The sequence below is a fragment of the Hemiscyllium ocellatum genome, chromosome 46 (genome assembly GCF_020745735.1).
Source record: "Hemiscyllium ocellatum isolate sHemOce1 chromosome 46, sHemOce1.pat.X.cur, whole genome shotgun sequence".
Lineage (NCBI taxonomy): Eukaryota > Metazoa > Chordata > Chondrichthyes > Orectolobiformes > Hemiscylliidae > Hemiscyllium > Hemiscyllium ocellatum.
The window spans coordinates 16429705-16501793 of record NC_083446.1 but is presented as its reverse complement, the minus strand read 5'-3'; the positions used below and the strand labels follow the sequence as shown (position 1 = coordinate 16501793).

General features: G+C 43.3%; 1 protein-coding gene and 1 long non-coding RNA gene across 16 annotated transcripts; one reads left to right on the top strand and one right to left on the bottom strand.

Annotated features, from left to right (window-relative positions):
• Window positions 1-17359: 17359 nt before the first annotated feature.
• On the bottom strand, window positions 17360-43612 carry LOC132836321 (uncharacterized). Its single transcript, XR_009647368.1, has 3 exons — window positions 43535-43612; window positions 39300-39407; window positions 17360-17427 (listed from the first exon to the last, which is right to left on the bottom strand). It is a non-coding gene; the product is annotated as an uncharacterized LOC132836321 (long non-coding RNA).
• Window positions 18878-39443, top strand: LOC132836319 (zinc finger protein 418-like). 15 transcript variants are annotated; one of them, XM_060855735.1, is made up of 5 exons: window positions 18900-18998; window positions 19517-19639; window positions 27842-27946; window positions 29777-29896; window positions 35415-39443. In XM_060855735.1, exon 5 carries the CDS (start codon window positions 38214-38216, stop codon window positions 39249-39251), a length of 1038 nt encoding a protein of 345 aa, XP_060711718.1. In that variant the 5' UTR covers window positions 18900-18998; window positions 19517-19639; window positions 27842-27946; window positions 29777-29896; window positions 35415-38213; the 3' UTR covers window positions 39252-39443. The 15 variants fall into 15 exon arrangements, with proteins under 15 accessions (XP_060711721.1, XP_060711724.1, XP_060711730.1 ...); XM_060855736.1 differs by lacking the exon at window positions 29777-29896 and having other exon boundaries at window positions 37938-39443; XM_060855732.1 differs by lacking the exon at window positions 29777-29896.
• Window positions 43613-72089: the final 28477 nt, after the last annotated feature.

Sequence of the window (72089 nt, the reverse complement as noted above, 5' to 3'; positions counted from 1 at the left end):
TTTAGCTTTTCTAGCACTATCTCTTTTGTAATGGCAACCATACTCAACTCAGCCCCCTGACTCCCTTTAATTGTTGGGATATTACTCATGTCTTCCACTGTGAAAAGTGACGCAAAGCACTTGTTAAGTTCTCCTGCTATTTCCTTATCTCCCATCACTAGGCTTCCAGTTTGAAGTGGCCCAATGTCTACTTTGCCTGTCGTTTATGTATTGAAAGAAACTTTTACTATCATTTCTAATATTACTGGCTACTCTACCTTCATATTTGATCCTCTCCTTCCTTATTTCTCTCTTTGTTATCCTCGGTTTGTTTTTGTAGCCTTCCCAATCTTCTGATTTCCCACTGCTCTTGGCCACTTTATAGGATCTCTCTTTTTCTTTAATACATTTCATGACTTCCTTTGTCAGCCATGGCTGTCTAATCCCTCCCCAGATAATCTTTCTTTTCTTGGGGATGAACCTCTGTACAGTGTCTTCAATTATACCCACAAACTTCTGCCATTTTTGCTCTACTGTCTTCCCCGCTAGCCTCTGCTTCCAGTCTATTTTTGTCAGTTCCTCTCTCATGCCCTCATAATTACCTTTATTTAACTGTAACACCATTACATCCGATTTTGCCTTCTCTCTTTCAAACTCCAGACTGAACACTACCATATTATGATCGCTGCTTCCTAAGGGTTCCCTTACTTTAAGATCTTTTATAAAGTCTGGTTCATTGCAAAGCACTAGGTCCAGAATAGGCTGCTCCCTTGTGGGCTCCATGATAAGCTGTTCCAAAAAGCCATCCTGTAAGCATGGGTAACCAGGGAAATTTTTTCTGACTGGTTCAGTAAACACTTCATATCAGCGGCATGAGCTCATTGCAGACAAGCTGGACTGGAATTAAAGTGTAAAAGTTTATTGTTCCTGAGCAACTGCTCTGCACATCCCCCTGTTGAACAGCTTGTGAAAAGTTATATTTTTGGCATTTACTTGTCCCCGAATGTGATATCGGTATTACAGCCTTGTGACCAAGGAATTTTACGCTCATGAAGAGCAAGTGTAAAGATTATTTTTTAAACAGAATGCTTGTTGCAGTTAACAGAGAGGTAGGAATTCAAGACTTCCTGAAAGAGTTTAGTCTTAAGGATGCCATTTACACAGTTGCTAATGCTTGGAATGATGTTGATAAAGCAACATTGACAAATGCTTGGCACAAATTTTGGCCTACAACGATGTTTCTTGAAAATTAACCTGCAGATGAAGAGTTTGAAGGATTTCATGTCACCAAAGAGAAAAAGATGATAGCAAGCCTTGTTACTTATGCACAAAATTTATCGGATGAAAGTGTAAATAAATTACATGAAGCTGACATCAAAGAAATGCTGAACACTGATAATGATATGCCTGTTGTGCATTCCTTGAGCGATAGGAACATTGCTAAAATGGTTTTAAATAAGGGTTCCTGTACAGATAGGTGTGAGGATAGTAGTGGTGGTGATGATGAGTTAATGAACATTGTTGAAAAATTCCCTATTGACAATATGGTGAAAATGTGTCATCAGTTAATTGCTGGCCTTGAACATTGTTCATTTATCAATGAGCAAGAGGTTATGGCAATTTACTCAATTAAAGAGAGATTGCTTAGACAGAAACCTATGTTAATGAGACAGATGACACTTGAAGAAGCCTTTAAAACCTCTGCCTGCCATAGTGCTGAAGCTGTGTGTGTTACCAAATGTTTTTACTGGAATGATTTTTTAAATGGAAATAAAATAATGTTGAATACTTACAGTCGATGTATTTCATGAATTTGTATATATTACTCCATAAATAAGCTTTATATGTTTAAGTTTTCCAGGATGTTTTTCTTGTAATGCTTTTTATGGAAATTAAATATTGTTGAATATTTATGGTCGATGTATTTCATTTATCAGTACACAACTCTATAAATAAAGTATGGTAGTACTTCTAATCTTTATTTATCCTGCTTAGTGTCAGTATTGATCTGATTTTGCTGCAGTACAGTATTTATATTTGATTATGGGTTGCTGTCCTGCACCCTACAGGGGATACTAAATTAGTTCTGAAAACCGCAAAATTCCCATTTCTGCAAAGCAGCTGGTCCCGAGCATTTCGGATAAATACACACCTGTACTTTTCCTTAGGAGGGTCTGCCGAAATTATTAGCCATCAAAACCAAACGTTTTGCAGCCGCACCCACTTGGACAACAAGATGGCTTGACCTTAGCAGGAGTTAGAACATGCTATGTTCTATGTTCAGAACTATGCCTATTTTCCTAACAAAACCGGTACACCCTCAACTACCTACTCACAAAGGAGGTTGGGGTTTGCGCCATAATTCAAGGCAAATGCATGATGGGGGTTACTGCCTTATCAAGAATATTACCAGGCATGTAGATAACATCTGCACCTCTGTCAGTTAATGACAGAAGGCATGGGTTAGGGAGATTGGGGTTTTGGCTCATATACAACTAGTTGATAATTTTGGCCATGTATGTTGGTATTGTTTTAGTTTGTCTCATTGTTGGCATTGCTACTGTTAAATGTGTTATTGCCAAGCTAATAAGTTCTGTTGACAGCATTGGATCCCCCAGAAAATGCTTCTTCTACATCTGAATGAAGATGAGGAGGTGCGATTGCCGACCCTTACTTCCTCCCCTGAGGAGAAGGAAGAATGGCAGTCTCAAGCATCCATTCGATTGGACTGATCTAGTCTCTGCCCTCCCTTCCTATGGTGTCATCATGGAATGACCAAAGAGGGGAGATGAGGATCTGAAATCAGAGCACAGGTTGAAGTAAGGAACAACCATTTAGTAAATGCTCTTACTATAGACAGTAATAAAATGGCTTTTTAATGCAAATAATATGACAAAATGGCTTCTGGGCTGCAAATGAACAATTCTGCTTAAAGCTGCTTCTATGGCTTTTAACCCTGCTGAAACTGAACTAACTACAGTCTGTCTCAATAAAGATTAGCAGACAATGCTTCCTTTACAGTGTAGAAATAACTAGACTAGATACGACATTACTAGCCTAACTGACCTTGCAAGTGCAGGTGCAGAGACTAGGTTCGCAAGTTAGGAGTACTTGGATGTTGGAAAACAAGGTTGGTTCCTATGAATTATCATTAGACTAAGTTGCTGTCAACAAAGTCATTTCATTAAAATTGATTGGTAATTGTTTGAATGTGCTCTGTGATTATGGCCTGTACTTATCTCAAAAGAAGTATAAAAATGTCTTTGTCTTAAGCCATGTGCACAGTTTCTCCGAGGAACACGGAAGTGTTTAACCTCTGTATTACTGGACAACCTGTGCCCAGCCAAGATTGAATAAAGTGTGAAATCTTACAAAACCAGACTGAATTGCTAGTGTTTATTGACTGATTGCAGAACAGAGACCCCTCCCACCCCGCGGGGTATCCAGATCTTCATCCAAAGTTCCACTGACTTTAGTATCATCCGCAAATTTACTAACCTATCCTTCTACGGCCTCATCCAGTCATTTATAAACATGACAAAACAGCAGTGTCCCCAAAAGTGATCCTTGTGGTACACTAATAGTAACTGAACTACAGAATGAACATTTCCCATCAACCACTACCCTCTGTCTTCTTTCAGCTCACCAATTTCTGATCCAAACTGCTAAATCACCCTCAATCCCATGCTTCCGTATTTTCTGAGATAACCTACCATGTGGAAATTTATCAAATGCTTCATTGAGATTCATTTAAACCACATCAACTGCTTTAACCTACATACATCTATTTGGTCACCTTCTCAAAGAAGTCAATAAAGTTTGTGAGGCACGACTTAGCTCTCACAAAACTGTGTTGACTATCCCTAATAAAATTATTCCTTTCTGGACGATTATGAATCCTCTCTCTGACATTCCTTTCCAACACTTTACCCACAACCAAAGTAAGGCTCACCAGTCTATAATTACCAAGGTTGTCTCCACTCTCCCTTTGCTATCCTCTCGTCTTCTGGCAGTATCTCTGTCGACAATGATGACACAAAGATCAACGTTAAAAGTTCTGCAATCTCCTCCATGGCTTCCCAGAGAATCCTAGGATAAATCTCACCCAGCGCAGGAGACTTGTCTATTTTCACACTTTCCAGCAATGCTAACACTACATCCTTATGAACCTCAACCCTGTCTAGTCTAAAAGCATGTACCTCAGTATTCTCCTCGACAACATTATCTTTTTCCTGTTCCTCTCCTATCTCTTTGGACTACTTGCACAACTTCCCACAGCTGTCCTTGGCTGGCCCTAATCTTACTCCAGTCATTCTTTTATTGCTGACAAGGAAAACAAAGGTTTTCCTTGATCTTGCCTACCAAAGACTTCTCATGCCCCCTCCTGGCTCTTCTTAGCTCTCTCCATTTAGGTCTTTCCTGGGTTACAAGTAACCAGGCAAAACTGAGGACTGCAGATGCTGGAAACCAGAGTTTAGAACATCCCAACCACCCTAACTGAGTCTTCACATCTCAACTTTACATAAGCCTTGTTCATCCTCTTGACAAGAGATTCAATTTCTTTAGTAAACCACAACTCTCTCGTTCGACCTCTTGCTCCCTGTTTGACAAGTGCATACATATCAAGGAGATACAGTAGCTGTTCCTAAAATATGCTCCACATTTCAACTGTACCCATTTCCTGCAGTTTCCTTCCCCATCCTATGCATCCTAAATCTTACCTAATCACATCATAATTGCCTTTCTCCCAGCCAAAACTCCTGCCCTGTGGTATACACCTATCTCTTTTCATGGCTAAAGTAAACATATCTGAATAGTGGTCATGATCACCAAAATGCTCACCTACTTCCAAATCTAACACCTGGCCTTGTTCCTTTCCTAGTACCAAATGCAAAGTGGCCTCGCCTCTTGTTGACCTATACTCTGTGGCAGGAAGCGCTCCTGCACACATTTGGTGAAAAATGACCCATTCAAAGTAATCGAACAATACTGTTTCCATTCAATATTTGGAAGGTTAAAGCCCCCATAATAACTACCCTGTTACGTTCACTCCTATCCAGTATCATCTTTGTAGTACTTTCTTCTACATGTCTGGAACTTTTCAGAGACCTACAGAAAACTCCCAACAGTGTGACCTCTCCTTTCCTGTTTCTAACCTTACTACTCCAGAGATGAGTCCTCATCAAACATTCTTTCTGCCACCTTAATACTGTCCTTGACTCACAATGCCGTTTCTCCCCCTCTTTTACCACCTTGCCTGTTCTTATTGAAGCATCTAAACCACAGAACCTGCAACAACCATTCCTGTTCCTGCTCTATCCATGTCTCCTAAATGGCCACAACATCGAAGTCTCAGATATCAACCCACGCTGCATGTTCACTGACCCTATTCTGGATGCTTCTGGCATTGATGTGAACACACTTCAAACCACTTCCTGGCTTAGTGGTGCTGGAAGAGCACAGCAATTCAGGCAGCATCCAAGGAGCAGCGAAAACTACTATGCTCTCCCAGCACGACTAATCTAGAATCTGGTTTCCAGCATTTGCAGTCATTGTTTTTACCTCAAACCACTTCCTGCCTGCTGTGTTTCACAGAAAGCTGAAGAGCACGTTCATACAGCTCTACCCCACCACTGCCTGTTCGTGGAAGATTGGTTCGTCTCGCTGCCAAAGGAGAGAGGCCAGTCCCGGGGGAAGGTATCCATCACAACCTCCTGGGAACAGGGAGTCGGTATGAGACGAAGCTGTTATTAAACCTCAGTGCTGCTTTCGCTCCTCACAGCAACAGAAATATTCTTAGTTTACAAGAATGCTCACTGGACCTATTGCGACCAATACCCGCCATGGTACTGGCTTGTTGGTTTTGGAGTATGATTCTCATTTTGGGTAGATTACGTAAAATGTGAGAGGGCCTGGGTTGAACTCGCAGATGAGCTCTGACGTTTTGCATCTAGTTCAATTCTTTTCACCGAGAAGGTGTGATCGGTTCCACTCCCATTTTCCGGTTATTGTCTCGTAAATTCAGCTATCAAGACACAATATTTCTCAATACTTCACCAAAAAAAAGAAGCATCATGAATATCATAAACGAAAATGGAGAAGCAGAGCAGTTGTTTAACTTGAAGCCAGACCTGGAAATGCCTGTCAGAACATTGCACAAATGTAATTCCCTGACGACGTGACCCAATTCGTATTCATATTCCAGGGGCCAGCAGCAATACAATGTCACATCAGCCGCAGGCCATCCCTGCGTATGCCCAATGACACCACGGTGGAGCCGGTAGCCCCGGAATCAATTTGTTAAAGAAGCCTCCCTGAGGGTCAGGCAGCCCTGCATTGGGAAGACCAACCACTATCAGTTTACATGGGACACATCTCCACATTAAACAGACTCAAGGCTAACTCCCCTTCCTCCTAATTCAAGACCTATTAAACCGAAATTCCTCATGATTGTTTGGATGCATTTAGAACATAGAACAGTACAGCACAGAACTATGACCAGCTTAAAACTATGACCCCTTGTGTTAGTCATTTCTGCCCTGGGAAATAGTCTCTGGCTATCGACTCTATCTATGCCTCTCATTATCTTGTATACCTCAATTAGGTCCCCTCTTCTCCTTTTCTCCAATGAAAAAGTCCGAGCTCAGTCAACCTCTCCTCATAAGATAAGCCCTCCAGTCCATCCTGGTAATTAGATGAGATACTTACAGTGTGGAAACAGGCCCTTCGGCCCAACAAGTCCATACCGACCCGCTGAAGTGCAACCCGCCCATACCCCTACATTTTTACCTCTTACCTAACACTACAGGCAATTTAGCATGGCCAATTCACCTGACCCGCACATCTTTGGACTGTGGGAGGAAACTGGAGCACCCGGAGGAAACCCATGCAGACACAGTGAGAACGTGCAAACTCCACACAGTCAGTCACCTGAGGCAGGAATTGAACCCGCATCTCAGGCACTGTCAGGCAACAGTGCTAACCACTGTGCCACCTCCTCTGAACCCGCTCCAAAGCATCCACATCTTTCTCATAATAGGGCGACCAGAACTAGATGCAGTATGCCAAGTGCGGTCTAACCAAAGTTTTATAGAGCTGAAACAAGCTATCACGACTCTTAAACTCAATACCCCTGTTAATAAAAGCCAAAACACCATATGCTTTCTTAACAACTCTGTCCACTTGGGTGGCCATTTTAAGGGATCTATTACCTGCATGACAAGATCGCTCTGTTCCTCCACAATGCCAAGAATCCTATCCTTAATCCTGTACTCAGCTTTCAAATTTGACTTTCCAAAATGCATCAACATGCATTTATCCAAGTTGAACTCCATCTGCCACCTCTCAGCCCATCTCTGCATCCTATCAATGTCCCGTTGCAGCCTACAACAGTCTTCTATACTGTCAACGACACTTCCAACCTTTGTGTCATCTGCAAACTTGCTGACCCATCCTTCAATCCCGTCATCGAAATCATTAATAAAAATTACAAAAATAGGGGCCCAAGGACAGAGCCCTGTGGAACACCACTCACCACAGACTTCCAGGCAGAATATTTTCCTTCTACCACCACTCGCTGTCTTCTGTTGGCCAGCCAATTCTGTATCCAGACAGCTATGTTCCCCTGAATCCCATTCCTCCTGACCTTCTGAATGAGCTTACCATGGGTTTTTAAAGGCCAATGGGTACACATCCTGTCAACATTGTTTCTCACCATGTTCAAAATTTAACCAAAGGTTCCACAGAATTAATTTGCCACTATCTGGAATAAAGCATAGGTCGGCAGATTCTGGAAAAGTGTGGACGTAGGAAGGTTGTTGTAATGGGTGTCTCTAACTTTCCCAATATTGATTGGAACCTCCTTCGAGCAGAAGATTTGAATGGAGCTGTTTTTGTAAGGTGTGTTCAGGAGGGTTTCCTAACTCAGTATGTTGACAGGCCAACGAGGGGAGAGGCCATTCTAGACTTAGTGCTCGGAAACGGGCCGGGGCAGATATCAGATCTTGTGGTGGGAGAGCATCTTGGTGATAGTGACCACAACTGCCTTACATTCTACATAGCTATGGAGAAGGAGAGGATTAGGCAAAATGGGAGGATATTTAATTGGGGAAGAGGAAACTATGATGCAATTAGACATGAGTTAGGAAGCATGGATTGGGAGCAATTGTTCCATGGTAAAGGTACTATAGACATGTTTAAGGAACAGTTGTTGCAAGTGATGAATAAATATGTCCCTCTGAGACAGGCAAGAAGTGGTAAGATAAAGGAACCTTGGATGACGAGAGCGGTGGAGCTTCTCATCAAAAGGAAAAAGGGAGCTTACATAAGGTGGAGGATGCTAGGGTCAAGCTCAGCTCTACAGGATTACAGACAGGCAAGGAAGGAGCTTAAAAATGGTCTGAGGAGAGCCAGGAGGGGGCACGAGAAAGGCTTGGAAGAACGAATTAGGGAGAACACAAATGCATTTTACACTTATGTGAGGAATAAGAGAATAGTCAAAGAAAGAGTAGGGCCGATCAGGGATAGCATGGGAATTTGTGTGTGGAGTCTGAGGAGGTAGGGGAAGCCCTAAATGAGTTTTTTACTTCTGTCTTTACGAAAGAAACAAACTTTGTAGTGAATGACACCTTTGAAGAGCAGGTGTGCATGCTGAAATGGATAGAGATAGAGGAAGCTGATGTGCTGAAAATTTTGTCAAACATTAAAATTGACAAGTCACCAGGCCTGTCCTTGGCTGCTTTGGGAAACGAGAAATGCATTTGCTTCGCCACTTGCGAAGATCTTTTCATCCTCGCTCTTCACTGGAGTCGTACCTGAGGACTGGAGAGAGGCAAATGTAATTCCTCTCTTCAAGAAAGGAAATAGGGAAATCCCCAGTAATTACAGATCAGTAAGTCTCATGTCTGTCATCTGCAAGGTGTTAGAAAGGATTCTGAGGGATAGGATTTATGACCATCTGGAAGAGTCTGGCTTGATTAAATGCAGTCAACACGGCTTTGTGAGGGGCAGGTCATGCCTCACAAACCTTATCAAGTTCTTTGAGGATGTGACTAGAAATGTTGATGAGAGTCGATGTGGTGTATATGGACTTCAGCAAGGCATTTGATAAGGTTCCCCATGGTAGGCTCATTCAGAAGGTCAGGAGGAATGGGATTCAGGGGAACATAGCTGTCTGGATACAGAATTGGCTGGTCAACAGAAGACAGCGAGTGGTAGGAGAAGGAAAATATTCTGCCTGGAAGTCTGTGGTGAGTGGTGTTCCACAGGGCTCTGTCCTTGGGCCCCTATTGTTTGTAATTTTTATTAATGACTTCGATGACGGGATTGAAGGATGGGTCAGCAAGTTTGCAGATGACATAAAGGTTGGAGGTGTCATTGACAGTATAGAAGACTGTTGTAGGCTGCAACGGGACATTGACAGGATGCAGAGATGGGCTGAGAGGTGGCAGATGGAGTTCAACTTGGATAAATGCATGTTGATGCATTTTGGAAGGTTGAATTTGAAAGCTGAGTACAGGATTAAGGATAGGATTCTTGGCAGTGTGGAGGAACAGAGCGATCTTGTGGTGCAGGTAATAGATCCCTTAAAATGGCCACCCAAGTGGACAGAGTTGTTAAGAAAGCATATGGTGTTTTGGCTTTCATTAACAGGGGTATTGAGTTTAAGAGTCGTGATAGCTTGTTGCAGCTCTATAAAACTTTGGTTAAACCACACTTGGGATACTGCGTCCAGTTCTGGTCGCCCTATTATGAGAAAGATGTGGATGCTTTGGAGCGGGTTCAGAGGAGGTGGCACAGTGTTTAGCACTGTTGCCTCACAGTGCCTGAGATGCAGGTTCAATTCCCGCCTCAGGCGACTGACTGTGTGGAGTTTGCACGTTCTCACTGTGTCTGCGTGGGTTTCTTCCGGGTGCTCCAGTTTCCTCCCACAGTCCAAAGATGTGCGGGTCAGGTGAATTGGCCATGCTAAATTGCCTGTAGTGTTAGGTAAGAGGTAAAAATGTAGGGGTATGGGCAGGTTGCACTTCAGCGGGTCGGTGTGGACTTGTTGGGCCGAAGGGCCTGTTTCCACACTGTAAGTAATCTCATCTAATTACCGGATGGACTGGAGGGCTTATCTTATGTGGAGAGGTTGACTGAGCTCGGACTTTTTCATTGGAGAAAAGGAGACCTAATTGAGGTATACAAGATAATGAGAGGCATAGATAGAGTCGATAGCCAGAGACTATTTCCCAGGGCAGAAATGACTAACACAAGGGGTCATAGTTTTAAGCTGGTCATAGTTCTGTGCTGTACTGTTCTATGTTCTAAATGCATCCAAACAATCATGAGGAATTTCGGTTTAATAGGTCTTGAATTAGGAGGAAGGAGAGTTAGCCTTGAGTCAATTTAATGTGGAACCTTATCAAATGCCTTGCTGAAGTCCATATACATCACATCGACCCTCATCAACATTTCTAGTCACTTCCTCTAAGAACTCGATAAGGTTTGTGAGGCATGACCTGCCCCTCACAAAGCCGCGTTGACTGCATTTAATCAAGCCAGGCTCTTCCAGATGTTCATAAATCCTATCCCTTAGAATCCTTTCTAACACCTTGCAGATGACAGACATGAGACTTACTGATCTGTAATTGCTGGGGATTTCCCTATTTCCTTTCTTGAAGAGAGGAATTACATTTGCCTCTCTCCAGTCCTCAGGTACGACTCCAGTGGAGAGCGAGGATGAAAAGATCTTCGCAAGTGGCGAAGTAATTGCATTTCTCGTTTCCCAAAGCAGCCAAGGACAGGCCTGGTGACTTGTCAATTTTAATGTTTGACAAAATTTTCAGCACATCAGCTTCCCCTATCTCTTTCCATTTCAGCATGCACACCTGCTCTTCAAAGGTGTCATTCACTACAAAGTTTGTTTCTTTCGTAAAGACAGAAGTAAAAAACTCATTTAGGGCTTCCCCTACCTCCTCAGACTCCACACACAAATTCCCATGCTATATCTGATCGGCCCTACTCTTTCTTTGAGTAAAAAATGAGGTCTGCAGATGCTGGAGATCACAGCTGAAAATGTGTTGCTGGTCAAAGCACAGCAGGCCAGGCAGCATCTCAGGAATAGGGAATTCGACGTTTCGAGCATAAGCCCTTCATCAGGAATGAGAGAGAGTAGCCAAGCAGGCTAAGATAAAAGGTAGGGAGGAGGGACTTGGGGGAGGGGCGATGGAGGTGGGATAGGTGGAAGGAGGTCAAGGTGAGGGTGATAGGCCGGAGTGGGGTGGGGGCGGAGAGGTCAGCAAGGAGATTGCAGGTTAGGAGGGCGGTGCTGAGTTGAGGGAACCGATTGAGACAAGGTGGGGGGAGGGGAAATGAGGAAACTGGAGAAATCTGAATTCATACCTTGTGGTTGGAGGGTTCCCAGGTGGAAGATGAGGCACTCCTCCTCCAGCCGTCGTGTTGTTATGTTCTGCCGGTGGAGGAGTCCAAGGACCTGCATGTCCTCGGTGGAGTGGGAGGGAGAGTTAAAGTGTTAAGCCACAGGGTGGTTGGGTTGGTGTGTCCGGGCGGCCCAGAGGTGTTCTCTGAAGCGTTCCGCAAGTAAGCGGCCTGTCTCCCCAATATAGAGGAGGCCACATCGGGTGCAGCGGATGCAATAGATGATGTGTGTGGAGGTACAGGTGAACTTGTGGCGGATATGGAACGATCCCTTAGGGCCTTGGAGGGAAGTGAGTGTGGAGGTGTGGGCGCAAGTTTTACATTTCCTGCGGTTGCAGGGGAAAGTGCCAGGGGTGGATGTTGGGTTGGTGGGGGGTGTGGATCTGACGAGGGAGTCACGAAGGGAGTGGTCCTTGCGGAACGCTGATAGGGGAGGGGAGGGAAATATATCCTTGGTGGTGGGGTCCGTTTGGAGGTGGCGGAAATGACGGCGGATGATACGTTGTATGCGGAGGTTGGTGGGGTGGTAGGTGAGAACCAGTGGGGTTCTGTCTTGGTGGCGGTTGGAGGAGCGGGGCTCAAGGGCGGAGGAGCGGGAAGTGGAGGAGATGCGGTGGAGAGCATCGTCGATCACGTCTGGGGGGAATCTGCGGTCCTTGAAGAAGGAGGCCATCTGGGCTGTGCGGTGTTGGAACTGGTCCTCCTGGGAGCAGATGCGGCGGAGACGAAGGAATTGGGAATATGGGATGGAGTTTTTGCAGGGGGCAGGGTGGGAGGAGGTGTAGTCCAGGTAGCTGTGGGAGTCAGTCGGTTTATAGTAGATGTCTGTGTTGAGTCGGTCGCCCGAGATAGAGATGGAAAGGTCTAGGAAGGGGAGGGAGGAGTCCTACTCTTTCTTTGACCATTCTCTTATTCCTCTAAAATGCATTTGTGTTCTCCCTAATTCGTTCTTCCAAGTCTTTCTCGTGCCCCCTCCTGGCTCTCCTCAGACCATTTTTAATCTCCTTCCTTGCCTGTCTGTAATCCTGTAGAGCTGAGCTTGACCCTAGCATCCTCCAGCTTATGTAAGCTCCCTTTTACCTTTTGACGAGAAGCTCCACCGCTCTTGTCATCCAAGGTTCCTTTATCTTACCACTTCTTGCCTGTCTCAGAAGGACATATTTATTCATCACTTGCAACAACTGTTCCTTAAACATGTCTATAGTGCCTTTACCATGGAACAATTGCTCCCAATCCATGCTTCCTAACTCATGTCTAATTGCATCATAGTTTCCTCTTCCCCAATTAAATATCCTCCCATTTTGCCTAATCCTCTCCTTCTCCATAGCTATGTAGAATGTAAGGCAGTTGTGGTCACTATCACCAAGATGCTCTCCCACCACAAGATCTGATATCTGCCCCGGCTCATTTCCGAGCACTAAGTCTAGAATGGCCTCTCCCCTCGTCGGCCTGTCAACATACTGAGTTCGGAAACCCTCCTGAACACACCTTACAAAAACAGCTCCATTCAAATCTTCTGCTCGAAGGAGATTCCAATCAATATTGGGAAAGTTAGAGACACCCATTACAACAACCCTCCTACGTCCACACTTTTCCAGAATCTGCTGACCTATGCTTTATTCCAGATATTGGCAAATTAATTCTGTGGAACCTTTGGTTAAATTTTGAACATGGTGAGAAACAGTGTTGACAGGATGTGTACCCATTGGCCTTTAAAACCACAGCCTGAACTACTCAACCTATACTTAAAGCAATAATGGTGGTAAAGAACCCGATTACAGCAGAGAAAGACTCCATTCGGCTTGGTCTGTTTCTAAAGAGAGACACAAATGACACTGCAATTAAAATGGAGAAAATAACAGGTAGGCATACATAGGGTATATATCCATACATAGGGCTGGTTCCTGGTGACATGGATGTGTTCGCAGTGACTGGGATCAGACTGTCCCCATCTCTCCACAATGAAAGTCCCAGCCTGTATTTTAGAAGGGTAACGCTGACAGTAACAAATGCTGTTTCAGGAGCCGCAGTCTGAAGTTTGAAGTCGGTGATGCCCAGGTTTTGGGATCTTACAGGATTTTCTACACCTCAGACTGTGAGGAGCATTTAGTCAGCACCTTCAGCTGTTCATCAAACATTCCTGAGTTGATATGGCCCATAATCTAAGAGTTACGATCAGGCCATTCAAGGTGCATATTCGGAAGCACCTCTACACATAGGATTTGTCAGATGTTTGGAACTCTTATATACGCAGCAGTGGACACTGGATCATTTATTAACTTTAAATCTGTTAACTTCTAATATTAAGTGTTATGGGCCAAAGACAGGTGAATGTGGTTACGCCTCAGATCAACCATGGTTTCTTTAAATGGCAGAACAGATTTTAGGGAAGGAATGGCGTAGTCCTCTTCCTATGTTCCCATAATCGTTACTAATTTCTTTTCACACATTTCCAGCCTGTTAATGGGGATACTGTCAGCGAGAAAATATTCTCCAATTATTGATTGTTCTAGGAATATCTGGTACAGGTTGACACAGGCATCTTATACCAATAATCTTACAAATAGAATCACAACATAAAGAACTGATTGTATTCTTACTGTTGAAACATTAGACACCTAATGTTCTTGTTTTCAAACAAACCCGATAATGATTCATTTTCTTCAGCCCCATACGGAACAACACGGGGAAAAAAAAGCAGAGAAGTTGAGAACAGAAGCGAGTCAAAGAGTCAGGGCAGGCAGGGACAAGGTAGGACTAATAAACTAAACTGCATTTATTTCAATGCAAGGGGCTTAACAGGGAAGGCAGATGAACTCAGGGCATGGTTAGGAACATGGGACTGGGATATCATAGCAATTGCAGAAACATGTCTCAGAATGACAGGATTGGCAGCTTAATGTTCCAGGATATAAATGCTACAGGAAAGATTGAAAGGGAGGCAAGAGAGGAGGGGGAGTAGTGTTTTTATAAGGGATAGCATTACAGCTGTACTGAGGGAGGATATTCTCGAAAATACATTCAGGGAAGGTTTTTGTGTGGAACTGAGAAATAAGAAAGGGATTATCACCTTATGGGATTGTGTTAAAGACCCCATAATAGTCAGTGGGAAATTGAGAAGCAAATTTGTAAGAAGATCTCAGTTATCTATAAGAATAATAGGGTGGTTAAGGTCGAGGATTTTAACTTTCCAAACATAGACCGGGACTGCCATAGTGTGAAGGGTTTAGATGGAGAGGAATTTGTTCCGCATGTACAAGAAAATTTTCTGATTCAGTACGTCGATGTTCCTACCAGAGAAAGTGCAAAACTTTACTGAGTCTTGGGAAATAAGGCAGGGCAGGTGACTGAGGTGTCAGTGGGGGAGCACATTGGGGCCAGCGACCATAATTCTGTTAGATTTGAAATAGTGATGGAAAAGAATAGACCAGATATAAAAGTTGAAGTTCTAAACTGGAGAAAGACCAGTTTTTCTCCAGTATTAGGCAAGAAATTTCACAAGCTGACTGGAGGCAGATGTTCACAGGTAAAGGGATGTCTGGAAAATGGGAAGCCTTCAGAAATGAGATAATAAGAATCCAGAGAAAGTATATTCCTGTTAGGATGAAAGGAAAGGCTGGTAGGTATAGAGAATGCTGGATGACTAAAGAAATTAAGGGTTTCGTTAAGAAAAAGAAGGAAGCATATGTCAGGTATAGACAGGATAGATCGAGTGCATCCTTAGAAGAGTAGAAAGGGAGTAGGAATATACTTAAGAGGGAAATCAGGAGGGCAAAACGGGGACATGAGGTAGCTATGGCAAATAGAATTAAGGAGAATCCAAAGGGTTTTTACAAATGCATTAAGAACAAAAGGGTAACTAAGTAGAGAATAGGGGCCCTCAAAGATCAGCAAGGCGGCCTTTGTGTGGAGCCGCAGAAAATGGAGGAGACACAAAACAAGTATTTTGCATCGATATTTATTGTGGAAAAGGACATGGAAGATATAGAACGTAGGGAAATAGATGGTGACATCTTGAAAAATGTCCATATTACAGAGAAGGAAGTGTTGGATGTCGTGAAATGCATAAAGGTGGATAAATCTCCAGAACCTGATCAGGTGTACCCGAGAACTATGTGGGAAGCTAGGGAGGTAATTGCTGAGCCCCTTGTTGAGATATTTGCATCATCGATAGTCACAGGTGAGGTGCCGGAAGACTGGAGGTTGGCAAACGTGGTGCCATTGTTTAAGAAGGGTGGTAAGGACAAGCTAGGGAACTACAGACCAGTGAGCCTGACATCGGTGGTGGGCAAGTTGTTGGAGGGAATCTTGAGGGACAGGGTGTATATGTAGTTGGAAAGGCAAGGACTGATTTGGGATAGTCAACATGGATTTGTGTGTGGGAAATCATGTCTTACAAACTTGATTGAGTTTTTTGAAGAAGTAACAAAGAGGATTGATGAGGGCAGAGTGGTAAATGTGGTCTATATGGACTTCAGGAAGGCATTTGACAAGGTTCCCCATGGGAAACTGGTTAGCAAGGTTAGATCTCACAGAATACAGGGAGAACTAGCCATGTGGATACAGAACTGGCTCAAAGGTAGAAGATAGAGGGTGGTAGTGGAGGGCTGTTTTTCAGACTGGAGGCCTGTGACCAATGGAGTGCCACAAGGATTGGTGCTGGGTCCTCTACTTTTTGTCATTTATATAAACGATTTGGATGTGAGCATAAGAGGTACAGTTAGTAAGTTTGCAGATGACACCAAAATTGGAGGTGTAGTGGACAGCGAAGAAGGTTCCCTCAGATTACAACAGGATCTTGATCAGATGGGCCGATGGGCTGAGAAGTGGCAGATGGAGTTTAATTCAGATAAATGCAAGGTGTTGCATTTTGGGAAAAGAAATCTTAGCAGGACTTACACACGTAATGGTAAGGTCCTAGGCAATGTTGCTGAACAAAGAGACCTTGGAGTACAGGTTCATAGCTCCTTGAAAGTGGAGTTGCAGGTAGATAGGATGGTGAAGAAGGCGTTTGGTATGCTTTCCTTTATTGGTCAGAGTACTGAGTTCAGGAATTGGGAGGTCATGTTGCGGCTAAACAGGACATTGGTTAGACCACTTTTGGAATATTGAGGGCAATTCTGGTCTCCTTCCTATCGGAAAGATGTTGTGAAACTTGAAAGGCTTCAGAAAAGATTTATGAGGATGTTGCCAGTGTTGGAGGATTTGCACTATAGGGAGAGGCTGGACGAGTTGGGCTGTTTTCTCTGGAGCATCAGAGGCTGAGGGGTGACCTTAGAGAGGTTCACAAAATTATGAGGGGCATGGATAGGATAAATGGACAAAGTGTTTTCCCTGGGTTGGGGGAAGTCCACAATGAGAGAGCATAGGTTTAGGGTGAGACGGCAAATATATAAAAGGGACTTAAGGGACAACGTTTTCACACAGAGGGTGGTGTGTGTATGGAATCAGCTGCCTGAGGAAGTGGCGGAGGCTGGTACAATTGCAACATTTAAAAGGCATTTGGATGGTTATATGAATAGGAAGGATTTGGAGGGATAGGGGCCGGGTACTGGCATGTGGGACTAGATTGGATTGGGTTAACTGGTCGATATGGATGGGTTGGACCGAAGGGCCTGTTTCTGTGTTGTACTTCTCTATGACTCTAAGCAGCAATATTCCAGTCCCACATTCGCCAATTCACTGCTGTCAGTGAAAAGCAACAATGCAGCTTCAGTCGGGGTCAACAAATCATTGATATGTGAGAATCTGCAACCGGGCCAACCTCCCAATGCACCAAGAACAGGCTTAGGAAAACTGAGGGAGATAATGTCCTGATCACGAAACCTCTTAGCGGCATTTCCAAAGGTCTAACAGAGTCAACCATAAAAATTGTTCACCAACTTTCTAAAAGTTTTCAACTGTTTAATTATTTTATTTAAAGACTGACCTTTGCAAATTTGAAAGCGAACGCTGGGGATGTGCATTAGTGAGCGTCGCATTTTCTGTTGTTCGTCTGTCAAATTTGTTGATATTGAAGCGAATTTGCTTTAAAAAGAAAGGCACAAACCAGACAAACATCATTAAATCCAGGAAGAGATGCTGATAAAACTCGATGTCAATGTTGAGAGGAAGCAAAAACGAAGTGAATTCTCAATGATTTCACTGAGTTTTCAGCTGAAAGCATTGGCGCCGTGGACCTCTGGTGGCTAATTTAATACATCATACTAATTTTAAACAATTAAATGGCCTTGATAAGAAATGTGGTTGTAACCTGACTGCGTGTCCACCTACCTCAGTTTGGAGAGGAGGAAAGTTTTAATCTCAAGTCGTGTGTTTGACACTCTCATTGGACAATGATCCTTTGAAGAGAAAGTGAGGACTGCAGATGCTGGAGATCAGAGCTGAAAATGCGCAGCAGGTCAGGCAGCATCCAAAGAGCAGGAGAATCGATGTTTCGGGCATGAGCCCTTCTTCAGGAATTCCTGAAGTTGGTGGTTGAAGATTGAAATTGGATTGAATGGAAGACATGTTTGTAGGTATGGCTTTATGTTCACCGAACAGTGGCACTTTAAAGTTGACAGGTTCTACTCATGTCCTCGGTCACACGTGTGGTCACAGGCGCTCAGGCCAGGGGACAGATAAAGTCAGGGAGTTAAAGAAATATTGAAAATCTGTCCATCATAGTCAGAAAGAAGCTCACAACCTCTCCAAGTTCCCTTCCCCCACTGACAGTGAGCCTCGGAAGGAAGAAACCAGTGCTAACTAGGATGTCATGAAAAATCAAACAGCTTCCATGAAGAACCCAAATGGATTCACAGACAGATTTCATAGCTGTTCCTGTGTGACTTAAGAGGGGAAAAGCGAGGATGGTAATGATAGAGACCATCTGAAGATACTATTAGTTGACTCCGACCTCTCCACCAGTAACATCTGCGATTTTTACCTAACTGGAGGCCCTTGACTAAGCTGAGAAAATCCCTTACATTTGAGTGAAATCACTGTTAAAACAGGAGAAAGCATGGCCAGGGCAGGGAAGAGCAAGCCCCACTTGGGGGAAGCGCAGCTTCGAGCGTCTGCAGTCCTACGGTTTAAGGAAAATCTGTAATGTTTGACTTTGTAACTATTTCTTTTTTTTCTCTTTTATACTGAGAAAACTGCAGTGCTGAAAATTTTCACTGATTTATTTGTTTTTCACCTTCTGTAACTTCGGAGTTTTGTACCCGGGTGCACTGTCGCGGAGAGTCTCCCTGTCTCATGTGACCTTATCTGAGAACACGTGACAACAAACCCGCCCATCCAAAATAACTTTCTGTCTTCAGCGAGCCTCCCACTGGCCCCGCAATTCACTCACACAGAGAGGGTGGCACTCGAACCCACCCACATTTCAACATTCCCGCCGCGCTTTCCCTGCTTGGAGGACCAGCAGCCCCAGCTCGGTCCTCCAGCCCCGCCCCTTGTGTGTCACTGGCCGTGTGACGTAATCCGTTAAGCGGGAGGAATACTGCCGCATGCGCACAGTTAAAGTAGGTTGTGAGAATGCGTGCTGTGAGGTATGGTCGGAAAGAAATTTTGTATCGGCGGTGAGTGAAATTTGAAAGGGTGGGCAACGGACAGAGGTATGTTCTGGTGAGAAGGTTTCATGGTTGATCAGTGTTGGGCTGTAGCCCCAATTATGGGGTTTCCGGGGCTGCTATTTAAGCCGCAGAGAGCTTCAGGCTTCTTCCCAAAAACAGGCCCCTGTCAACGTCCGTGATTTTTAATTAATCTCTTCACTATTGGTTTCTCTGTCTTTGGTGTGAATGGAGCTGCAAACCAAAGTTATTGGGTTAACTCATTGCTATGTTCGCTGAGGAGTGTGTGTGTTAATGACTGAAATTGATGAAAAACTGTCCCCATGATCATCCTTGTCACTAAGTTGGCTGTCATTGTGAAAGAGGCTGAGAGAGTGGAGGGAGAGAACTGAACAGGATGGAGGTGTTTGGAAATTGCGGTTGTTCATTCACCCTGCCACGAAACCCACATCATTGTTTCTCCCACTTCCCCAATTATACATCCTTCCCGCACCCTGTCCCACCCCTCCCTTCCCCCAATGTCCGCAAACTTGCAAAGCTGTTTTCTTATTTCCTCTGGACAGTGTTGTTTTTCTCAGATTATTTAACAATTTGAGAACTGAATCAAAAGCGAGAGACAGCAACCAGTCCAGAAGTTTCCAAAATCACTGCACCTCCTTAGAGGATTTTCATCCAATAGTTATAAGGTAATGCTGATTCCTGTATCAGTTACAGTCATTTTGTTTTTTATGTCCCACCTTTTAACAGAACAGAAACATAGAAAATAGGAACAGGAGTAAGTTGTAATGTTTGATCCTGCTCCACTATTCAGTATGATCATGGCTGATCCTTCACTCTAGTCTGCTTCCACTTTAGACCCATACCCTTTCATCCATTTAGCCCTTTGATCCATACATCTATCTATCTTCTTGGGAAAAAAAATCCACATTCTGGCCTTAACTGTTTTCTATGGCAGCAAATTCTGCAGGGTCAAAAGTCTCTGATTAAAACAATATTTTTGTCAGCTCAGTCCAAAACCATATTGCTGGCATTTTGAAGTTACACAGGTCAGATGAGGTAAGGAGAGCAAGATTTCCTTCTCAAAAAGGCATCAACTTAAACTGTGATCCCCCTCCCTCTTCTCCTCCCCCCCCCCCACCCTGTTCTGGACTGCCTGGTCATTGAGCATCCTTTCTATATTTACCTTGTTAGTCCTTTGAGAATTTTATTAGGTTCTATGACATCCTACTTCAGTTTTTTAAACTTCAGTGAATTTCATCCTAACCAATCCATCTTGTCCTCGTATGTCAGTCCTACTATCCCAGGAATCAATCTGTTGAACCTTTGTTGTACAGCCTCCATATACTGAACATTCTTCATCAGATAAATATTCCAAACCAGCACACAACACTCCAAGTATGGTCTCACCATGACCCTGTAAAATTTAAACAAGATATCCCTGTTCCTATACTCAAATTCTCTCGCTGCAATGGCCAACGTACCATTTGACTTCCTCACTTCCTGCTGGACGTCCTCACTTCCTGCTGCACCTGCAGGTGCATTACTTTCAATGACTTGTTCAACTTTGAAGGACACCAGCTCTTGTTTCTCATTTCCCTTTTGGTAAATCCATGTTAACTGTGTACAATCCTGTCACTGTTTTCCAATGTTAGGCGAACTGGTCTATCATTCCATGTTTTTTCTCTACTTCCTTTATTAAATAGTGAGGTCACAATAGTGACCCGCCAAGCCATATAAACTGTTTGAGTCTAAAGAATCTTGAAGAATAATCACTTTACTGTATTGAGATTCAAAACTGTAGTTTCAGAACGCATCCACTTTATCTAGGGTGGCTTTAAGTACACTGGGGTATAAAGTAACAGGTTGTTTGGATTTGTTGGTTTTTAATTCATCAATTTCCCTGCTAATACTGATGTCCTTCAATTCCTCACACTCATATTCCCCAGGCATTTAGAGATATTATCTGTCTTACCGTTTGTGGTGATAGAACCAAAATATATAGTTAATTGGTGTGCCAGATCCTTATTCCGCATTATGACTTCCCCTGTTTGATTGTAAGGGATTTGTTTTCATTTATCTGTTTTCTTATACCTGAAGGAATTTTAAGTTTAAAAAATGTGTTGCTGGAAAAGCCCTTCAGGAAGAAGGGCTTATGCCCGAAATGTCGATTCTCCTGCTCCTTGGATGCTGCCTGACCTGCTGCGCTTTTCCAGCAACACTTTTTTCAGCTCTGATCTCCAGCATCTGCAGTCCTCACTTTCTTGGAGTTTTAAGTTAGTCTGTATGTTCCACTCAAGCTTCCTTTGAGACTTTATTTTTCCCTCTGAATTAATCACTTGATCCTCTCTTGCTGAAATCTGAATTGCTCCAAGTCTTTAGGTCTGTTGTTCTTTTTAGCCAATTTGCGCATCTCTTCCTTGGATCCAGTACTATCATTAATATTCCTTGTTAGCTGTGACAGGGCCACATTTCATAGAACATAAAACATAGAGCAATATAACGCATAACAGGTCCTTCGGTCATTGATGTTGCACTGATCTGTGAACTAATCTAAGCCCATCCTCCTACACCATCCCATCATCATCTGTGTGCTTATCCAAGGATTGTTTAAATCTCGCTAATGTGGCTGTGTTAACTACATTGGCAGAGAGGGCATTCCATGCAGTTACCACTTTCTGAATAAAGAGCATGCATCTGACATCTGTCTTAAATCTATCACCCCTCAATTTGTAGCTATGCCCCCTCTTACAAACTGACGTCATCATCCTAGGAAAAAGACTTTCGCTGTCTACCCTATCTAATCCTCTGATCATCTTGTATGTCTCTATCGAATCCCCTCTTATCCTCCTCCTTTCCAATGAGAACAGAGCCAAAATCTCTCAGCCTTTTCTCATAAGACCTTCCCTCCAGGCCAGGCAACATTCTGGTAAGTCTCCTCTGCACATTTTTCCAATGCTTCCACATCCTTTCTGTAATGGGGTAACCAGAACTGTACACAATATTCCAAGTGTGGCCGCACTAGCATTTTGTATAGTTGCAGTATGACATTACAGCTTCGGAATTCAATTTCTCTACCAGTAAAACCTAACACGTCGTATGCCTTCTTAATAGCACTGTCAATATGGGTGGCAACTTTCAGGGGTCTATGTACATGGACTCCAAGATCCCTCTACACATCCAAACTACCAAGAATATTTCCATGGACCCAGTATTCTGCCTTCCTGTTATTCTTCCCAAAGTGAATCACCTTGCATTTATCTGCATTGAATTCCATTTGCCACCCCTCAGCCCAATTCTGCAGTTTATCTAAGTGCCCATGCAACCTGTAACATTCTTCCTCACTGTGCACTATTCCACCAACTTTACTGTCATCTGCAAACTTAATAACTTATCCACCTATGCCTAAGTCATTTATAAAAATGACAAACAGCAGTGGTCCAAAAACAGATCCTTGTGGCACACCACTAGTAACTGGACTCTAAGCTGAATATTTTCCATCCAGCACCGCTACAGAAAGCTAGTTTCTAATCCAAACTGCTAAATCACCCTCAATCCCATGCCTTTGCATTTTCTCCATCAGCCTACCATGTGGAATCACATCAAACTATTTACTAAAATCCATATACACCACGCCAACTGCTCTACCCCTGTTCTCATGCTTGGTCACGTTCTGAAAAAAACTGAGGTTTGTGAGACATAACCTGCCCTCGTTGAAACCATGTCGACTATCTGCAATCAAATTGTTGCTTGCTTGATGATTATATATCCGATCTGTCATAATCCTTTCCAGAACTTTTCCTGCAACAAACTAGTCTATAATTGCCTGTGTCATCTCCAATGCCCTTCTTGAAAAAGGGCACAACATTTGTAATCCTGTAGTCCTGTGATACTAAACCTGTAGGCAATGACGACTGAAAGATCAAAGCCAAAGGCTCCAACACCACCTCCCTAGCTTCCCAGAGAATCTTTGGATAAATCATATCCGCCCCAGGGGACTTGTCTACTTTCACTCTTTCTAGAATTGATAACACCTCTTCTTTACTAACCTCAATCCTTTCTAGTCTAATATCTTGTATCTCATTCTTCTCCTCTCCAGTATTCTCCCTTTCCTGAGTGAAAACCAATGAGAAATTGTTGTTTAGCACCTTGCCGATCTCCACAGGGTTCACACTCAACTTCCCACTTCTGTCTTTGACTGGCCGTATTCCTACCCTCGTCATCCTGTTATTCCTCACATACTTACAGAACGTTTTAGGGTTCTGCTTTATAACTCTTCTCATCTGAAATATTTCGTCTCATCGGCACATAGACCTCCTTCTTCCTCTTAACAAGAAGTGCAATTTCTGTAGTAAAACAAGGTTCCCTTACCTTAATACTTCCTCCCTGACCGACAGGGACATACCTGCCAAGGACACAAAATATCTGTTCCTTAAATCAGCTCCACGTTTCTATTGTCCCCACGCCCTGCATTTTGCTACGCCATTCTATGCATCCTAAGTCTTCCTTAATCGCATGACATTTGCCCTTGACCCATTGATAACTCTTGCTCTGTGGCATATATCTGCCTCTTTCCATCGCTAAACTAAACGTAACTGAATTAGGGTCACTTTCTCCAAAATGCTCACAGCCTACTAAATCAAACACCTGGCTTGATTCATTACCAAGCACCAGATCCAGTGTGGGCTCCCCTGTTGTTGGCCCTTCGACAAACTGTGTCAGGAAACCCTCCAGCACACATTGGACAAAAACTGATCCATCTGACGTATTAGAGTTATAGCATTTCCAGCCAATGTTGGGAAAGATAAAGTCCAATAAGACCATAAAACATAGGAGTGGAAGTCAGGCCATTCGGCCCATCGAGGCCACTCCGCCATTCAATCATGGCTGATGGGCATTTCAACTCCACTTACCAGCATTCTCCCTGTAGCCCTGAATTCCTTGTGACATCAAGAATTTATCATTCTCTGTCTTGAAGACATTTAGTGTCCCGGCTTCCACTGCACTCTGCGACAATGAATTCCACAGGCCTACCACTCTCTGGCTGAAGAAATGTCTCTGCATTTCTGTTCTGAATTGACCCCCTCTAATTCTAAGGCTATGTCCATGGGTCCTAGTCTCCTCGCCTAACAGAAACAATTTCCTATTACCCTTTCCAAGCCATGTATTATCTTTGTAAGTTTCTATTAGATCTCCCCTTAATTTTCTAAACTCCAATGAATACAATCCCAGGATCCTCAGCTGTTCCTCGTATGTTAGACCTACCATTCCAGGGATCCTCCATGTGAATCTCCGCTCCAATGCCAGTATGTCCTTCCTGAGGTGTGGGGACCAAAATTGGACACAGTACTTCAAATGGGGCCTAACCAGAGCTTTATAAAGTCTCAGGAGCACAACGGTACTTTTATATTCCAACCCTCTTGAGATAAATGACAACATTGAATTCACTTTCTTAATCACGCACTCAACCTGCATGTTCACCTTTAGAGAATCCTCAACTAGCACTCCCAGATCCCTTTGTACTTTGGCTTTATGAATTTTCTCACCGTTTAGAAAGTAGTCTATGCTTTTATTCTTTTTTCCGAAGTGCAAGACCTCGCATTTGCTCACGTTGAACTCCAGCCATTTCCTGGACCACTCTCCCAAACTGTCAAGATCCTTCTGCAGCCTCCCTACTTCCTCAGTACTATAGCCTGTCCACCTAACTTCGTATCATTGGCAAACTTTGCTAGAATGCCCCCAGTACCTTCATCCAGATCATTAATATATAATGTGAACAGCTGCAGCCCCAACACTGAACCTTGTAGGACACCGCTTGTCACTGGCTGCCATTCCAAAAAAAGAACCTTTTATCCCAACTCTCTGCCTTCTGTCAGACAGCCAATCCTCAATCCATACCGGTAGCTCACCTCAAACACCATGGGCCCTCACCTTGCTCAGCAGCCTCCCGTGTGGCACCTTATCGAAAGCCTTTTGGAAGTCTAGATAGACCACATACACTGGGTTTCCCTGGTCTAATCTACTTGTCACCTCTTCAGAGAATTCCAACAGGTTTGCCAGACGTGACCTCCTCTTCCTAAATCCATATTGACTTGTTCTAATCAGATTCTGCTCTTCCAAGAATTTAGAAACCTCATCCTTCATGATGGATTCTAGAATTTTACCAACAACCGAGCTTAGACTAATTGGCCTATAATTTTTCATCTTTTGTCTTGATCCTTTCTTGAACAAGAGGGTTGCAACAGCGATCTTCCAATCATCCAGGACTTTCCCTAACTCCAGTGACTTTTGAAAGATCTCAGCCAATGCCTCCGCCATTTCCTCAGCCACCTCTCAGAACTCTAGGATGTATCCAATCGGGGCCAGGAGATTTATCAATTTTAAGACTTTTTAGCTTTTCTAGCACTATCTCTTTTGTAATGGCAACCATACTCAACTCAGCCCCCTGACTCCCTTTAATTGTTGGGATATTACTCATGTCTTCCACTGTGAAGACTGACGCAAATTGCTTGTTAAGTTCTCCTGCTATTTCCTTATCTCCCATCACTAGGCTTCCAGCATCAATTTGAAGTGGCCCAATGTCTACAATGTCCCCTCTGATGACCACCTTTCAATCCTACCCTGAATTGTTTTTGCTGATCCTCTCCTCCACATCTCTGGAACTCTGCGGAGGTCTAAATAAAATAAATTTCCAGCAGTGTGACCTCTCCTGTTTCTAACCTTAACCCATACCACCTCAGTAGATGAGTCCTCGTCAAAAGGTCTTCCAGCCACGTTGTCGGGGGGCCACACCTCCCCTATTTTTTTACCGCCTTCCCTGTTCTTAATAAAAGATCTAAACCCTGGAACTTGCAACATCCATTCCTGAGTCTGATCTGTCCATGTCTCCGAAATGGCCACACCGTCGAAGTCCCAGGTACCTATCCATGCTGCAAGCTCACCTACCTTATTTCGGATACTTCTGGTGTTGAAGTAGACACACTTCAAACCAGCTTACTGTCTGCCAGCACATTCCTGTGACCATGAAATCTTGTCCATGCCCTCCCTATTCATCCTCCTGTGCGCTGGAACTACACCTCAGGTTCCCATCCCGTTTTATTTTATGCCAGCCAAAATGAAAAATAGCCATCGCTCCTCTAAATGATGTTTAAATGTTTGTCATTCCTTTGTCATACTTTCCCCAAATTATTGTAACCTGCTTGTGTCTCCTATCATTGTAATTTTTTTAGATTAGATTACCTACAGATTAGATTCCCTACAGTGTGGAAACGGGCCTTTCGGCCCAACAAGTCCACACCGACCCGCCGAAGCGCAACCCACCCATACCCCTACACCTAACACTATGGACAATTTAGCTTGGCCAATTCACCTGACCCGCACATCTTTGGACTGTGGGAGGAAACCCACGCAGACACGGGGAGAATGTGCAAACTCCACACAGTCGCCTGAGGCGGGAATTGAACCCGGGTCTCTGGCGCTGTGAGGCAGCAGTGCTAACCACTGTGCCACCGTGCCGCCCACAATTTTCTCTATTTATATTTTGACCCGTTGTCTCCAAATCAATTTTGCCACTCTCCATCATTCAGAGTTCTTCACCTTTGCTCAAGGGGCCTCACACGGTGAGTTTGCCAATTATTCCCTTCTCATTACACTATTAAAATTTTGAAATTAAACTTGCCACAGTCCAAGAAGATCATTGGACTGCTCTCTTATCAGAGGAAGTGTAGGGGAGAGAGACAACTGATGGTGCTTTGACCTCCGCTGGTACAGGGATTGAGCACATGCTATTGATGTCACTCTGCATCAGAAATTAGCCGTCCACCCAAATGAGCCAGCCCACTCCCAGCCAATACACAGAATGCAGTCAAGGATGGCCTGACCTCCATTTGGGTCCTTAATGTATTGATCCAAAAACCATCTTGTGAACATTCCAGAAATGTCTCCTCTATGGTGAAGGTACTGATTTGATTTGCTCAATCTAAGTCACCCATAATAACCATAAGATGATAAGATATAGGAGCAGAATTGGGCCATTTGGCCCATCAAGTCTGCTCCTAAATTTGATTATGACTGACATGTTTCTCAAGTCCATTCTCCTGCTTATTACCTTCTGCCATAACCATTGATCTGCCTCACCAATTAAAAACATCTCTATACCTTCATAAATAAACTGTAACTTAGCATCCACAGCCCCCTATAGCAATGAGTTCCACACAATCACCACCCTCTTGCTGAAGAAATTCCTCCTCCCCTCAGTTCAAAAGGGTTGTTGCTTCACTCTGAGGCTATGCCTTCGGGTTCTGGTATCTCATACTCCTTGAAACATATTCTCCACAGTAATTCTATCCAGACCACTGTGTTCTGTAAATTTCAGTCTCCTAGAGTCATCGCATCAGACAGCATGAAAACAGACCCCTTGGTTAAACCAGTGTATGCTGATCATATTCCTAACCTACAGCAGTTCCACCTGCCGGCACTTGGCACATGTCCCTCTAAATCTTTCCTATTCATGTACTTATCCAAATGTCTTTTAAACATTGTAACTGTACCCACATTTACCACTTCCTCTGGAAGTTTTTTCCACATACGAAACACTGTTTAAAATAAAAATGCCTTTTGTGTCCTTTCTAAAATCTTTCTCCTCTCGCCTTAAAAATATGCCTCCTTGTTTGAAATCCCCCTCTGGAGGCAAAGGACATTTGCAATTGATTGTAATTGTACTCTGCAGAATTGTATAAACCTCTGGAAGGTCAACTTCCACCTCCATGCTCCTGTGCAGAAGTACCAGGCTATCCAGCCTCTCCATATAACTCAGTGCCTCCAGTCGCAGTTACAGCCTGGTAAATCTCTTCTGAACTCTCTCCAGCTCAATAATATCCTTCCTATAACAGAGTGACCAGAACTCAATGCTACTACTCCAGAAGAGGCCCCTCCAACATCCTGTACAGCCTCAACATGATGTCCCAACTCCAGTGCAAAAGCTGTGACCAATGAAGGTAAGCATACTAAAGCCAACGTAACCACCCTGCCAGCATGTGACATCAACTTCAAAGAACTAGGTAACTGATCCCCTGAGTCTCTTTGTTGTATAGCACGATACAAGGCCATACTTTTAATTGGGTAAATCCTACCTCCCGTGTTTGTTTTACCAAAATTCAGTGCCGTGCATTTATCCAAATTAAAGAGCCAATAGATCAGTTTCTTTTTGTAATCTTAGATAACTTTATTCACTGCCACCAATTTTGGTGTCATCCGCAAACTGACTAACCATGCTTTCTATTTTCTCCACTAAATCATTTGTTTCAGTGACAAACAAAAGTGATCCCTGTGGAACAACGCTAGTCAGGCCTCCAGTCCAAAAGCCAACCCTGCACTATCATATCTCTTCTCCTGTAGTTAAGCGAATTTTGTATCCAGTTGACAAGCACACCCTGATGCCCTTGTGATCCAACTTTACTCATTAGTCTACCATGTGGACTTGTTAAAGGCTTCACAAAATCCCAAGTAAACAATGTATACTGTTCTGGCTTCATCAATCCTTTTGGTTACTGCCTAAAAAAAAATCTAATTTGTGAGAAGCGATTTCCCTCTCCCAAAACCATGTTGATGATCCCTGATCATTTCTTGCCTTTCATAATGCTATCTTTCAGAATCACGTCCAACTACTTGTCCACCACCAAAGTCAGACTCGCGGGTCTAAAGTTCCCTGCCTGCTCCCAATATCCCTTCTTAAACAAAGGCACATCATTAGTCACTCGCCTGTCATTTGGCACCTCACCCATATTCATAGATGATATAAATATTTCTGCAAGGAGCCTGCAATTTCCTCCTTAACTTCCCTCAATTCCCTGGGATACACTATATCAGATATCAGAGATTTATCCACTTTTGTAATTTCTAAGACCTCCAGCACTTCCTCTCCTGTAATGTGAACTGCTTTCAAATCACTATTTATTTCCCTGAGTTATGTAATCTCTTTCAGTCCAAGTTGTCCATGCTGACATGGTCTCCCAAATTGAACCAGTCCTTCTTGCTTGATTTGGTCCATATTCCTCTAAACATTTCCTATTCATGAACCTGTCCAAATGTGTTTTCAATTTTGTAACAGTACTTGCATCTATCACTCTCTTTCTGGCAATTCATTCCATACACAAATCATCCTCTGTGTGAAAAGATTGCCCCTTGGTTCCATTTTCGATCTTTTCCCCCTCATCTTAAAAATCTACCCACTAGTTTTAGACTCCTCAAGCCAAGCGAAACGACCTTATTGATATCTCTCAAGATCTTATAAACCTCTATAAAGTCACTCTGCAACCTCTTATGCTTCAGAGTAAAAGATCCCATCCTATCCAGTCTCCCACATAAGTCAGCTCAAACCCACCAGCCCTGGGAACAGGAAAACTCTAAGTATAGCATGAAGCCACAAAGAGTAGTCTCTGTTTCATTCACCCTTGGACAAATACTTCGGCAACAGGAACTGCCCAACTTTATAAATGGAGAGTGAACATTTGGCTAGCTTTTTCTGCACAGCAAAAACTGACGCTATCTCTCCCAGCTCCCGTGTTTCAACACAAAGACAACCTCCTGGATCTTTAAGGTGCCTGTCACTCTTTGTAGTTGCTCTTTTGCCTCAATATGTACCTTTGCATTATCCTTCGCCTCGGCAGATTAGGTTATCTCACCTTTTTGCCTTCCCGATCCCCCTCTGAAGAAAGCCCTCACAGGAAATTCATTTGAGCCCAGCTTCTATATCTAATATATGATTCTTTTCATTCTTGACTAGTGTCTCAATATCTTTATTCATCCATGTTTCTCTAATCATCCAGCTTTAACTTTGACACTACCGGTCATGCAGTTGGATAGGAAAAACAGATACATGGACTATTTTCTAGATGGGAAGAAAATTCAGAAATGGACTTGGGAATTCTAGTCCAGGTTCTCTTCAGGTAAATTTGCAGCTTGAGTAAGACGTAAGAAAGGCAAATACATGTTGTCATTCATCTCGAGAGGATTAGAATATAATTTGGGTGGCACGGTGGCTCAGTGGTTAGCACTGCTGCCTGTCAGTGTCAGGGAACCGGGTTCAATTCCCGCCTAGGGCAACTGTCTGTGTGGAGTTTGCACAATCGCCCCGTGTCTGTGTGGGTTTCCTCCGGGTGCTCCTGTTTCCTCCCACAGTCCAAAGATGTGCAGGTTAGGTGAATTGTCCATGCTAAACTGCCAGTGGTGTTAGGTGCATTAGTCAGGGGTAAATATAGGGGGGTGGATTTCTCTTCGGAGGGTCAGTGTGGACTTGTTGGGCAGAAGGGCCTGATTCCACACTGCAGGTAATCTAATCTTAAAAAACAACTAAAGGCAGGAATGTACAGTACTTCTGAGGATTTATAAAATTCCGGTCAGCCACATCTTAGACCATGGGAAGCAACTTTGGGGCCCAACCCACAGATTCTCTGGCTGAAGAAATTTCTCCTGTTGTAAAGGGTCTTCCCTTCATTCTAAGGCTGTGCCCTTGGGTCTCAGTCTCTCCTGCCAACTGAAACAGCTTCCCAATGACCACTTTGTCCAGGGCATTCAGTATTTTGTGTTTCAGTTAGATCTTCACTCATCCTTCTAAACTCCGTTGAGTATAGATCCAGAATCCTCAACACATTCCTGATATGTTAAGCCTTTCATTCCTGAGATCATTCTTAATGAACCTCCTCTGAAACCACAGCAGGACCAATACATGCTTCCTTAGATAACAGATCCAAAACTGCTCTCAATCTCCCAAATGCAGTCTGACCAGAACTAATATAACCTCAGCTGTTCATCTCTGCTCGTGCATTAGAGCTCCCTTGAAATAAATGCTAAAATAGCATTTGCCCTCTGAATTGCTAACTGACCCTCCGTGATAACTTTAAGAGAATATCTGTACTGTGACTCCCAAAGTCTTTTTGCCTTTCAAATTTATGAAGTGTTTCTCTATTCAGAAAATGATCTATGCCTTTATCCTTTTTATCAAAATGCATAACCCCCCCCATAGTTTCCCACATTATATTCCATCTGCCATTTTGTCCACTCTCCCTGACTGCCCAAATCTTTATGCACCCTCCCCACTACTTCAACACAACCTGCTCCTCCATGTACCTTTGTGTTATCTGCAAACGTGGCAACAATGCCGTCAGTTCCTTTGTCAGGATTGTTAATGCATAATGTGAATAGTTGTGGTCCCAACACTGACTCCATGAATCACCAGTTACCATCCTCTACTTTGCCACTAATCCCATGCTGTTATCTTATTTACCAGCCTGCTGAGCAGTATTTCATTAAAGGTATTTTGGAAATCTAAATAGATCATGTCAACTCGCTCTCCTTTGTCTCATTCGTTTGTTTGCACCTCGAAGGAATCAAACAGATTTGTCAGGCATGAACTCCCTTTTTAAAAAAAACTTTGCTGACTTGGTTTGATTTTACTGTACATTTTCAAGTACTCGGCAGTCTCATCCTTAATAAGGGACTCTCAAATCCTACCAACAACAGAGATCAGGCTGTTTACCCTGCAGTTTCCTGCCTCTGCCCCCCTCCGTTCTTAAACAGGAGTGTTGCATTAGCCATTTTCCAGTCATATGGGACCCTCCCTAACTCCAGTGATTTCTAACGATTACTACCAATATCTCTCCAAACGCCTCGGCTATCTCTTTTTCAGTTATCTTGGTGATTTTTTTTCAACTTCTGCTTCCCAGCCGCTTCACCTTACTGATGGCCAGTGCACTGACTTCTGCCCCATGTCTCCCTTGAAGTTCTGACATGCTGCTGGTGTCTTCCCCTGTGAAAACTGATGTAACATACCACTTCAGATCCTCTGCTGTTCCTTTGTTCCCTATTACTACTTTCCAGCCTCGTTGTCTCTTGTCTGATGCCCACTCTTGCCTCTCTGTAACCCTTCTACACCTCTCTAAAATCTCCTGCAGTCTTCTTTCATTTTAGTAGCCCGCTGACTCTCATTTCAGCTTTTCTCTTCAGTTTTTTTTTAAGTTAACATTTGCTGTTTTTTTGAAGGCTTCCCAAACCTCTGACTTCCACTAATCTTCGCCACATTGTATGCTTTTTCTTTTGCTTTGTACTCTCCCTGACCATTGGATGAATTTATGCAGTGGCTCCTGAATTACCCCAGAAACTCCAGTCATTGCTGCTCTGCTGTGGCAGCACGATGGCTCAGTGGTTGACTCTGCTGCCTCACAATGACAAGGACCTGGGATCAATTCCAGCTTCAGGCGACTGTTTACGTGGAGTTTGCACATTCTCCCGGGTCTGCCTGGGTTTCCTCCAGGTGCTCCGGTTTTCTCCCACATTCTAAAGGTGTGTAGGTTGGGGTGAATTGGCCATGCTGAATTACCCATAGTGTTCAAGAATGTGTAGGCTAGATGCATTATTCAGGAGATATGTAGAGTAATAATGTCGAGGAATGGGTCTGGGTTGATTACTATTCGGAGGGTTGGTGTGGAGGTGTTGGGACAAATGGCCTGTTTACACTCTGGAGGGATTCTATAATCCACTGTTTTCCCTGTCTGGCTCCCCCTTCCAATCAACCGTGGCCAGCTTCAACCACATACCTTTGTAATTACTTTTCCACAATTGTAGTAGTGTTACATCTGATTCAGTCTTCTCCTCTTCGAACTGCAGGGTGAACTCTATTATGTTTATGGTCACTGCCTCCCAAGGGTACCTTTACCGTCACTTGACCTGCACATCTTTGTACTGTGGGAGGAAACTGAAGCAAACACGGGGAGAATGTGCAAACTCCACACACAGTCGCCCGAGACTGGAATCAAAGCTGGGTTCCTGGCGCTGTGAGGCAGCAGTGCTAGCCACCGTGCCACCCACTGTTCCTTCGTGAGCTCTACCACAATTTGCTCCAAGAAAAGGGCGGCACGGTGGCACAGTGGTTAGCACTGCTGCCTCACAGCGCCAGAGACCTGGGTTCAATTCCCGCCTCAGGCAACTGACTGTGTGGAGTTTGTGCGTTCTCCCCGTGTCTGCGTGGGTTTCCTCCGGGTGCTCCGGTTTCCTCCCACAGTCCAAAGATGTGCGGGTCAGGTGAATTGGCCATGCTAAATTGCCCGTAGTGTTAGGTAAGGGGTAAATGTAGGGGTATAGGTGGGTTGCGCTTCGGCGGGTCGGTGTGGACTTGTTGGGCCGAAGGGCCTGTTTCCACACTGTAAGTCTAATCTTAAAAAAAAACCTTGTCGACATTCCAACCTGATTTTCCCAGTCCATCTGCATATTGGAATCCCCCATCATTATTGCAGTAGTGCCTTTAGAACATAGAACATAGAAAAGTACAGCACAGAACAGGCCCTTTGGCCCACAAGATTTAACCTTAATGTAAAGTGTAGTAACTTAACCTACCCACCCCTCAATTCACTTCTATCCCTGTGCATGTCCAGCAGTCGCTTAAATGTCCCCAATGACTCTGCTTCCACCAACACAGCTGGCAACGCATTCCATGCATTCACAACTCTCTGCGTAAAGAACAAAGAAAATTTACAGCCCAGGAACAGGCCCTTCGGTCCTCCAAGCCTGAGCCTATCCAAATGTACTGTCTAAACCTGTCGGTCAATTCCTAAGCATCTGCATCCCTTTGCTCCCCACCTACTCGTGCTTCTGTTCAGACGCACCTTAAATGAATCTACCGTACCTGTCTCTACCACCTCTGCTGGCAACGCGTTCCAAACGCCCACTACCCTCTATGTGAAGTATTTACTGCGTGTATCCCCCTTAAACTTTCCACCTCTCACTTTGAAAGCATAACCTCTCGTTATTGAATCCTTCACCCTGGGGAAAAAGCTTGTCTCTCTCCACCCTGTCTATACCCTTTATGATTTTATAAACCTCAATCAGGTCCTTCCTCAATCTCCTTTTTTCTCGTGAAAATAAACCTAACCTACTCAACCTCTCTTCATAGCTAGCACCTTCCATACTAGGCAACATCCTTGTAAACCTTCTCTGCACCCTCTCCAAAGCATCCACATCCTTTTGGTAATGTGGGGTCCAGAACTGTACACAGTATTCTACATGCGGCCGAACCAATATCTTGTGCAATTTTAACATGACTTGCCAGCTCTTATACTCAATACTCTGTCCGATGAAGGCAAGCATACTATATGTCTCTTGTCCACTCTATCCATGTGTGCAGCAACCTTCAGGGTACAATGGACCTGGACTCCCAGATCTCCCTGCCATCAACTTTTCCCAACCTATCCCTGACATCGCCTTTATACATTTCTCCTAATATCTTCATACCATGACTTCTCGTACCAGTCAATCCTGCCCTGGGGAAAAGTCTCTGGCATTTGACTCTATCTATTCCTCTCATTATTTTGTACTCCTTTCTAACATTTTCCATCTCCTGATTTATTTTCTTTCCCATATCCTGACGACTGCTGAGAGGCTTGTACACAAGTTCCAACAGGGTCTTTTTTCCTTTGTTTCCTTCACTCTAGCCACACGGATTCTACACCTTCTGATTCTGTTTCCATCCTTGCTGTCAAATTTAATTTTATTTATTGCAAACAAACAGCCCCGCCCCCTCTGCCCATCTGCCTGTCACTTCATAAAGTATGTATTCTTGGATATTTCGTTTCCAGCCCTAGTTCCTTTGCAGCCACGTCTCTGTGATACCTGCAACATTGCACATGCCAATTTCAATCTGTGCCAGAAGCTAATTTACCTTGTTTCATATATTGTGTACATTTAGGTACAACCCCCTCAGGCCTGTGGTGACTGCCCACCTTATCATAGTTGTTTCTTATCTGCTGTGATTCTGAGTTAAATTCCTGATCCTTTCCATACTTTCTGTCCTATTACATGTTGTGGAAACTTTTTAGCCTGTGCTGAGCTCTCTCCCCTCCCACTTTAAGACTTCCCATAATTTTCTGTGCACCTGAAACTAATGCCCATGATTTTGTTTAAAGCCCTATCCACAGATAAGAGTTAAGCTACTCACCAGGACTTGGCCCAAGCATCATTCAGGTAAAAACAATGACTGCAGATGCTGGAAACCAGATTCTGGATTAGTGATACTGGAAGAGAAATCGACGTTCTGGGCAAAAGCCCTTCATCAGGAATAAAGCCTGATGAAGGGCTTTTCCCTGAAATGCTGATTTCGCTGCTCCTTGGATGCTGCCTGAACTGCTGTGCTCTTCCAGCACCACTAATCCAGAACTCAGCATCATTCAGGTGAAGCCCATCCCATCGGCTCTGTCCTTTATAAATGCCAATATCCAATGAAATCAAACTCATTTCTCCCACATCGATATTGCAGCCACACCTTTACCTCTTGAGTTTTACTGACCCGATGTCATTTGCTAATGGATCAGGCAGTAATCCAGAAATTATTGCGTTTTTGGTTCTGTTTTCTAATTTAGCCTCGAGGTGCTCATATTCCTTCAGCAGACTCTCTTTTTTTTCTCTTTCTACCTGTAGCAACAACTGGATCGTTCCCCTCCCACTCCAAGTTCCTTTGCAGCCCAGATGAACGTTCTGAAGTCGGGTACCAGGCAGACAGCACAGCTTTTGGGTCTACAGGGAAGAGTCTCAGATGCTCTGATTACACTATTCCTGATTTAGACATATGTTTCTCTTGAATGACCCCTTCTATCACAGTGCAGTGGTCACTTTGTGCCCATGTGCTCATTCACACACTGCAAGAGTCTCAAACCTGTCAGACACACTGAAAAGCTAAGACTCCTTCAGCACTAACCTCTGCTTCCATCTACCTGCTTCACTTATAGTCAATACCCTCTGGCCCTGAACACTGATAGAATTTGAGGTAGCGATTACATAGATGGGAATGAACGCTATCATAGAAGGATGTCAAACAAGGACAAGAACATTTTTTTAAATGTTGATTTTTTTTTCATCTGGAAAGCTGTTCAGGTCAGTGTGCTCAAGGTGAGGAGAACAAGACTCTGTGTGGGTGAGTGCACAGGCAGCGTAGTGTTGGGTGAGCTGAAGGTTATAGGGAGGTTGAAAGTGGGAGGTGGTTCACAAGTGTGTTAGGGTTATTCAGTCTCAAGGTTTTCCTTTGGTATATCCCTGAATACCTTTGTTTAACAAAAGTTTATCTATCTCAGATTTAAAATGAACAATTAGTGATTGAGCATCAACTACCATTTTCGAGACATAGTTCCAAACTGTTACCACCTTTTTAGTATCGAGATGATGCCACATATCTCTCCTGCACAGAATATGCTCCCAAGTTGGAGATTAATTTGGAGGAAATTTCTATTCATCCAGCACTGGATGTCAGGGCATTGTGACTGAGAAGAAACTGCGAGGTGGTGATGGTCACATACGCCTGGTCCCTTGGCCCTTCATGGTGATGTAAGGGGCTGCTTCGGGAGGTTTTGCTAAAGTTATGGTTTAACTGTTTGTTGAGAATACCCCTGTCATGGACTATTGCCATGTTCTACACCTCCATGGAGGTCAGCCTTTCTCTGACTAGACCAATTGGCAGTTTTTCCTCCCTCAAGGAGATTTGTGAACCATTTGTGTTATTATGATAATTGGTAGCTTTCATAGTCACCTTTTGAGTGCCCAGCCCTACAAATTCAGCTCAATTTCACAACCTGGTTTGTCATTAGGAAAATGTCAGATACTGTTATTAAAGTTGGAATTACAGAGTATTTAGAAGTACATTAAAGAATCAAGTAGAGTCAGCATGATTTTCTGAAGGGGAAAGCACAGCTTTCAGGACGTAACAAGCAAGATAGATAAGGGGGAAATCAATAGATCAAATATATTTAGATTTCCAAAAAATGTTCAGTACAGTGTTTAAAATAAGATGACTTCAGACAAGAAGCCATGAACCCACACTTTTGGGAGTATGTATTAATCAAACCTATTGATAAAGATTAGTTTATGAATTGAATGCAGAGTGTAGAGATTAAGAGGGCATTTTCAACATGCCAAATTGTAACTCGAGTCCCAGACACACCAATACTAGGGTGACAATTTATTGACTATGTACTAATCACCCAGAAGATGGAAATGAATGTACTGTTTGGAGATGATACAAAATAGATGGCATAACTAATTTACAGACAAATAGAAGCAGAATAAGTAACAGACAAAAACTCGGCGGAATTTACTTTGGGGGAAAGATTGAGGTTTATGCATTGCAGCAGGAAGGCTAATGGATTTGAATATTATTTAACTAGGGAAATCCACTGCAGAAAGCTGCAGCACACAAGTGTGGGTCCTTGCAAGATAAAAAGCTATCATCCAGATTCAACATGTAATTGGGAAGGGAAATGTTCTGTTGGCCTTCATTTAAAGAGAATGGGGATGTGTTAGAACATAGAAAAGTACAGCACAGAACAGGCCCTTTGGCCCACGATGTTGTTAAAACTATACGTGACATTCGTCAATTACACCTAGAATACTGTGAACAGTTTTAGTCCCTCTATTTTAAGAAAGGTGGTCCAGAGAATTTTAACGAGATTGATCCCAGACGTGGGAGAATTTTCTCAGAAGATGAGATTGAGCCGACTGCTCCTGTACTCATTGAGTTTAGAAGAATGAGAGAAGACTTTACAGAAAGCCATATCATTCTGACGGACTTGACAAGACAGGTTCAGGGAGAATGAGTCTCCTTGTTTTGAGTTGAGGAAGGACATCATCTCAGAGTATGGAGTCACCTATTTAAAGCAGATGTGGAGGAATTCCTTCTGTCATGGTAGTGGATCTATGGAATTCCCCACTGTGGAGCGCTGTAGAGACTGGCTGCTCAGTGTATCCAAGGCTGACAGAAAACAGCTTTTAATCAGTATTTGAAGCAATGGCAGGAAAGTGAATCTAAGGATTATTAGGTCAGCCCTAATGTCATTGAATGGTGAGAGCAGACTCTGATTGATTTGCCAACTTCTACTCCTTCAGTTTATCATTAGTTTCTTTTTCTGGGTTCTCACTTGCTTCTGTTTTTACTTCTTTCAACTGATTTCATAGGACATTAGAAGTGGAAAATTTGCAGTGAGGAAACTTTAAACCAAACATTACTTGAAGGTCTGGCAGAGTTGTCCAATTTATGGTTGTCTGAATATCGTTGGAGTTTGAACGTGAAGGAAAATGCACTATTCACTGTGGGGAGAAACTATCCACATGTTGAACGTGTGGACAAGGCTTCAGCAGGTCATCTGCCCTGTCACAACATAAATACAGTCAAGTGAGGGGAGGCCATTCATCTATCCTGAGTTCGGGAAAGGATTTACTCGATCATCCACCATGCTGAAAAACCAGAAAGTTCACACAGAGGACAGACCTTTTAAATGCCCAGAATGTGGGAAGTGCTTTAAAAACTCTGGGGCGCTGGTATCCCATCAACGTGTTCACAGTGATGAGAGACCCTTCATATGCTCTCACTGTGGGGCTGGGTTTAAACAATCATCTGACCTCATTGAACATCAACGGATTCACACTGGGGACAGACCATTCACCTGCTCACAGTGTAGGAAGACATTTGCTCGGAAATCAATCCTGCTGAGTCACCAGCAGTTTCATACAGAGGAGAGACCTTATAAATGTTCAGAGTGTGCCAAGTGCTATAAAAGCTCTGGGGCCCTGAAATTCCATCAACGTGTTCATGGTGACGAGAGACCCTTCATGTGCTCTCACTGTGGGACTGGGTTCAGACAATCATGTGACCTCCATAATCACCAGCGGATTCACACTGGGGAGAGACCATTCACCTGCTCCCAATGTGGGAAGGGATTTGCTCAGAAATCCACCCTACTCAAACACCAACGAATTCACGCAGAGGACAGACCTTTTAAATGCTCATACTGTGCCAAGTGCTATAAAAGTTCTGGGGCCCTGATGTCCCATCAACGTGTTCACACTGATGAGAGACCATTCAGATGCTCTCACTGTGGGAGTGGGTTCAAGTGGTCATCCCAACTCACTGTACACCAGCGATCTCATACTGGGGAGAGGCCTTACACCTGCACGGAGTGTGGGAAGGCATTTGCTCAGAAATCCAATCTGCTGAAACATCAGCAAGTCCACACTGAAGAGAGACCTTTTCAATGTCCAGAATGTGGGAAGTGTTATAAAATCTCTGCAGATCTGGTGACCCATCAACGCGTTCACACTGATGAGAGACCATTCAGATGCTCTCACTGTGGGGCTGGTTTTAAGTGGTTAACCCGACTCACTGTACACCAGCGATCTCACACTGGAGAGAGACCGTACACCTGCACTGAATGTGGGAAGGGATTTGCTGTGAAATCCAGCCTCCTGAAACACCAGCAAGTTCATGAGTAATGACTTTTTTTTTACTGTGAACAAGTCCCTTCTTCATAGTGTACCTACCTCTCAGCCAGAAGGTCTGGTTTCAAGTCCCACCTATGGAGCTTGCCAAAGAGTTTAATTGTTTTTGTCAATTGATGGTTGAATGATGTCCATTGGGATCTGTTTCTGCTGTAATGACAGTGAAATAAATCCACTTTGTGTTAACTGCTTTGCATCAGGTTGTTTTAATATCTGTAATCTCTAAGATATGAGAGTATGTGGAATTCCCTGCCCAGTAAAGTTTTTCCAGTAGAGTGGCACTATGATTAGTACTGATGCCTAACTGCGCCAAGAACCTGGGTTCAACACCAGCCTTGATGACTGTGTGGAGTTTTCCAATTCTCCCCACGTGTTTGTACTTCCTTCCACAGTCCAAAGCTGTGCTGGTGAAGTGGATTGCTCAGTGTTCAGGGATGTATGGGCCAGCCATGGGAAATTTAGGGTTACAGGATAAAGGGATGCACTCCAGAGAGTTGGTGCAGACATATTGGGCCAAATGCTTGCTTCCACACTGTAGGGATTCTATAATGCTGATGTTTGAAATCTTTTCAGATGAACACATTCTTCAGGAACTGAATGCTACCTTACAATCAATTGGCTCTCTCGGATGTCAGAATGATGTCTGACTAAGTTTCCCATCATCAAATCCTCTCTTTCTAATCCAATAGACAAAGAATTTACAAAATTCAACTCTGCACATATAGAATAGGAATTTTGCCAGGCAAATCCAGTTTCTGTTCAAGATTTTTCCTTTGTTTCCCTCAAAGTTAAAAAGCTGTGTCGCACGTTCTCCCTCCTCCAAATTCTGCTTTAGATAACTTCTGAAGCTTTTTTAAAACAAAGAATGTGCCAAGAGACAGCAATGTGTTTGATAATTGACTTTAGTCACTCATTCTCTCAAAATTGCTGAATATCATAGTTCAGCAAACAGAATATCAAACATTATAGCCACATTCATAACTGACTGTGTGCAGATTCAATGAGCAATTGTGAATCAGAATTAGTCATAGAGATGTACAACATGGAAACAGACGCTTTGGTCCACGCCGACCAGATCTAGTCCCACCTGCCAGCACCTGGCCCATATCCCTCCAAACCCTTCCTATTCATATACCCATCCAGATGCCTTTTAAATGTTGCAATTGTACCAGCCTCCACCACTTCCTCTGGCAGCTTATTCCATACACGTACCATCCTGTGTTTGAAAAAGTTGCCCCTTACGTCTCTTTTTATATATTTTCCCCTCTCACCCTAAACCTATGCCGTCTCGTTCTGGACTTCCCAACCCCCGGGAAAAGACTTTGTCTATTTATCCTATTCATGCCCCTCATAATTTTGTAAACCTCTATAAGGTCACCCCTCCGCCTTCGACGCTACAGGGAAAACAGCCCCAGCCTGTTCAGCCTCTCCTTATCACTCAAATCCTCCAACCCTGGAAACATCCTTGTAAATCTTTTCTGAAGTCTTTCAAGTTTCACAATATCTTTCTGATAGGAAGGAGACCAGAATTGCACGCAATATTCCAACGGTGACCTGTATAGCTGCAACATGACTTCCCAACTCATGTACTCAATACTCTGACCAATAAAGGAAAGCACACTAAATGCCACCTTCACTGTCCTATCTACCTGTGACTCAATTTTCAAGGAGCTATGAATTTGCACTCCAAGGTCTCTTTGTTCAGCAACACTCCCTAGGACTTTACCATTAAGTGTATAAGTCCTGCTCTGATTTGCTTTCCCAAAATGCAGCACCTCATATTTATCTGAATTAAACTCCATCTGCCACTTCTCAGCCCATTGACCCATCTGACCAAGATCCTGCTGTAATCTGAGGTAAACCTTCTTTGCTGTCCACTGCACCTCCAATTTTGGTGTCATCTGCAAACTTACTAACTGTACCTCTTATGCTTGCAATCAAATAATTTATATAAAAATGACAAAAAAATGGAGGACCCAGCACTGATCCTAGTGGCACTCCACTGGTCACAGATCTCCAGTGTGAACAACTACCCTCCACATCCACCTTCTGTCTTCTACCTTTGAGCCAGTTCTGAATCCAAATGGCTAGTTCTCCCTGTCTTCTGTGAGATCTAACCTTGCTAGCCAGTTTCCCATGGGAATGTTGGCGAACGCCTTCTTGAAGTCCATATAAATCACATCTGCTCTGGCCTCATCAATCCTCTTTGTTAATTCTTCAAAAAACTCAATCAAGTTTGTGAGACGTGATTTCCCACGCACAAAGCCATGTTGACTATCCCTAATCAGTCATTGCCTTTCCAAATAAATGTACATCCTGTCCCTCAGGATTCCCTCCAGCAAATTGCCCACCACTGACTTCAGGCTCACTGGTCAATAGTTCCCTGGCTTGTTCTTACCACCCTTCTTAAACAGTGGCACCACGTTAGCCAATTCCAGTCTTCTGGCACCTCAACTGTGACTATTGATGATACAAATATCTCAGCAAGAGGCTCAGCAATTACTTCTCTAGCTTCCCACAGAGTTCTGGGATACACCTGATCAGGTTCTGGAGTTTTATCCAGCTTTATGCGTTTCAAGACATCCAGCACTTCTTTCTCTCTAATATGGACATTTTTCAAGGTGTCACCATCTATTTCCCTACATTCTATATCTTCCATATCCTTTTCCACAGTAAGCACTGATTCAAAATACTCATTTAGTATCTCCCCCATTTTCTGCGGCTCCACTCAAAGGCCACCTTGCTGATCTCTGAGGGGCCCTATTCTCTCCCTGGTTACGCTTTTGTCCTTAACGTATTTGTAAAAACCCTTTGGATTCTCCTTAATTCTATTTGACAAAGCTATCTCCTGTCCCCTTTTTGCCCTCCTGATTTCCCTCTTAACTGTACTCCTACTCCCTTTCTACTCCTCTAAGGATTCACTTGATCTATCCTGTCTATACCTGACATAATTTGGAGATACTGGTGTTGGACTGGGGTGTACAAAGTTAAAAATCACACAACACCAGGTTATAGTCCAACAGGTTTAATTGGAAGCACACTAGCTTTCGGAGCGACACTTCTTCATCAGGTGATAGTGGAGGGTTCAATCCCAATAGAATTTATAGCAAAAATTTACAGTGTGATGTAACTGAAATTGATTGTTAAGCCTTTCATCTGTTAGAATACAGTGATAGTTTCACTTTTTTTATGTGTAAATCACAAAACTTTTTTTTTAAAAGTTGCATTCTCGTGTTAGCTGTTAACAATGGAGATAGCTAGACAATATGTTGAAGGTGTTGGCCCCCTGTGTTCTCTGTCTATGCCATGATGTTTAGATTGATTCTAATCTTAAAAAGTGAGATAACGGAGTTTTACATAAATTCATGCAGTTTTTGAGCTCAGAGTTCTACATGAATGCATGCAGTTTTTGAGCAAAGTACAATGTAACCCTGCAAGTACAAATTCACCCCACAAAATGTGTGCGTGTGGGTTTTTGTCTGTCTGTCTGTCTGTCTGTCTGTGTGTCTGTCTGGGTTGGGGGTTGAGAGTGTGAGAAAATGTGTAGTGAGTGCAGAGTGTTTTAAGTCTGTGAGGGGGTGCATGTGGAAGTGTGTGTGTGTGTGTGTGTATATGTGTGGTGCAATAGTCACCTGTAATGTGACATGAACCCAAGGTCCCAGTTGAGGTTCTGCCTATGGGTACCAAACTTAGCTATCAGCCTCTGCTCGGCTACTTTTGTCTGCTGCCTGTCCCGAAGTCCATCTTGGAGGATGGCAACCTGAAGGTCTGAGGCTGAATGAGTGGGAACAGTTTCTCACTATCTGTTCTGTATGGACCTCTCATGATCTTGAAAACCGGTATGAAATTTAAATCCGCCTTCTCCAGTCTTAGGTCATGGCTGAAATGTCTCACTGCTGGAGCCTGTGTTGGTTTCCCAAATCTGCCAGTGTTTCCTTTATTTCTGTTGTCCTACTTATACTCAGTTATACATGGAATCAGTCTTGTGGTGCATCCTGGATTCTGATTCTATTCATGCTGAATAACTAACTCCACTAAATACTGGCAAGATTTAAAGTTAAAAATCCCACAATACCAGTTATAACAGGTTTAATTGGAAGCACACTATAGTTGGACTATAACCTGGTGTTGTGTGATTTTTAACTTTGTACACCCCAGTGCAACTCCGGTATCTCCAAATCATGGCAAGATTTAAGACAGCTGAAAATGTGTTGCTGGTTAAAGCACAGCAGGTTAGGCAGCATCTCAGGAATAAGATTTAAGACAGTATTTCCAACCTTCATACGTGCTTCTCCCATCCCTGTCTCTTGTAACTCTCTGAGAATCATCCCAGGTCGTTAACGCGGGACATTTTTCCTTAAGAAAACCTCCAGCTGACTCCTACCCAGCAAACACAAAACCGTCTAATTTGGACTTTTAGCCAGACACTGGGTGTTTCTGAGCTTCTCCGTGTGCGCTAGCTTCCGGCCCCCGTCCGTCCGCACGTCACTCTTGTCCATCCCAGCCGTTTCACAAAACAGCGCGCAACACGTAGGGCAGGTGATTGACAGTAGCGCCTGTCCAATAGGAGTAGGGAGAGGGACGGGTAGTCCTGCAACCACAGTGAGCGAGGTTGAGCCTGCTGACTGTGTGCACTCTGTTGTCATTCAGAACAAAACAGTGAATTAACGCAAAGTGGATTTATTTCACTGTCATCCAGAATGGTGTTCCTTTTAACTGAGCTGGAGTTCATTAACTTCAGCAGAAATAGACTCCAATGGACATTGTTCAGTCACCAATAAAGAAAAAAACAAACCTCTCTGACACAGCTCTTTAACAGGTGGGACTTGAATCCAGAGCTTCTGGCTAAGAGGGATGGATACTATACAGATGACAGGACACATTGAAAGAGCATTGAGTAGAACATATGGAAACCTGAACCTAAATCGAGATGTCAAGGAGATAATCTGGGAAAAGATGTTGACCTTTAAAAAGATCTTTCGAACAGTACTAGAGTCCAGTTCTCGTCAGCATGTTTCAAGTGTGAGTTTTTGATTGATTTAGGTGAGGCAGCAAAAACCGTGTTTACATTCTGTGATGGTCCAGGGATTACAGAAGCTAGAGTTCAGAGTTTGGCAAAGAGATGGAGACGTGTTTTGAGGAAAAATCTTATAAGAACAACCACAACTTGCAGTCACTTATGAACTTGCTGGTATCTCAGCAGATGGAATGACCTTTCCCATTGTAGGAGCAGTTAACAACTTCCCACCAGTGTGTGTTTGCTGTGTCTGAGCAGATGGGCTGACTGACTGAATCTCTTCCCACACTCAGGGCAGGTGAATGGCCTCTCCCTTGTGTGAACTCACTGGTGTATGAGGAGATTGCATGGCTCACTGAATCCCTTCCCACACTCGGGGTAGATGAATGGCGTCTCCCCAGTATGAGTGTGTTCATGTCTCAGAAGGTCAGATGACCAAGTGAATCCTTTCTCCCACACAGAGCAGATGCACAGCCTCTCCCTAGTGTCAGATTTCTGGTGTGCCAGCATGTTGGATGAGACACTGAATCTCTTCTCGCACATGGGGTAGGTGAATGGCCTCTCGCTGGTGGAAACTCGCTGGTGTGTCAGCAGGTGGGCTGAATGACTGAATCCCTTCCCACAATCAGAGCAGATGAATGGCCTCGCTCCAGCGTGAGTGCGTTCATGTCTCAGATGGTCACATGACTGAGTGAATCCCTTTCCACAAACGGAGCAGGTGTACAGCCTCTCCCCTGTGTGACTGCGCTGATGAGCTTCCAGCAGGCATGGGTATTTGAATCCCTTCCCACAGTCCGCACACTTCTATCGTTTCTCCACTGCACAGGTGTCCTCACGTCTGTTCATATTGGATGATCAGCTGACTCCTTACCCATGCACAGGACAGGAATTGGTGCAGGACCTGTCCATATTCAGTTCACTGGAACACTCACTTGAATGGCTATGTCTTGGTATGTTTCCAGTTACACTAATGTTTGAAATCTTTTCCCACGGACAGGACAGATAAATGTTGAAAATGCAGGGTTCTTTTTGTTTAAGTCCTTATGAACTGAATCACTCTCAGATCTTGATGGGATGTTTGTTTGGAATTTTTACTGATAAATGTGCCTCTGTATTTCTCTGTAAAACAAATTTAAATCTGAAAAAGGTGTGAGAATGCAAACTGCATAGGAGATTGTGAAAGGAAGTTCATTGAATCTAGTAATTTGTGTGAAAGACACTCAGAAGTAGTGATCATGAAAGCTACTGATTGTCATAAAAACTCAACTAGTTTGTGAATATCCTTCAGGGAAGGGGACCCACTGCCTGCCCTGGGCCTCCACAAGATTCAGCCCCCAATGGGATGAGAATCTAACTTGGAGGGGAAGAGCAATGATCCAGTTGCTGATACAGGCAGAAAGAGAAACGAGGTTCTGCTGAAGGAATATGTACAGCTCTGGGCTAAATTAGAAAATGGAACCAAATAGGTAATAATCTCTGGATGACTACCTGACCCATAAGCAAATTGGTGCAAGGTCAGCAAGATTAATGAGGTAAATGTATGGCTGAAAGATTGGTGTCCGGGAACTGGTTCAATTTCATTGGATATTGGTGTCCCTAGGGAAGCACAGAATTGTTTTGATGGGATTGGCTTCACCTAAATGATGCTGGGACCAGTGTCCTGGAGAATCTCATAATTAGGGACTGTGGATAGGACTTTAATTGTGGGGGTTGGTTATGGGAAGTCTTACAGTGGGAGGTGGGCTCAGCACCGATTAAAATTTCCACAAGTAATAGGACAGAAAGTATGGAAAGGGTCAGAAATCCAACTTCAGACACAGCAGATAAGTATGTTTGTGTGTGTGTGTGTGTGTGTGTGTGTGTGTGTGTATTGGGGGGGAGGGGGAGGAGGTGCAGACTGAGGATGTTGTACCAAAATGCAGGCAGAATATGAAACGAGGTAAATGTGCTTGCAGCATGGATTGAAATTGGCATGTACAAATTTGTGTGCATCACAGAGACATGGCTGCAAGGGGATAAGGGCTGGGAACGAATTTTCCAAGAAGAGACATCCAAGAAGACAGACAAAAGTTTAGAGGGGGTATGGTTGCCTTGTTAGTAAGAAATAAAATTAAATTGACAGCAACAAGTGAGATGGAGCAAGAAGGTGTAGAATTCCTGTGGATGGTGTTAAGGAAGTATGGAGGAGAAAACACCTTGATGGAACTTGTGGACAAACCTTGTCAGGGTGTGGCAAGGAAAATAAATCAGGAAATAGAAAAAATACCACTGCAATAATAATGGGGGACTTCAATTTGCAGGTGGACAGTGAAAATCAGGTTAGCAGCAGATTTTAGGAAAGAAACTTGTGGAATGTTTACGCATTTTTTTTGTAGTAGCTTGTGGTAGAGCTCACTAAGGAACAGGCAATTCTGGATTTAGTGATGTATAATGAGAAAGGTTTGATTAGGAGCTCAAGGTGAAGGAACCCTCAGAAGCAGTTGACTGGGATGGTGACTCAGTGGTTAACACTGCTGCCTCACAGCACCAGGGTCCCAGGTTCGATTCCAGGATGACTGTCTGTGTGGAGTTTGCACATTCTCCCTGTGTCTGCGTGGGTTTACTCTGGTTTCCTCCCACATTCCAAAGATGTGCAGGCCAGGTGAATTGGCTATGCTATTCTATATATAACAACATAGTAGTTAGGTGCATTAGTCAGAGGGGGATGGGTTACTCTTCGGATGGTCGGTGTGGACTTGTTAGGCCGAAGGGCCTGTTTCTACACTGGAGGTAATCTAATCTAATAGGGTACACCCCACAGTTTGAGTGGGAGAAAATTGAATCAGATCTAATGGTATTACCATGATGTAAAAGTAACTACAAAGATATGTGGGTGCAGCTGGCCAGAATTGGGAAGCTGTAGGTGGATAAATTACCAAGATCAGATGGACTACACCCGAGATGACTGTAGGAGATTGGAGAGGGAATGGTGATGTTCCTTCAGAGATCAGCGGAGTCAGGGAGGGCCCGGATGACTGGAAAATGGCTAATGCATCACCCCTGTTAAACAAAGGAAGAAGGCAGAGGCAAGAAACTAGAAGCCACAAAGCCTGATCTCAGTTGTTGTTAAGGTTTGAAAGTCCCTTGTTAAGAATGAGACTGCAGAGTATTTGGAAATGCACAGTAAAATAGAGCAGTCAGCATGGCTTTGACAAGGGGAGGTCATGCCTGACAAATCTGTTGGAATTCTTTGAGGTGGTAAAAAATAATTTAGATAAAGGAGAGACAGTGGACACGTTTTTTTTTTGATTTTCCAGAAGACCTTCATCAAGGTACTATACAGTAGGCTGCTAAATACAGTAAGAGGATGGCTATCAGGGCAATGCAGAGGATGGCTGCCTGGTAGAAGTCAGGATAAAGGGTCTTTTATAGAATGGCAGCTGGTGACTTGTGGACCTCCACAGGGGTCAGTGTTGGGACTATGCATGTTATACATAGGGGGCTCAGTGGTTAGCATAGCTGCCTCACAGCACAGGGACCTAGGTTTGATTCCCGCCTCGGGTGACTGTCTGTGTGGAGTTTTCACATTCTCCCCGTGTCTGCGTGGGTTTCCTCCAGGTGCTCCGGTTTCCTCCTACAATCCAAAGATGTGCAGGTCATGCTAAATTGCCCATAGTATTCGGTGTATTAGTCAAGGGTAAATGTAGGGTAGGGGAATGGGACTGGGTGGGTTACTCTTCAGACAGTTGGTGTGGACTTGTTGGGCCAAAGGGCCTGTTTCCATACTGTATAGAATCTAATCTAATCATTAACGATACAGACAAAGGAACTGAGGGCATTGTTGCCATGTTTGCAGATGACACAACGATAGGTGGAGGGACAGGTAGGGTTGAGGAAGTGGGGTTGGTGCAGAAGAATTTGGACAGCGTAGGAGAGTGGACAAAGAAACAGTAGATAGGATACAATGTGGGAAACTGTGAGTTTATGCACTTTGGTAGAAAGAATAAAGGCGCAAGATCATTTTCTGAATAGGGAAAGGTATCAGAAATCTGAAGGGCAAGGATTTTGGGAGTCACAAATTCAGTAACTCTCTTAAGGTTAACATGCACGTTCAGTTGATAATTCAGAAGGTAAATGCCATTTTAACATTTATTGCAAGGGGGCTATAATACATGAGCAAAGATGTACTACCATGGCTGTATCGGCTCTGACCAGGCTGTATTTGAAATATTATGAGCAGTATAGGGCCTACTATCTTTTTTTTTAAAGATATTTTTATTAGAAATTTAACATTTTTACAAGTTTACAAAAATAAACAAAACTCTCAAATACAAACATTGATGTACAATTAAATCAAATATACAATAGTCAAAATTTAACAAAGGAAAGAAAAACCAAAATAAAAAAAAATAAAACTCAACTTTCTACTAATCTAACCTACAACTAATCAGAGTGTATACTTAAGTCGGAATGTATTAACATCAAATGTAATAAAACCCGTATTCGTGCGGGATTCCTCTCCTAAGGGGCCCCGGAGCAGCCAGGTTTGTAATCTTCATTAAATAAAAGCCCTTGTTAGGATGGCCGAAATATCTGCATTTATGTAATTCAAGAGGGCTGCCATATTTTATAAAATAATTCAGTCTTTCGGTGCACCATATTTGTAAGGATGTCAGGGGAATACATTCCATAATTAATCTGTGCCAATACCCAGTTCACCAAAGTATTTTTCCTTGCACAGCAAGAGAGAATTGAAAATAGTCTCTTCCCGTGCATATCCAGGGAGGAAAAGTTTGAAAAGCCCAAAAGGAGAGATATAGGGTCCACTCTAATTTCCGTTCCTAAAATTTCTGTCAGGGTACTTGCTACTTTAGTTCAATATCTACGGATCTTATGACAAGTCCATAGGCAATGTACAAGAGTGCCCACCTCTATTTTGCATTTGGGACACATTGGAGATGCTCCTGCCTTAAATTTTGCCAATCGATCCGGTGCTATATGGGCCCTATGAAGTATCTTTAGCTGGATAGCCTGGGTTCTGTTACAGATAGTAATTCTTCTAGCATTTTCCCAAATATCATTCCACATTTCTATCGAGATTTCTAGTCCCAAATCCTGATCCCATGTTTTAAGCAGATTGTCCATATCTCCCGATACTTCATCATGTAGTAAATGATAAATAGTACTGACGGAGGATACCCCCACTGGTCGTAGGACATTACATTCTCTATCTGATTTATAAAGACTATCTATTAACGTCTTCTTCTGTATATAATCTTCCAAATTAGTTTGGAAGTATCGAAAGAGGTCTCCATTAAGTAATCCGAATTTCTGACGCAGCTGTTCAAAAGACATCAGGACCCCATCTTTAAATAGATCCCCTAAACATGAGATACCCCTGGATCTCCAGAGTTTAAAAGTGGCATCTGTAAACCCCGGTTGGAATCCCCATGCTCCTACTATCGGTGCATAGGGGGATGTTTTATGTAAATTACCCTCATTTTGCCGCATTATATTCCAAGCCTTAATTGTGTTTAGTATTATGGGGTTTTTACAGTGATCTGTAATGATTTTCCTCTTGTCTGAAAATAAGAGGTTAATAAGTGGGTATTTTACTTGAGAGGCCTCGATGTCCAGCCAGATTGATTGTGGATCAGACAAGACCCAATCAGCTATGTAACTTAATAGGGAACTTAACTGATATTTTCTAAAATCTGGGAAGTCCAATCCTCCCCTTGCCTGTGGAAGCTGTAGCTTCTTCAGCATAATGAGGGGCCGTCTATGATTCCAGATAAAGGAACCCAGCCAGCCATATAATTTACGTAGAGCCATCCTTGGCAGCATCACCGGGAGCATTCTCATAGGATATAGGCAGAACATTCATTTTAATTAATGCTATTCTACCCAACCAGGAAATTGGAAGGTCTCCCCATCGCTGGAGGTCCTGCCTTATCCTTTCCAGTAATTGCACAAAATTAGCCTTATACAACTGACCAAATACTGGAGTAATAAAGATACCTAAATATAAGAAGCCCTCCAGGGTCCAACGAAAGAGAAAAAGGGATCCGTCCACTAAGTGGGGTGTCATAGCCAGGCCACCCATTGGCATATCCTCCGATTTTGAAAAATTAATTTTATAGCCTGAGAATGCACTAAATGTATTAATAATCTGGATTAGACGAGGTATGGACATCAGAGGATTACTGAGGAATAAAAGAACATCATCTGCATAAAGGGTAATTTTATGTTTACCTGTACCAATTCTTGGGGCCGTTATATTAGGATCAGTCCGTATAGCTTCTACTAGTGGTTCAATTATGAGCGTAAATAACAATGGCGAGAGAGGACATCCTTGACGGCAGCCTCTACCCACACTGAAGCTATCCGAACCTAATCCATTGGTAACCACAACTGCTTTGGGATCACTATACAATGTTGAGACCCATTTGGTAAACACCTTTCCAACGCCAAACCTTTCCAATGTGTAAAACAAATATGACCATTCAACCCTGTCGAATGCCTTTTCCGCGTCTAATGAAACTACTACTCCTGGTATCTTTCCCTGATGACAGGCTTGAATCATATTCAAAACCCTTCTAATATTATTGGATGATCTACGGCCCTTAATAAATCCTGTCTGATCCTCCTTTATAATATGTGGCAGTACCCTTTCTAGTCTCAGTGCTAACATTTTAGAGAGGATTTTAAAATCTACATTTAGCAAGGATATTGGTCTACATGATGTACAGTCTTCTGGTTCTTTTCCTTTTTTAAGGATAAGAGAGATATTTGCCTCTTTCAGCGAAGGCGGGAGACAGCCCTGACTATATGCATAGTTATACATGTCCATAAGTGGATCAGCCAATATTTCTGTAAATTCTTTGTAGAATTCAGCTTGAAAGCCATCTGGGCCCGGTGCCTTTCCGCTCTGGAGTTGCCTAATTGCATCAAGTATTTCTTGGACTGTTAGAGGAGCATTTAGGACCGATACCTGTTCCGGAGTCAGGCCCGGAAAGGTCAAATTTTTAAAAAATGACTGCATCCTCCTAGTCCTATCTTCACAATCCTGCGATTTATATAACTCAGAATAAAATTCTCTAAAGATCGCATTAATCTTTTTATGATCATGAGTCAAAGTACCTGTACTTTCCTTGATAGACGTAATTGTCTGAGGGGCCTTCTTTTTCTTTGCAAGAAATGCTAAGTATCTACCCGGTTTGTTGCCATATTCATATAACCTTTGTTTTGCAAATAATATTTCCCTCTTAGCCGTTTGAGTAAGCGTAGTGTTTAGAGCTGTCCTAAGAGCCGTAATCCTTTGCAATTTTATAATAGAAGGTCTATCAGCGTATGCTGTTTCGGCTGCTTTTAAGCGTGATTCGAGCAGACGCTGTTGTTCTCCCTTCAATTTTTTTCTGGGTCGCTGAGTAGGAGATGATCAAACCTCGTGCATAAGCTTTGATGGTCTCCCACATCATTGATGGGTTGCTAGCCGTACCTGAATTAATTTCTAAAAAAGTTTTAAATTCTTGGGAGAAGTACTTTACAAATTTACTATCTTTTATCAGGAAGGGGTCCATATGCCAGTGCTGAGCGGATGTCCCATTGTTCCTCCCCTTAGTTTCCATATATACAGCAGCGTGGTCAGAAATTGCTATAGTACCTATTTTATAGGATAATATGGAATTTAAAAAAATCGAGGGGGCAAAAAACATATCAATTCTAGTATGACATTTATGTGGATTAGAGTAGAAAGAAAAATCTCTACCCTGTGGATGAAGACATCTCCATACATCTACCAATCCTAATTCTTTATTCAGATCCGCCAGTTGTCTAGATCTGGGAGATACTCCAGCAGCACTCTTGGGAATCCTATCTCTTTCCGGATCCATAATACAATTAGAGTCTCCCCCTATAATTGTATGACGGGCACCAAAGGCCATCAATTTTGAAAAAGCTTCCGTTATAAATTTAAAGGGGTGTGCCGGGGGGCAGTACAAATTTAAAATCCCATATTCCTCTCCATTTATGAGGGCTTTAATCAAAATATATCGTCCAAATTTGTCTTTTATATGATTTAGGATTTTGAAAGGGAAATTCTTTCAAACAAGAATAACAATTCCCCTGCTTTTTGAGCTAAAAGAAGAAAAAAAGGCCTGATCAAATCCACCCTGTCGTAATTTTAAGTGTTCTTTATCCGACAGGTGTGTCTCCTGTAGGAGAGCTATATCAACTCTTTCTTTCTTAAGATTTGATAATATTTTCTTCCTTTTGACTGGTGAATTACTCCCCTTGACATTCCAGGTGCACCACTTAACTGATCAACCATGATCATCTGGGCAGATCCGAGACCCCTCCGGAGGGGAAACCCTATCTGGAACATTCTGAGCATAGAGCATATAAAATTTACAAAGATAAAGGCTCTCTAATACACTCACAACAGTATAATAAAAAACTATTTCTAAATAAAAAAAATATAAAACGTACCTAAATGGAGATTTTCCCCCTTGTTCCCAGGGAGTGTCACTTCCCCTCCAAAAGTCCATCTTATCGTCTCCCAACCAATGCCCCACCCTTGACCCAGGTGCTCCTCAATAAAATGAGGAGAATTCAAATATAATACAAAGCTAGAGTTAACAGTGAGCACCCTACCCCCGCCCACACCAACACCTGGATATATTTGGGAATGTTAATACCATATATAAATATATAACTATAAAATTACAATCTCAACAAGTAATAATTAAATATAATAATACAAAATAACAGGGGAGAAACAACCCCGCTCCTGAAGATAGAGGTAAAATAGAATAAGGTAACCACCTCCCCCCACCAACATTAACCAAACGCCCCAACATATATATATATATATATATACACACACATACATACATACATACATACATACATACCCACATATATACATAAAGTAATAAAAGAAAACAACCCCAAGCGGGGAGGGGGGGGAGAAAATCAAATCCCTCTCCCCGCCCCCCATGATAATATTAAACAATAAGGTAAGAAAAAAGAGAGACAAAAAAGGGGGGGGGGGGGGGGATGTAGACCAAAGTGGGGGGAAAGGCAAACCAATATCCACAATCTCTTACAGTTTATATAAGAGAGTCCAAGAATTCCTTAGCCTTCTCTGGTGATCCGAAGTTATATATGGATCCTCGTGGTTAAAGTGTAGCATTGCTGGATAGCGTAAGGAGTACTGAGTATTTAAGTCCCTTAAACGCTTCTTCACCTCATCGAATGCCTTCCTCTTTTGGACCAGAGCTGGGGAAAAGTCCTGGCATAGCATGATCTTGGATTCTTTATAGATCATGGCTTCGGGATCTTTTCCAAGATTTCTAGAGACTTCTAGGAGCATCTGCCTCTCCCTATAGCTCTGCAGCCGGAACAGGACTGGGCGTGGGCGCTGGTTGGAGCCAGGCCCACATATTGCGACCCGGTAGGCCCATTCCACCTTTACCTGGCCTGATCCAGCATGCAGATTCAAAAGCTCTGGCAGCCACTGCTCCAGGAATGCTGTAAACTGGCCTTCCTCTTCCCGTTCGGGAAGGCCCAGCAAACGAATATTTTTTCGACGACCTCGATTATCAAGGTCGTCAATATGATTTTCTAAGGTCCGGACTCGCTGTTCGAGAGTCCGGACCTGATCCGCGGCTGACTGAGCTGCAGTCTCGGAGGTCGCGACCTTTACCTCCGCCCCTCGGACTCAGCGCTCAAGTTCCTGCATGTCTCGGCCGTGCTTCTGCAGCGTGGCCGAGAGTGAGTCCCATCGATTTCGGGACTCCTCGATAAAGGCGTCGATCTTCGTGTCCAGCTTGGTGATCATCTCCACAAGGCTTGTTACCGTCGGTAAGTCCCCCGGGGCGGCTGTGGATGCCTCTGCTGCAGCTGAAGAGGGAGAGGGTGGAGGAGGGGATCCTGCTTGTTGAAAGCTGCGGGCTCCCTTCTCTTTGGTCATTTTTCACTAAATGTTAGACTATTTAAATGTAATACTAAGCAACTATTTAAAGTTAACAGCTATTATGAATGATTTGGTGAGTGTGGTGGAGTGTGTGCACTTTACCCAAGTCTTGGGAACAGCAATATAGACTCAGACTTGCTGGGTCGCCGCTATCTTGGATCCCTGGGCCTACTATCTAAGGAAGGATGTGCCGGTGTTGAGGAAGCCTCAAGATTAAAAGAATGATCCCAGGATGAAGGGTTCATCATAAAAATATCAGTTGAGGATTCTTGGTCTGTATTCAATGTAGTTTAGAAAGATGAGGGAATATATGAAGGACTGAGAGAAGGAGTGGTGTTTTTGATGACAACATTGCTGCTGTAAAGAGAGAAAATCTTTCTTAAAAAATCATCCAGTGAAAATATATGCATTAAAATAAGAAATGAATGATCACCTTGATGGGATTGTATTGTAGGCCCAACAACAGTCAGATGGAAACTTAGGAACAAATGTGTGGAGAGATCTCAGACAGATGTAAGAATAGTAAGTTTGTAATAATGGGTGATTTTAATTTTCCAAATGTTGGTTGGGACTACCATCATGTTGAAGACTTGGCCGGAGAAGAGTTTGTTAAAATATGTTCAAGAAAGGTTTTGAATCAAGATGTAAATGTCTGACTAGAGGCCAAAACCTGACCTTATTTTGTGTTATAAGGCATTACAAGTGGCTGAAGAAATAGTAGGGGAACACTTTGGGTTTAGTGATCATTTTTCTATTAGTTTTAAATAGTTATGGAAAAGGATAAGCATAAAAGTTGAAATTTTTAAGTGGAATAAGACAAGATCTTTCAAAAGTTGATTGGAGTAGACTGCTCAGACATAGACACACATCTGGTAAATGAGAGGCTTTCTAAAATGTGGTGACCAAAATTCAGAACCATTGCAGGACCATGAGATATTGGAGCAGAGATGAGGCCTTTAGGCCCATCGCATCTTCTCTGCCATTCAATCATAGCTAATAAGTTTTTCAACTGCACTCTCCCACTTTTCTCCCTGTGACCTGTACTCAATGACCTGGCCTCTACAGCTTTCTGAGGCAATGAATTCCACAGATTCCCTGGCTGAAAATGTTTCTCTGTATTCCATTCTAAAGGATCTCTCATTTACTCTAACTCTGTGCCCTCAGATCCCAGTCTCTCCTGCCAATGGAAACATCTTCCTAAGGTCTACTCTGAACAGACCATTCAGTGTTCTGTATGTTTCAATTAAAGCTTACCTCATCTTTCTAAACTCCATAGTCCTCAATCATCTCTCATTTGTTAAGTCTTTCATTCCTGGGATCATTCTAGTGAACTTCCTGTGGACCCGCTTCAGGGCCACTGCATCCTTCCTGATTATGGGGCCCAAACTTGCTCACATAACTCTATATGTGTCTCACCACAGCTTTACAAAGCCTCATAAGTACTATACATCCCTGCTTTATACTCTAGCCCTCTTGGGATGAATGACAACATTGTATTTGCCTTCCTAACTACCAACTCAACCTGCAAATTTACTTTAAAAGAGAAATCTGGGCTAGGATTCCCAAGTCCATTTCCACTTCAGATTTCTGAATTTTCTCCACATAGAATATAGCCCATGTTTCTATTCTTCCTACCAGTACATGATCAGTTAGAGTGAAAGGTAAGGCTAATATGATTAGAGAACAATGGATGAATAAATTTATGAGCCACAAGTCAATAATGAACAGATCTTATCTGTTATCTATATCTATGCATTAGATACAGATAACAGGGTTCAAATGAATTTCTTTTATGGGCTCTGTGAAGAGGGAGATTAGGAAGGCAAAGAGCAAAGCGAGATGACCTAATCTGCCAAAGCTAAGGCTAAACCAAAGAGGTTCTACAAGTACATATCGAGCAGGGGAGCAACAAGAGAGACAGTTTGGCACCTTAAGGATCAAGGAGTGTGGCTTTGTGTTGAAACTCAGGAAATGGAAGAGATATTAAATTAATATTTTGCATCAGCTTTTACTTTGGAGAAAGCACACTCAAATGTTCACTCTCCATGTATGAAGCTGGACAGTTCCTGGTGTTAAACTATTTGACCAAAGAAATGGAGACTAGGTGATGTTTCTAGCTGCTGGATTGACTTTCTACTCTATGTTGCTTCATGCAATCCTTAAGAATCTATATGACACTGAGGGTTTGAATTTTGAGATAACTCTGGTTAGGGTAGAATCCTTTTCACTGGACCATAGGGGATCAAGGGGTGACTGTACAGAGGTTTCTAAAATCATGAGCAGTCCAGATAATGTCTTTTTCCTTGGATAGGAGAGTCTAAAACTAGTGGAATATATTCTTAAGGTGAGAGGAGAAAGGTTAAAAAGGGAACCAAGGCACTACCTTTTCACAGAAAGGGTGGTGTGTCTGTGGAATCAACTGTCAGAGGAAGTGGTAGATGCACATACTGTTATAAGACTGAAAAGACTTTTGGACAGATACATGTAAAGTTAGACCTCATGTGATTCAGGGTGAGCTTGCCAATTGGATGCAATACTCGCTTAATGACAGGAGATGGGGTGTAGTAGTGGAGGGTTGTTTTTCAGACTGGAGGCCTGTGACCAGTGGTATTCCAAAGGGATCAGTGCTGGGTCCTCTTTTGTTTGTCATTTACATAAATGATTTAGCTGAGAATATAGAAAGCATGGTTAGTAAGTTTGTAAATGACACCAAAATTGATGATACATTGGAGCGTGAAGAATTTTATGTAAAATTGCAAAGAGATGTTGATCAATTGGGTGTACGGGCTGGGGGGCATCAGATGGAGTTTAACCCATATAAATTAGGCGGCACGGTGGCACAGTGGTTAGCACTGCTGCCTCACAGCGCCAGAGACCCGGGTTCAATTCCCACCTCAGGCGACTCTCTGTGTTGAGTTTGCACATTCTCCCCGTGTCTGCGTGGGTTTCTTCTGGGTGCTCTGGTTTCCTCCTACAGTCCAAAAATGTGCAGGTTAGGTGAATTAGGTGTAGGGGAATGGATTTGGGTGGGTTGTGCTTCGGCGGGTCGGTGTGGACTTGTTGGGCCGAAGGGCCTGTTTCCACACTGTAATGTAAAATGTAATCTAGATGCAAGTCACTGCATTTCGGTAAAACAAAAATGGTATGACTCGTGCAATCAGGGATAATACTGTGGAACAGAGATGTAAGGATTCAGTTACCTAATTCCTTGAAGTTGGTGTCACACGTACATGGGGAGGTTAAGAATGCTTTTAGTGTATATACCTTCATTGCTCAGACCATTTGTGTTGAAGTTGGGATATCATATTGAGGTTGTGTAGGATGGTGCTGAGGCCTCTTCAGAAGTAGCGTGTCCAGTTCTAGTCGCCTTGTTGTAGGAAAGATATTTTTGAGAAAGTTCAGAAGAGATTTACCAGGTTGTTGTTGGGAATGGAAGGAGTGGGTTATAAGAAGAGGCTGGACAGCTGGGATTCATTAAGAGAGGTATAGGAGGTGAACATTGACCTAAGAGATTTACAAAATTGTGAGGAGTGTAAGTAAGCTCAATTGCAAGTCTACTGTCCCTCGGGTGGGGGATTTTAAGACTGGGGACATAGTTTTAAAAATGAGAGCAGAAAGATTTTAAAGAGACACAAGGGGCAACTTTTTTTTACACGGAGTGTTCATGGATGGAATGACATTCCAGACAATGTGGTGAATGTGGGTACAGTTACAACATTTACTAGACATATGGATAAGTACAAGAATATGAAAGGTTTAGCGGGATAGGGGCCAAGAGCAGGCAGGTGAAAACTGTTTTAAGTTTGGAACATTTTCGGAATAGACTGGTTGGACCAAGGGTTCTGTTTCCGTGCTGTCTGACCCAATGACAACGTGATTGAAATTTACAGAATACTGAGAGGCCTGAATAGCCTCATTGTCGAGAACACCTTTCAACTAGTATCAAATACTAGAACCCAAGAGCACAGACTGAGAGTGAAGGGATGACCCTCAAGAAATGAGATGTGGAAGAATTTCTTGAGCCAGAGCGTAGTGATCTGTAGAACTCATTGCTGTCAAGGGCTGTGGTAACCATGCCAGTGAGTGTATTTATGACAGAGTCACAGAGGTTCTTGATTGGGGAGGGCATCAATGGTTATGGAGAAGGTAGAATGCAGGAGAATGGGAATGAGAAACATATCATTCACAATGAAATGGTGGAGCAGACTTGATGGGGCAAATAGGAGAAAGTGAGGACTGCAGGTGCTGGAGATCATAGTTGAGGATGTGGTGCTGAAAAAGCACAGCGGATCAGGTAGCATCCAAGGAGCAGGAGAATTGACGTTTTGAACATAAGCCCTTCAACAGGAATGAGACTTGTGGATTGGGGGGCTGAGAGATTAATGGGAAGAGGTTTGGGCTGGAGAGGGGGTGAAGGTAGCTGGAAATGTGATAGGTAGGTTAAGGTGTGGGTGTGGAATGAAAGGTCAGAGAGGAAGGTGAAGAGGATATGTAGGAAGGAAAATGGACAGGTAGGACTGGTCAAGAGGGTGGTGCCAGTTGGAGGCTTGGGAGTTGGATAAGGTTGGGGGAGGGAAAATGAGGGAACTGGAGAGGTTCAAATTGATTCCGTGTGGTTACAGGGTCCCAAGGTGGAAGATGAGGCATTGTTCCTCCAGGCATCAGATGGTTAGGGTTTGGCGATAGATGAAGCCTAAGACCTGCATGTCCTGCATGGGGTAGGAGGGGGAGTTAAAGTGTTCAGCCATATGGTGGGTGGTTGGTTGGTGCATGTGTCCCAGAGATGTTGTTTGAAATGATCCGCAAGTTGGCATCCTGCTTCCCTGGTGTAGAGGAGACCACATCAGGTCCAACAGATGTAGAAGATGATGTGTGTGGAAGTACAGGTAAAGTTCTGTCAGATGTGGAAGGATCCTTTTGGGCTTTGGACAGAGGTGGGGTGGTGGGGGCGGGGGGCAGAAGACATATGGGCACAGGTTTTAAAATTCTTGCGATGACAGGGGAAAATGTCAGGTATAGGTTGGGCTGGTGGGGGCCACGGATCTGACAAGGGAATTGTGGAGGCAATGGTCTCTCCAGAATGCAGATAAGTTGGGGAGGTGGGGGGAGGGAAATATATCCCTAGTGGTCAGGTCAGTTTGCAGGTGGCGGAAGTGGTGCAGAATGATGCAATGTTGGTAGGAAGGTGAGGACTTGTCCCCTCAGCCCACTTGGCTGACAAGTGTCATTTGATTAAGAGCCTATGCCCGAAACATTGATTCTCCTGCTTCTTCAATGCTGCTTGACCTGCAGTACTTTTCCAGCACCACACTCTCAACTCAATGGGCCAAGTAGCCTAATTCTGCTCCGATATCTTGTGGTCATAAAATTATTATGGATGACATACAGTATTACCCCCCCCCCCATATCTGCAGGGGTTACATTCCAGGACTTACTGTGGAAGCCTGAAACCGCGGATAGATGCAAACCCATGCATTTAAATGGGAAATGTTCCTTCTTGGCAGCCTCCTGGTCACTGGTTCTGGAACGTTCCCTTTTATAGGTTCAGACCACGGTAAACGGCAAGTAAGTAAAACCACGACAATCAGACTCACGGATACGAGGGTTGCCCTGTAGATTAATCAGTACTAGTACCATAGAGGAGAGATTCCTGGAGTGTTGATGAGATGGTTTTTGGATCGATACATTAAAGACCCAAATGGAGGACAGGCTATCCTCGGCTGTGTACACATGGGAGTGGGTTAGCTCAGTTGGGTGGTTGGCTGGTGTTCAATCTCTGTTCCGGCTGAAGTCACCATGAAGATCCCACATTCCTACCCTTTTCCCTTGTCTAAGGCACGGTAACCCTCAGATTAAAGCACCATCAGCCTTTGCTCTCTCTCGCTCTCTCACTCTTCCCCCCCCCCCCCCCCCCCAAAATCCCTCTCGTATATGGCATCTTTAGTTTCATGATTTTAATAGTATTAGGAGAAGGGAATAACGGGCCATCTGAGTGTGTAACTCCCCTTGTGGGAGAGTTAACTCTGAATGATGGAAAGTGATAATTGATTCTGAGACAAGTGGTCAAAATAAAAACAGAAAAAATTACGATGGTATGAGACCACAAGAAAGTGACAATAATTTTGGAAATATAACTTAAAGGGATAACAAATATTTAAACAGCACTTGCAGGAACTGCAACTGTTGGCAATCCCTGTCTGGCAATAAATAAAACAGGAAAGGTAGCCCTTCCATTGCTAACAAGAGATATGAGGGATAGTACTGAATCCATGAAAAAAGATGTGCAAATTGTTGAAAAGAGCAGCGGACTTGATTAGTGGGAACAGTTCTGATTTCAGCAAAACAGGACTTTGGGATTAATTAAGAGAGAAAAATAAAGCCTAAGAGTAAGCCTGAGGGGGACACACAAACTAATTTTAAAAGCTTCTAAAGGTATGCAAAGAGAAAAAAAAAGGAAACAAATCCCTTACAATTAAAAGGTATTGATTGGTAACGCCAATTAACTATATATTTTGATTCTATTATCATCAGAAAGGATGACAAGTGACTTCTCTAAAATGCTATGGAACAGATGATGGGGGGAACTGTAAGAAATCAGTATTAGCAGGGAAATGGTGCTAGGGAAATTGATGGGATTAAAAGCCAATAAATCCCAGCACCTGTTAATCTACACCCTGAGCACTTAAAAGTCCCCTCAGATATAGTGGCTGTGATCTGAAACTGGAGACTTAAATCTGAACAGAGTAAATTGATGGTCATCTTCCAAGATTCTATGAACTCTGGAACAATTTCTATAGATTGGAGGGTAGGTAATGTAACCACTCTATTTAAAAAAGGAAGGAGATAAAACATGGAATGATAGACCAGTTAGCCTAACACGGGAAAACAGTGACAGGTTTGGACATAGTCAGTCAGCATGAATTTGTGACAGGGAAATGAGAAACAAGACCTGATGTCCTTGTACACAAGTTGCTGAAAATATACATGCAGGTGCCACAGGAGTTGGAGAAGGCAATTGATATATTGGTGTTTGCCAAGAGTGGATCTGAATAAAGGAGCAGAGATGTACAGGGTTTTGGAGTTTTTTGAAATCCTTGTTTGATGATGGATGGCCTGCCTATTGAGACTGCACAACAAAGGTTTGCCAGACTGATTCCTGGGATGGCAGGACTGGCAGATGAGGACAGGATGGACTGGTTAGGAGGAAATCCACTGGAGTTTAGAAGGGTAAAGTATGATGTCACAGAAACTAATAAAAATCATAACAGACTAACAAGGTAAATGCAGGAACATGTGCTCAATGACCAGGGAGTCTAGAACTGGAGGAGGGGGATCATCACAGTTTCAGCAATATGGGCTAGTCCATTTGGCCTGAGATAAGGAATTGTTTTTAACTGAGAGACTGGTGATCCTGCAGAATTTGCTGCTACAGAAAGCAGTGAAGGCCAGAATGTGGGATGTTTCCAAGATGAAGATAGATATACTTATGAGGGCGAAAGGGATTAAAGGATATGGGCCTAAAGTGGTTGCAGATTCCTGAGCAAATTATCAGTCACTATCAGACTAAATAATGCAGCAGGATCGAACACCACAATAACCAACTTCTGTTCCTATTTTGGACGTCTCTATTCTTCTTATGGTGGGATATAAAAACAAAATGATTGTAACAACTACATGAAAATCCTATAACTCCTTATTGAACAGCAATCTGGAGTGGCTTCACTACACAGATTACAGTGGTTCAAGAATGTCAAGGAGGTGCAGAGCGATTTTGGAAGATTCTCCATTTACTGCTCACTCTCTGAATTCAGTTCTCAAATTGTTCTATGTTCTGAGAAAAGCAGCATCATATATAGAAAATAATAGAAGACCTGTGGAGGTTTGCTGATACTAGAAGGAAGCAGGAGTGGGACAGGGTGGGAGAAGAAGGTGTGAGTGGGGAAGGGGAGCAGTGTGAGAAAGAATGAACAATGTTTTGTTGTGGGGGGTGGAGTGATGGGCAACGAATGGCCCCAATTTCCAAAAACCCACATTCTGGTCAGTTCCCTTTCTCCACTCCCTGCTCCATTTTCTCAGCCTCTTTCACACTGACAGCCAGCTCAGTGACAAAGATGTTCACAGGGCCACTATTCTATTAATCTCAGTCACTAACACTAATAAGTATCTCCCAACAGCACACTGCACATATCCCTCAGTGAACACAAGAATGATTTAACCCAATAACCTTTGTTTTCAGCCTCATTCACACCAAAGATAGATAAACAAACAGTGAAGCGATAAATTAACAAAAAATTGAAACAAAACTGAACCACGAATAATGTTCACTGACTGGGGCCTTTTTCTGGGAAGAAACCTGAGGCTCTCTGTGGCTTAAATCGCAGTCCCGGAAACCCTGTGTTTGGCGTACAGCCCTACACTGATCAATCATGAAATCTTCTAACTGGAATGTAGCTCCATCCGCTGCCCTCCCCATTAACCTCCACATTAAGTCTGTGGATTGGAAAAAAAACTGCATTTCTTTCCGGCCATCGTTGGCAGTGCGCATGCTCACAATCTACATTAACTGTTAAAAATCACTCAACACCAGGTTATAGTCCAATAGGTTTAATTGGAAGTACTAACTTTCAGGAACAGTGCTCCGAATAGACATTGATGAAGCTGTGATGCTGCCGTCATGACAAACCACCTAGAACGTAGAGCACAGAACATTACAGGCCCTTTGGTCCTCGACGTTGCGCTGACTGTGGAATCAATCTGAAGCCCATCTAGCCTGCACTATTCTATTCTCGTCTATATTCCAATCCAAAGGCCATTTAAATACCCTTAAAATTAATGAGTCTACTACTGTTGCAGGCAGTGTATTCCACGCCCCTGCTACTCTGAGTAAAGAAACTACCTCTGACATCTGTCCTATATCTATCACGCCTCAATTTAAAGCTGTATCTCCTCATGCTAGCCATTGCCATTCGAGGATAAAGGCTCTCACTGTCCAACCTATGTAACCCTCTGATTATCTTACATGCCTCAACTAAGTTGCCTGTCAAGCTTCTGTCTAGTCAAAACAGCCTCAAGTCCCTCAGCCTTTCCTCAGATGACCTTCCCTCCATAGCAGGCAACATCCTAGTAAATCTTCCCTGAACCCTTTCCAAACCTTCCACATCCTTCCTATAATATAATGATCAGAACTGTACGCAATACTCCAAATATAGATATACCAGAGTTTTGTACAATTGTAGCATGATCTCATGGTTCCAAAACTCAATTCCTCTACCAATAAAAACTAACACAGAGTATGCCTTCTTAACAGCCCTATCAATCTGTGTGGCAACTTTCAAGGATCTATTTACCTGGACACAGATATCTCTGCTCATGTACTCTACCAAGAATCTTAATCATTAGGCTAGTACTTTGCATTCCTGTTACTCTCTCCAAAGAGAATTACTTCACACTTTTCCGCATTCAACTTCATTTGCCACCTCTCAGCTCAGCTCTACAGCTTAGCTATGTCTCCCTGTAACCTCTAACATCTTTCATCACAATCCACAACTCTACCGACCTTCGTATCATCTGTAAATTTACTACCCATCCTTCTATGCCCTCATCCAGGTCATTTACATAAATGACAAACAAAAGTGGACCCTAAAGAGATCCTTGCGGTACCCCACTAGTAACTGAAGTCCAGGATGAATATTTCCCATCCACCATGTTTTCTTTCAGCTACCCAATTTCTAATCCAAACTGTTAAATCACCCTCAATTCCATGCCTCTGTATTTTGTGCAAAAGCCTACCGTGGGAAACTGTATCAAACGCCTTACTGAAATCCATATACGCCACATCAACCACTTTACACTCATCCACATGTTTGGTCACCTTCTTAAAGAACTCAATAAGGTTTGTGTGGCACGACCTACCCTACACAAAACCGTGGTGACGATCCCTAATCAACTTATTCCTTCCTAGATGATTGTAAATCCTATCTCTTACAACCCCTTCCAACATTACTCCCCTTCTTGAACAAGGGAACAACATTTGCCATCCTCCAGTCTTCTGGCAGTATTCCTGTAGACAGTGACAACATAAAGATCAAAGCCAAAGGCTCGGCGATCTCCTCCCTAGCTTCCCAGAGAATTCGAGGATAAATCCCATCTGTCCCAGAGGACTGATCTTTTTCACACTTTGCAGAATTGCTAACACCTCCTTATGCACCACTAGTTTAGTGGTCTGTATCTCAGTATTCTGCTCGACCATATTGTCTTTTTCCAATGTGAATACTGATGAAAAGTATTCATTTAGCGCCTGTCCATCTCCTCTGACTCCACACACAACTTCCCATTACTATGCTTGATTGGACCTAATCTTGCTCTTGTTGTTATTTTATTCCTGATATAGCTATAGAAATCCTTAAGGGTTTCCTTGATCCTATCTGCCAATGATTTCTCATGTACCCTCCTGGCTCTTCTTTGTACTCCTGGCTAACTTGTCACTCTCAAGCACCCTAATATCAGCCTCCTTCTTCCTCTTGCCAAGAGATTCAACTTCCTTGGTAAACCACAGCTCCTGCACTCGACAACTTCTTCCCTGCCTGACTGGTACATTCTGATCAAGGACCTACAGTAGCTGGTCCCTGGATAACCTCATTGGCCACCTCATGGCTGACCACCAAAGTTTCGCAGCCACTGTCATCACCACTTCCATGACCAAATTCCAAAGACCAATGAAGCAAAAAAAAAACAATAAAGGCAGCTGGAGTGGATGAGCTCTGGGGAGGTGCCCTAATCCACTGCCATCTTGTGCCCTGAACTGAAGCCGGGGTGGGGGAGAGCAGGGGAACTGCTTTAGGCCCATTCTTCTTACAGCACATTTAATGGGTAACAATTCCAGATCATCAATTCCAGCCAGATATCAGAGCACGGTCTAAAGGAGTAACTGCATTCACAGGCATCTCACTCACATCAGCCCTTCACCGTGAAATATAAAAGGTTTGTTCATTGTGCATTTGTGCAATATTTCTGAGATCGGTGTCACTCAAAAAAACTTGAAGAAATTTAAAATCATGAGCAGAGCAGCTCTGGAGAACATGTCTGGGTACCACAGCTGAGGAAGGCGGGAGTGGACGTTCCTGGAGGAGTAGTGCAGATTTAATACAATACTTCCTAGAGTCAGGAATGTCTATTGTGAGCAGAGGTTGCAGAAATCTGGCTTCAATTCATTATGGTACAGAAAGAAGTAATTTGGCCTATTTCATCAATGCCTACTTTCTGCAGAGAAATGCAGACTCGCTAATTCCCCTGCACCTCTGCAGACAGACATAGATTGGGATGTTAAGTCATACCTCATGGAAATGGACCCTTCAGTCCAACCATAATTCCAAACTAAACTGATCCTATCTGTCTTCACTTTTCCCATACCCACCAAACATTTCTTATTCATGTACTTCAATATGGGATATTCTGAAGACTATTCTATTATTCAACTATTGTTCAAACATTGTAACTGTACTCCCATCCACCACTTCTTCAGGAAGTTCATTCCACACACAAACCACTCTCCATTTAAATAAGTTGACTTTCATGACTTTTAAATCTTCCTCCTCTCACCTTAAACATATATCCCATAGTCTTGAAATCACTTACACAGGGGGAGAAAAAAAACACCTTATCTATACACCTAATGATTTTCTAGACCTCCATAACATCACCCCTTAATCTCCTTCGGTCCGATGAAAAATGTCCCAGCCCATCCAGCCTCTCCTTTTAAATATATTCTTACAAAGCTCTTCCGAACCCGGTCTACCTTAATAATTTTCTTTCTGTAACAAGACTGGACACAGAACTCAAGAAGATGCCTCATCAACATCCTGTATAACATCAACGTGACGTCCCAACTCCTGTACTCAAAGGATTGAGCAATGAAGGCAAGGGTGCTAAACACCTTCTTTACCATACTATCTACATGTGAAGCCAACTTCAAAGAATTACATGCTTGAGCTCCTCGGTCTCTCATTGTGTAAATATTTATCCTTACGTTTATCCGAATTAAACATGATCTGCCATTCCTCAGCTGATTGACCTAATTGCTCAACATCACTTTGTAACTTTGCATGATCTTCCTCATAATCCACTATGCAATGAATTTTGGCATCATATGCAAACATACTTACTAAACCTTCTCTTCTCATCTAAATCATTTATATAAATGATAAACCAAAGTGGACTCTGCACCGATCTCTGTGGAATACCGCTGATCACAGTCATCCAGTCTGGCAAAACATGCTTCACCACCAGTCTGTCTCCTGCCATTAAACCAATTTTATATCCAATTGGAATGTTCACCCTGAATCAATTGATCCAACTTTAAGGATTTGTCTACTCTGTGGAACCTTGTCCAAGGTTTTACTAAAGTCCAAGTAAACAATATCTACTTCACTGTTCTCATCGATCTTCTTGGTTTCTTCCTCAAACCTCTGCTCACAATAGAAATTCCTGACTAGGAAGTATTGTATTAAATCTGCACTACTCCTCCAGGAACGTCCACTCCCGCCTTCCTCAGCTGTGGTACCCAGACATGTTCTCCAGAGCTGCTCTGCTCATGATTTAAAATTTCTTCAAGGGTAAGGGTATACAAACCCAGTTGCTTCAGTCTTTCAGTGTAAGGTAATCCCTCCATTCCAGGAATTGACTTCGTGAACCTCAATAGCCAGAATGTATTTCCTCAAATTTGGAGACCAAAACTGCACACAGTACTCCAGGTGTGGTCTCACCAGGGCCCTGTACAGCTACAGAAGCACCTCTTTGCTTCTATACTCAATTCCTCTTGTTATGAAGGCCAGCATGCTATTAGCCTTCTTCACTACCTGCTTGCCTTCATTGACTGGTGTACAAGAATACCAAGATCTCTCTGTACTGCCCCTTTACCTAAATTAATTCCATTGAGGTAGTAATCTGCCTTCCTGTTCTTGCCACCAAAGTGGACAACCATACATTTATCCACATTAAACTGCATCTGCCATGCATCTGCCCACTCACCTAACTTGTCCAGGTCACCCTGTAATCTCTAACATCCTCATCACATTTCACCTTGCCACCCAGCTTTGTATCATCAGCAAATTTGCTAATGTTATTGCTGATATCATCTTCTATATCATTAACATATATTGTAAAAAGCTGCGGTCCCAGCATGGATCCCTGCGGTACCCCACTGGTCACTGCCTGCCATTCCGAAATGGAGCTGTTTATCACTACCCTTTGTTTCCTATCAGCCAACCAATTTTCAATCCAATCTTGTACTTTGCCCCCAATACCATGCGGCCTAAGTTTACTCACTAATCTCCTCTGTGGGACTTTATCAAAAGCTTTCTGAAAGTCCAGGTACACTACATCTACTGGATCTCCCTCATCCATCTTCAGCGTTACACCCTCAAAAAATCCCAGAAGATTAGCCAAGCATGATTTCCCCTTCATAAATCCATGCTGACTCTGTCCTATCCTATCTACTATCCAGATGTGCCGTAATTTCATACTTTAGAATAGACTCCAGCATCTTTCCCACCACTGAAGTCAGACTAACTGGTCTATAATTTCTTGCTTTCTCTCTCCCACCTTTCTTAAAAAGTGGTATAACAGTAGCCACCCTCCAATCCTCAGGAACCAACCCCGAATCTATTGAACTCTGGAAAATAATCACCAATGCATCCACGATTTCCCGAGCCACCTCCTTCAGTATCGTGGGATGTAGACCATCAGGCCCCAGAGACTTATCAACCTTCAGACCTAACAGTCTCTCCAACATCAAATCCTGGCAAATATAGATTCCCTTAAGTTCAGGTCCTTCAGCCACTGTTACGTCAGGGAGATTGCTTGTGTCTTCCCCAGTGAACACAGATCTGAAGTACCCATTTAATTCTTCTGCCATTTCTTTGTTCCCCATAATATATTCCCCTGTTTCTGTCTTCAGGGGCCCAATTTTAGTCCTAACCATTTTTTTGCCTTGCACATACTTAAAAAAGCTTTTACTATCCTCCTTTATATTATTGGCCAGTTTACCTTCGTATCTCATTTTTTCTCTGTGTATTTCCTTCTTAGTAATCCTCTGTTGTTCTTTAAGACCTTCCCAGTCCTTCGTTTTCCCACTTATCTTTGCTATGTTATACATTTTCTCTTTTAACTTTATATGTTTCTTAACTTCCCTCATCAGCCACGGCCGCCCATGCCTCCTCCTGGGATCTTTCTTCCTTCTAGGAATGAACTGATCCTGTAACTTCTGCATTATACACAGAAATATCCACCATTGTTCCTCCACAGTCATCCCTGCTAAGGTATTGCACCATTGAACTTTGGCCAGCTCCTCCCTCACAGCTCCACAGTTCACTTATTCAACAGAAGTACTGTCACTTCCGACTGTACCCTCTCCCTCTCAAAAGCAGATATGTGGATTTTAAGTGCAGCCTTAAAATACGTCTGCAGTAGTGAGTAGAGTGGGTTCTCACTTGATTATATGTTCTACTGAGTTATGTTTCTTGATTAAACTTACAATATAAGCAAGAAGTATTAATTTAATCTGGAGCAGTGTTTTGTAGAGGAATAAGACAGTGCTATTTTCTGGCTGTATAGATTGAAAGAAGCAAAAAATGGCCCTTAGTAAAATGATATGCTCTTATAGAACATAGAACATAGAAGGATACAGCGCAGTACAGGCCCTTCGGCCCTCGATGTTGCGCCGACCGAATCCTACCTAACCTATACTAGCCCAATAACTTCCAAATGCCTATCCAATGCCCGCTTAAATGACCATAAAGAAGGAGAGTTCACCACTGATACGGGCAGGGCATTCCATGAACTCACAACCCGCTGTGTGAAGAATCTACCCCTAACATCGGTCCTATACCTACCACCCCTTAATTTAAAGCTATGTCCCCTAGTAACACCTGACTCCATTAGCGGTAAAAGGTTCTTAGTATCTACCCTATCTAAACCCCTAATCATCTTATACACTTCTATCAGATCTCCCCTAAACCTTCTCTTCTCCAATGAGAACAGCCCCAAGTGCCTCAGCCTTTCCTCATAAGATTTTCCTACCATTCCAGGCAACATCCTGGTAAACCTCCTCTGCACTCGTTCTAAAGCTTCCACATCCTTCCTATAGTATGGCGACCAAAACTGCACACAATACTCCAGATGAGGCCGCACCAGAGTCTTATACAACTGCAACATGACCTCAGGACTCCGGAACTCAATTCCTCTGCCAATAAAGCCCAGTACACCATATGCCTTCCTCACAGCACTATTTACCTGGGTGGCAACTTTCAGAGATCTGTGTACATAGACACCAAGATCCCTCTGCTCATCCACACTACCAAGTAGCCTACCATTAGCCCAGTAATCCATCATCTTGTTATTCCTACCAAAGTGAACGACTTCGCACTTAGCTACATTGAATTCCATTTGCCACATTTCCGCCCAGCTCTGCAACTTATCTATATCCCGCTGTAACCTACCACTTCCTTCCTCACTATCCACAACTCCACCGACTTTTGTGTCATCCGCAAACTTGCTTACCCAGCTTTCAAGTCCTTCCTCTAGATCATTTATAAAGATAACAAAAAGCAATGGTCCCAAAACAGATCCTTGTGGTACACCGCTAGTAACTGCGCTCCAAGATGAACATAATCCATCAACTACTACCCTCTGTCTCCTTCCAGCCAGCCAATTCCTAATCCAAACCTCTAATGTATCCTCAATGCCATACCTCCGAAGTTTTAGCATTAGCCTACCATGGGGAACCTTATCGAACGCCTTACTAAAATCCATATACACATCTACTGCTTTACCCTCATCCACTTCCTTGGTCACCTTCTCAAAGAACTCAATAAGGTTTGTGAGGCACGACCTGCCCTTCACAAAACCATGCTGGCTATCCCTGATCACGTTATTCTTACCCAGATGTTCATAAATCTTATCCCTTACCATTCTCTCTAAGACTTTGCCCACCACTGAAGTCAGACTCACTGGCCTATAGTTGCTAGGGCTATCCCTACTCCCTTTCTTGAACAATGGGACCACATTCGCTATCCTCCAGTCCTCTGGTACTATTCCTGTTGACAACGACGACATAAAAATCCAGGCCAATGGCTCTGCTATCTCCTCCCTAGCTTCCCATAGGATCCTGGGGTAAATGCCATCAGGCCCAGGAGACTTATCTATATTCATCCTTTCCAATATTCCCAAAACCTCTTCCCTGCATATTTCCAGGGCATCCATTCTAATTATTTGTGATTCCATATTCACATCAGCAACAGTGTCCTGTTCCTGAGTGAATACTGATGAAAAGTACTGATTTAATGTCTCTCCAATCTCCTCCGCCTCCACACACAACTTCCCACTACTATCCTTGACTGGACCGATACCTACCCTAGTCATCCTTTTATTCTTGACATACCTATAGAAAGCCTTTGGGTTTTCCCTAATCCTACCAGCTAAAGACTTTTCATGTCCCCTTCTCGCTTCTCTTAGCTCCCTCTTTAGCTCCTTCCTGGCTACCTTATAACTCTCAATCGCCTCTACTGAACCTTCACGCCTCATCTTTACATATGCCGCCTTCTTCCCTTTCACAAGGGACTCCAATTCCTTACTAAACCACGGCTGCCTCACAAGGCCCTTTACACCATGCCTGACTGGTACACACCTATCGAGGACACGCAGTAGCTGCTCCTTGAACACTCCCCACATCTCATTAGTGTTCTTCTCTTGAAGCCTGTTTTTCCAATCCACACATCCTAAGTCATGCCTCACTGCATCATAATTTCCCTGCCCCCAGCTATAGCTCTTGCCCTGCGGCGCACGATTATCCCTCTCCATCACTAAAGTAAAAGTCACCGAGTTGTGGTCACTGTCCCCGAAGTGCTCACCTACCTCCAAGTCTAACACCTGGCCTGGTTCATTACCTAGAACCAAATCCAATATAGCCTCCCCTCTTGTTGGCCTGTCGACATATTGTGTCAGGAAACCCTCCTGCACACATTGTACAAACACCGACCCATCTAATGAACTCGAGCTATAGCTCTCCCAGTCAATATCTGGGAAGTTAAAGTCCCCCATAACAACCACCCTGCTACCTTCACTCTTTTCCTGAATCATCCTCGCAATATTATCCTCTACTTCTCTAGGACTATTAGGAGGCCTGTAGAAAACACCTAACAGGGTGACCTCACCTTTCCTATTTCTAACCTCAGCCCAAACTACCTCAGATGGCAAGTCCTCTTCCATCGTCCATTCCACTGCTGTGATACTGTCTTTGACAAGTAATGCCACGCCTCCCCCTTTTTTACCCCCATGTCTGATCCTACTAAGACATTTGAACCCTGGAACGTGCAACAGCCATTCTTGTCCCTGTTCTACCCACGTCTCTGTAATGGCCACAACATCGAAGTCCCAGGTACCAACCCACGCTGCAAGTTCACCTACCTTATTCCTTATACTTCTGGCATTGAAGTATACACACTTCAATCCACCTTTCTGGTTACAGGCACCCTCCTTAGAGATCGCTGCATTATTCCTAACCTCCCTACACTCAAGGTCCTGTACCCTAAAGCTACAGTCCTGGTTCCCATGCCCCCGCGGAGTTAGTTTAAACCCTCCCAAAGAGCACTAGCAAACCTCCCCCCAAGGATACTGGTGCCCCTCAGGTTCAAGTGTAGACCATCCTTTTTATAGAGGTCCCACCTTCCCCAGAAAGGACCCCAGTTATCCAGAAACCGGAATCCCTCCCTCCTGCACCATCCCTGTAGCCACGCATTTAACTGCTCTCTCTCCCTGTTCCTCGACTCTCTATCACGTGGCACGGGTAACAAACCAGAGACTACAA

Bases quoted from the DNA above. Each gene is read 5' to 3' on its own strand.
- LOC132836319 (XM_060855738.1), top strand. From the start codon at position 38,214: ATGCTGAAAAACCAGAAAGTTCACACAGAGGACAGACCTTTTAAATGC.